Source organism: Eretmochelys imbricata, chromosome 5 (genome assembly GCF_965152235.1).
Source record: "Eretmochelys imbricata isolate rEreImb1 chromosome 5, rEreImb1.hap1, whole genome shotgun sequence".
NCBI lineage: Eukaryota > Metazoa > Chordata > Testudines > Cheloniidae > Eretmochelys > Eretmochelys imbricata.
This window is the reverse complement of record NC_135576.1, coordinates 22255118-22327206: the sequence shown is the minus strand read 5'-3', so window position 1 is coordinate 22327206 and position 72089 is coordinate 22255118. Positions and strand designations below refer to the sequence as shown.

Sequence of the window (72089 nt, the reverse complement as noted above, 5' to 3'; positions counted from 1 at the left end):
CTCCTCATCGCTGTTCCCGAGAGAGGCCTGTGACTTAGGCTCCTCAGGGGTATCCACAGTGGTTTGTGTGGGTGGGGGGAGGCAGAGTCTCCACGAAGTACAGCATGCAGCTCATTGTAAAAGTGGAAGGTCTGCGGATGGCACTGGATTAACCGTCGGTCTCCCTGCCCTTCTGGTATGCCTGCCATAGTTCCTAGGCTTTTGCATGGCTGTGCTGCTCATCCTTGTCATATCCCTTTTCCTGCATTCCCTGGGCAATCTGCTTGTAGATGTTGATGTTTCTATCACTGGTTCAGAGTTGTGCCTGCAAAGCCTCTTCTCCCCACAGGCCAGGAGATCCTATATCTCCTGTCTACTCCAGGCCGGAGCTTGTCTGGAGCATCCAGCCAGCATGGGCAGTTGCACACACTTATGGAGACCAGATAGAGGTGTGCTCACCAAGCTGGACAACCAGGGACAGGCATTTCAAAAAATCGCAGGGATTTTAAAGTTGGGCGTGGGGTCTGCTGGCTGCCGGTCTACATGAACCCTCAGCAGTGGAGTTCACAATTGTGACCACCGCGGTCAGTGTGAGGCATTGTGGGACAGCCTCCAGAGGACTGTTGGGGTCGACACAGGTAATGCAGTGTCTACACTTGCGCTGCGCTGACCTCTATAAATCGACCCTGGCTCAAGACTGCTCAGGGAGGTGGTGTTACGATGTTGGTGTAACGGGGCACTTACATCGGTGGGAAATAAATACAAGTGTAGACACATGCACAACTATGTCAACGCAAGGTGGCTTACGTCAGCCTAACTTTGCAGTGTAGACCAGGCCTCAGAGTGTTACAGCTAGATACAAGGTAGAACAGATTGTTAAGAAAAGGCATTAGCACATGTTGCAGGAGACCGCTCAAAGTGAAGTGGGCAGTTAACACCTCTGAAGTCACTGGACAAAAAAAAGGGGGCTAGTGGGTTACAGATTGTTGTAATGATTTTTAGGTTCTGTGAAGGTTTCCTTTGAGTGTACGGACTGAGAGGTCAGAAATAGAGTGATTGTTTTGTGAAGTGTTCATCCGTGGGTGATACAGTGTTTTTAACTTTTACCATTTTCCTGTGTGAGTTTGAGAGCATAGTGTTTGTCTGCTTTCACCCACATCGTTATTACTGGGGCATTTAGTGCACTGGATGAGGTATACCACATGTTGTGATAGATATGTGTAGGACCCACAGATCTTGAAAGGTTTCAGAGTAGCAGCCGTGTTAGTCTGTATTCGCAAAAAGAAAAGGAGTACTAGTGGCACCTTAGAGACTAACCAATTTATTTGAGCATAAGCTTTCGCTAACCAATTTATTTGAGCATAAGCTTAAGCTTGAAAGGTGTGTTCTGAGGAGTGTTGATCATTGTAGCAGTGGAGATCTGTCTGCAGGTTTTATGTCTGGTGTTATGGCAGGGTCTGGTGCTGCTTTGAGTTGGTGTGTCCTCGTGTGCAGGGAGCTTGCGTCCGATGATGAGCTTGATGAGGTGGGGAGTTATTTGAAGGCCAGAAGAGGGGGTTTGGGAAAGGTTTCTTTTAGAATGTAGGCCCCATCAAGTATGAGTTATAATTGTTTCATGATACCCCATATGAGTTCTTGTGTGAGGTGGTAGGTGACAACAAGGAGCGTGCAGTTTGTGGGGGTTTTTGTCTTTTTTTTTTTTCTGTATTAAAGCAGGTTCTCAGTGTAGGTGTAGCAGCTTGTTCCATGATGTGATTTACTCCTCTGGTGGAGTGCCCCTGTTTGGTGAAGGCAGTTGTAAGTCCTTTGAGTTCTATGGATGAAAACCTCTATATAAGTGCTAAGTATCATTACTTTTAAAAAGGAAATGCAAGCTTGTTTGTGTGTCAGATAGGTGGATTCTACCTGAAAGCTCATTTGGCTTTGGTTACCCTATAGGGAGCATCAAGAGCTAAGTGGCAGTTGCAATTCATCCCTATCCTGTACTCCTCACTCGGGTAAGTCTCCCATTAGGCAACTGTGGGAGTTTTGTGTGTGCATAAGGAGTACAGGATGAAGCCCCAGATTCCCAGTAGTAGCAAGTGATGAGGTCAGGCTAGGACAATGGGAAAAACTGAACTGAATGTCATGTGGATAAAAGGCATCGCCACTGGTTTTATAAAGAAAAATTAAACTTAATTTGCGTCACAGTAGTTAAGATGCCGTTAATTCAGAAACCACAGAAAAACCTGCTGGACACAGTTAATAGTCAGCAGACTACATAGGCCAGGCTTTGAAAGCATTTAATATTCACTGAAGTGCTGCTTGTATCCAATTATAACTCACTACTTGCCATCTTAATAATTTAAATCTGTCCACCCTTTAGAGAGAAAAAAATTCACTCATCAAAGCCGTGAATGCACCTTTTGCTTTTGACAGCATTAAATTAAAGCTAAATGGTAGATCTTGAATGAGTTACTGTGCAAGAATAAAGGCATTAATGAGGTAATTTCATTATAGAGGCTCATCCAAGCCTATGTGAAAACAAGGGGAGTAAATGGAGAGGAAAGCTCCTGAGGAAATTAGGGTTCCTTCCACACTAATTAATGTTTGGGGCATTTAGTACAGGCACCAAATTAACTGCTCCAAAGAACTCTCATTGAAAAAACTATATTGTTGCCCTCCCGTGTAATTAGAAGACAGTACAGCTAGAACACTTAATGAGTATAAAGCCAGCCTTTAACTTATTCTGCCCAGCCACTGAAAACATGCCATTATTGAGGCCTACGTTTAAGGAAGCACTAAGCGTACAATATAGGATTGTTTAGGTCCTTCTGCTCTGTGAGCTGTAAACAGGTAGTCCCTGAATGGGGAACTATGAGACTCCTGGGAGGCCCGGCTTCCCAGCAAAACAGTCTTAAATGCATCTAAAGGGAAGAAAAAAAGGTGAATAGGCCCAGCACAGTTAGCACAGTGAATGCTCAATGCTGTCTTAAGTGATTACATGATGTTGTGCCACCCCCTCTCATTGAGTTATCTTTACACTGCTTTTGTCTCCTCTAATTGGAGCTGATGAGGTGCTAATTGGTTGCTTTTTAAAAAAAGCACTTCTTAAGCCCTGGCAGACAGAGTGAGACAGCATGAGTGGAGTTAATGAGGGTTTAGCAACAAAAAATTAAAAAAAAAAAAATCAAGAAGTATGGGGGGTTTTCAGGCTTGGGGGTAAGTTTTACATAAATAGCTTTGGGCAGTTGAATTTTGTAAAGGATAGGACACAACCTGCAATAAATGTGAACAAATAGCCAGCTACCCTTTAAATGCCGCAAACATGCACTAAGCTCTTTATTATCTTGATAGGCTTACATAAAAGCACCCTCCAAAGCAAACCACTCAAAGCTGATAGACCCCTCTCATCTACCTGAATTAGGGCTGTTGCCACGTCCATTCAGTTAGGCCTCCTTCACTTTCCTGTATGCCAACATGGGTTTGGTAGATGCTGCTGATGTGTTACATATGTGTTGTAAACCTTAGCTGCAGTTGTGTTCTTGAACACACATCTAGTCTGTATTTATTTGTTTAGGCTGTAAAATCCTGGGGGTAGGGACGGTCTTCTATGTGTTTTGTACAGAGCCTAGCACAGGCCCCAGTTCTGATGGGGACCTCTGGGAACTACCACATTACAAATTATAATAGAGAACCACCAGTGTATTTGGAGCTGTATCAATGTATAAAATACATAGTATCTTTCCCAATAAGCATATAATCTTAAAGGCCAATCCCACAGCATTTACTTCTAGGAGTTTCTACTAGTTCTCTGGGACAGCTTGTCTGGGGAGGTTGGGTGCTAAAACAGTCAGAGGCAAGACAATTAAAACACACAGACATGTCTGATTTGAATTGGAATTGCTATCTTGGAGAAATCATTGTTAGAAGACATTGTGGAAGATGTGAGTTTTAAGAAGGTATTTTTACCTGGTGATAGAGAGAAAACCTTCAGTCAACATGACTAGTGCTCCGTCAGGTGAGTAAGTGTCACTGGCATGAGCTATTTGCTGCAAGGTTGGGCCCAAAATATGCATAGTCCATAATCGTTTGTGGGGGTTTTGCTTATAAGTGAGATGTTGGTGGGAAGACTGGAAGCATGTCAGTGAGAAGTAAGCGTTAACCTCTGGAGGATTTAATGATACACACAACTTTTCCCCTTTAGAGAACAGGATGTTCTTAGAAAAGGAGTACTTGTGGCACCTTAGAGACTAACCAATTTATTTGAGCATAAGCTTTCGTGAGCTACAGCTCACTTCATCGGATGAAATAAATTGGTTAGTCTCTAAGGTGCCACAAGTACTCCTTTTCTTTTTGCAAATACACACTAACACGGCTGTTACTCTGAAACCTGTCAGTATGCTCTTAGTTATTCTAAGTCTGCAACTGACATCAAAAAAATATTGAGCAGGCATGTTATCAGTGAATCTGTGTCATTCACTTTCTATGAAATATGTACATGACCACAGCAAAGCCAACAACCACAGCTGTTGAAATTTTTTGAATGAAAAGATTTTAATCAAAAAGCCGTTTGTGTGCCTTTCTTTTTGAAAATATTTTTTAAAAGTTTTCTTTTTTAAAAATCTCGTATTTTTATTGAAATGTTATCATTTTAATATTTTTCATCTTTACAAAGCCATTTTTGAAATGGTTTGGATTAAATTTGGATCAAATTTTGGATTAAAAGATTCACTAATCATGTTGATAACATTTTCAATAAAAGTTTGGATAAAAAAATCCCTGAAAATTGTTGGAAAAAAAACCTAAAAAAAAATCTTTATCCCTGTCAAAGGAACCAGTTTTGAAAATTTTGGTGGGTATTTTATTTTTAACTATATATGCAAAATATTATTATCAGTATTATTATACAAGGTATCTTTAAAAAATTAATCTATCTAGCATTAGAGCAAAAGATTAGGGGGTCTGCTGGGTTCTAGTACTATTGTGTTCTTGAGAAATTCATTTAGAACCTGATCCAAAATGGGGTGTCTTTCTATGGATTCCAATTAACATTGGATTGGCCTTTTGATCTTTCTCTCTCTGCTTTATTAATCCAACCTGCAAAATGGATATAAACAATACTTACTGCACTTCAGGGATGTGTCTTGAAGTTTAACTAATGTTTCTAAAGTGCTCTGAACTCCCCAGATGGAGAGCGTCCAAGCATACTATCCTTATAGCTTAGCCATAGACCAATATTTATGAAAAAATTTCAAAGAAAGTTCACAAAGGTGTCATTGCAAAAGTTTGTGACAAATGAAATCAGCAGTGTTTAGTATTGTTTTTACCCTGAGCACACATACTATGAAAGAAATTTCTGCTAGTTGCAGTGTGTGTTGCAAATTACAATCAAACAACATATTGCAAGTTGCATGGAAATAGATGTTTGAGGGGGTAAGTGTCTTCATTTTGTTATAGAACCTTCAGGTGATGCTCTGATTCCTTTAAAGCTTCTCTTTTAAGTATTCCCACATTAGACAAAAATGACACAAAATTTAAAAACTATAAATATAAAATATGTATAATGAACAGATTGCGTGGACCGAGCATCCATTTTTAAAACAATTCAGAAATATTTCATTTATGCTGAAGTGAAACTAACATTAAAGACTCTTTTTTTGTCTTTCATGTAAGTGCACTTGGCAAAATCAATTAGTTTGCAAGCAGTCAAACACTGGCTAAATGTTTATCCCAGGTAATTTGTGGCCCCTATTCATATTCTAAATTGGGAGTTAGTTTCCTAAAGATGCTTTTGAATCTTGTACCGGGCACTTGCTTTTCTTTCCATTGTCATGAAAATTAAGGATTTCCTACTAGCTCAGAAAAAGAAACTTCCTTATGAACAAGTTACAATTAACTCCTCTAAATGTGGGTTATTTGGTTGCTGCAGTTACAGGGCAAATAGCAAACACTGTGCAAAACCCATTGCTCGGTACAGCCACAAAACAAAGAGAGCTGAGAAACCTGCTGTCTGCCTCTTGATCTAATACCTGTCCAAATCTAAGCTCATTGCACTCTTATGTGTTATGCAGCTACAAATTTTGAAGTGCTTTCCAGACATGTTTGTTCTGTAGCTCACAGTTGCAGTGATCTCTGTTCTCCCCATTGTTTACGGCTAACCTGCTTGTGTTCTCCCAAGATCCTTCTGTTTTCCTTTGTTTCCCATAGCAATAATAGCTTCTGGTTACCACAAGTCAATGTAACATGGGGTTGAAAATCACACACTGTGCAACACTGGGCTGCCGCTGTACATTTCCCACATCTGAGCTGTAATCTTTAGACCTGTGCTGTACTCCCCAGTTTACTTCAGTCAATGTCACTACCTGCGCTTCATATCCCCTAAGGGCTAATGAGCGTGGTGGATTACGTGACACTATAACCTGGAATGATTGTCATTTTCTGAAGGGGAATGAGATGATCTTACGGTTAAGGCACAGGGATGGGGAGGAAGGCAGGAGATCTGGGTTCTGCCATGAATTTGCTGGGTGACCTTGGCCAAGCTGCTTCATCTCTCTGGACCACAGTATCATTAGCTGTAAATTGGGGATACTGATACATACGCTATCTCACCAAGTGTTTGTACGGTGCATGGAGGTCCTGGAATGAAAGTCACCATATAAAGGCAAAGTGCTATTTATTAGTAGTACTGCACTTGCCCCATGACAAGAGCATTTTTCAGTTCCCACAACCGCAGCAAGGTTTCAGGTACCCTCTCTCTATGGACCTGACTCAAACAAAGTCCAATGAAATCCATGGGAGTCTTTTGAATCGGGCCCTGTGTAAATGATTGGGCCCTGTCCCACCAAAGCATATATGAGGTGTATTAGCAGGTAAAAACTGGTGCATAAAAGTAATTTACTAACCACCAGCAAGGTCCTTGGGGAAAGACAGCAAGAGAGAGGTGAAGACACACCTCTGTTCCTTTCCTCTTCTGTCTTCTTTCTGTCCCCCTCCTGCTGCTCCATCCATTGAGGTAGGACACTGGTACTTCCTCATGTTGATCACTGTGGAAGTACTAGTTCAGCACAAATTCACTTGGGCTAATGTTAAATAATTAAGCCCCCTCGAAGGGCAGTGAAGCCTATTTACAAAGCTCATGAAGAAGGGAAAGGTACTAGGGATGATGTAAAGAGAAAGTGACCGAGGAGTATTGTAACACAAGCCCGGCAATTATTGAAAGAGAAACTCTCTGATGCCAAAGAAAATAACTCAAAGGTATTAGGGAAGGCTTAGAAAACATAGCGAGCGCAAGAAAGATGATTTCCTACTGAAAGTCTGGCAGGTTCCTTGTACCTTCTTCCTGGCTCCCCTTTTTGTGCATTTGTACAAAACTGAGGTCAATATTGGAGCTGGGAGGAATGAACTTTACATGTAAAGATGTAGTTGGTTCTGATCAGGGTGTGTACTGTGTCCTGGGATCCAGGAATGGTTATTGTATATAAAAGCTAAATCATGGCAGACGTGGTGCCTTCTGCTAAGTCCTCTGGCCTTATTTTTCCCTTTTTAAAAAGTTTAGAATAGAATAAGAATAAGTTGAATGATGGCACGTAAGCATACAATGGAAAACACAAAAGAAATGATGCAACATTCATAAAAAGCACGCAGCAAAGAGCATAAAGGGCCTGATATTTCAGACCCCAGCCTCTCTCCATCTCTCTGTGCACAGAAATCTGCATGCACATATTAGTGCCCCAAACGGGCATAACCAGTGGTAGAATTTTCACATATTACAACACATTGCCTGCTTTTGAGAATTTTAGTGTCAGGAAAATGCTCCAAACAGGCTAGCTTGAGACTCCAATGATAACTGGGCCTCAAATGTGTCTATCTTGCTGTGTTCGTCATTGTAACTATCAAAGAGTCAAAGTGGGCAAGGTAATATCTTTAATTGGACCGACTTCTGTTGGTGAGAGAGACAAGCTTTTGAGCTCTTCAGTTCCATGTGACTCAAAAGCTTGTCTCTCTTACCAACAAAAGTTGGTCCAATAAAAGATATTAGCTCACCTACCTTGTCTCTCTAATATCCAGGGACTGACACTGCTAAAACAACAATGTAACTATCAGTAATTAGTAAAGATCTCAACAATGTCATTGGTGAGGATTTTAATATCCTTTGGTGAGTGTATTAGCATAGGCTTCACTGAAGAATGAGGCCTGTCAATTCAGAATTCTTACTTCCTCGCAGGTGTATGTGGCATCTCAAATACACAGTACAGTATATGCCATTCCATAGATTTTATTTTTTGTGGCTGGAAAACTGTTCTAGCTCTGATAAGGATGCCCCAGAGCATGATCCTGTGAAATACAAAGTGCTGTCTTGCAAAATACTGAGCACCAGCAATTGAGAGCTGAGGACCTTGGAAAAGGCACTTCGGTGTCTCGCTGGATTGAACAGGCTCTAAGAAAAGATCAGATGACCCAGTGCCTGATACTGACATGAAGATGACCTTGGCTAATAAAGGTTAAAAGATTATAATGTAGCTGTGGAATTTTAACATGGCTCTTTTAGCTTTAATGGGCTAACTAATCTATCATCTAGGTAATAATATATTTGATATCTTATGAAATAAACAAACCTACACTGAAATAGCTGATAATTCATTTTACCTTCCTATGCATAAACAAATCTTAAATGAAAGGATAAATTATCTGAAGAATGTTATTGATAGATGGGGAATAACATCTGCCATTTTCCTCAAGGACAAGTGCTTTTACTCTCTCCCCTGATATCAGAGTGTCAAATTACCACATCAAACTTCTAAATCTTATGTTCTAGCAAATACTTTTCAATATACCATATTCTGTGTCTGACCTCAGGGAATGGAAGCTGGGTGAAACTAACTTACTAGTATTTGGCCTTGTAAAATGTGAGGGCCAGATCCTCAATTTGTGTAAATTATTGTCGCTCAGTTGAAGTCCATGGAGCTGAAACAATTGACAACAGCTGAAGATCTGGCTCCAAAATTATACCTATTTTACAGAGTTATTTTGAAGGTTAATATTTGTAATGTGATTTGAAAATGGGAAAAAAAAACAACCATGGAACTTAATAATTATAAATATGTTTATTTTTTCTCAAACGCCCACATTAGCAAAGGCACGTTTCATGATATGCAAAAGTCAGCACCATTTATAATAGTTGGGAACAAGCCATAATAGAGGGTCAGTCAGACTTCACTGGCTACACGTCTGGTCATTTTAAATGGTTATAATTTAAGCTACAGGAAGTTTTCTGTTCAAATCAGAATGGTTTCTCATTGTAATGGTTTGTCAGGTTAAAAAGCACACTCCTCACAGGTTATCTGTAGTGCAGGGGAGATGACAATTACTCCGAAAAGGATATTCCTCCTGTCTTAGCTACAAAATCCAAATCTCTCAGTTCTTTTCACTAGTCACAAATGAATCTCTTTTATTTGTGTCAAAAGAATCTTGGCTCCAGGGTCAGTTTTTGAAATAATTGAAGTACAGTTAGTCTTTGCGTAAAGCAACAGCCACAGTTTTTCGCTAAATGCAGATTGAATAACAATGTCAGCAGGACACACATCCATTGACTCTGCTCTAAGGTGAAAAGAACGGTTGTTTTCTTTAATTCTTCGAACACTCTGTTTTCCCTGCTACGTTTGTAGGTCTGTCACGGAGCAATAAATTCTCACAGCTGAAAAAATTAGTCTGTGTAAAAAGACAGCTATTGCTCTGCAATCTGGTACACTACTCTCACTACTCCCTCACCTACTCACATATCCCTCACCCATAAATTAAAGTAACATTACAGCAAGGATGAGTAAGACTGAGGAAACTCAGGAAAAGCTAAACTGGAAGGAATGTACGGTTGAATGACTTCAGTTATCCTGAGCTGTCCACCTGTTTGGCAGCATCTTGCAGCAAAGTTAGAGGATGACTTTGAAAACAAAAAGAGGGGGCCTGACTTGCACCCAGTTTGCATGTTCAGATGGTAATTACACCTGCACACACACAACTTGCCTGGGAACACACACATTTCACAGGTGCAGTGTACGTGCCTGCTTATTTGTTGTTGTTTTTTTAAATAAGTCTTCGTATTTATCTTATTAAACGCTTTGCTGGGTAAGAGAGACCTCACATAACATGTATCTGTTGTAGGTACTTTTGTGGCCCCCACGACCATAGTATCTGAGCGCCTGGGAATCTTTGATGCACTTATCTTCACAGCACCCCTGTAAGGTAGGGAAGTTCTGTTTTCATCATTTTACAGATGGGGAGCTGAGGCACAGAGACAAAGTGTTACAGTGGAGAGTGTGATGAAGCAGAAAATTGAACATGGATCGCTTAAGTCCCAGGCTAGCATGCTAACCACTAGGCCACTGCTTCTCAAGCTATCTGATGTGGGGGACCGGCAATTTTTTTTTCCAATGTGTACGCAGATCAGCAGCTGATGGCTCGCGGATCAGCACCGGTCCGCGGACCACTGCTTTGAGTAGCACTGCACTAGGCCATCCCTTCTGTAAGAACCCCAATGAGACAACAGTCATCCTATGTTACTCCTTCATGTTTCACTGTCATACAAACAATACAGGGACCAATTCTGCAGCCTTTTCTGTAGCCATAAAGGGCCCAGCCCAACATAACTGCCCCAGTTCTGCAGTGGCAAGGGGAGGGCAGGATTTGGGACCTATGCAGACCTCTGTCCTGCAGAGTCTCCCTCTGCCCCTGCCTGCAGGGTGGGTTGGGTGGTGGGCTAAGAGCAAGCTGTGGTGAGGGGAGTGAGCTGGGCTGGCAGCTCCATAACTAGGCAATACATCAGGTTTTTCATCTCCTGGCTGTGGACCACAGTGGCAATCTATTGCAATCCTGACATTGCATCAAGAGCCTTTTTGTAGCTCTGCTGCTGTTTCTCAGTAGTTTTGGAGGCAGGATTCCTTCCCTCCTATGTGCATCCCAGAACTCCCCAGTGCACAGCCTGGCCAAGGGCTTCCAGGGTTTGGCCCATCCACACAACAGAATACACCCAAGGTGAAATATTCGCTGAGATAGGAACAAGACTAATGTAACCCCCTAAAGTGGCCTGGGACTCAATCTCCCCATTTGCTTTCTCTCTAATCCTCTAGGTTTTGGAGGAAGCCATCAACCTCGGGTCACCCTCTGGCATGGGAGACCAGAAGAGCAGGTATTTTGGGCAAAGGGACTAAAAGGCAGCAGCTGCTCTGCCTGAAGAGAGTGTCTCATCACGTCTCTGACGTGTCAGGAAATACAGCCTTCTCTCCTCCCAGCTAGCAAATTCTGTGTTCCTAGCTGATGTTCGGATTACTGCAGACACAGATAAGACCACACACACAAGCACTGGAGAAGCTTTTTGTAAAAGAAAACAACTTAAAATAGCAATTCATTTACACATGTTCAGTTTAAAGCCTTTTCTTCTCTCCCTCTCGCTCCTACACGTTTCCTTCCTGGACTCTGGCATCCGGGTTTCCAGTCTAATTTACACTGATGTAAATCAGGGGGGTGACTGGATTTACTGGGAGCAGAATCTGGGCCCCAATGGACATTTCCTCCTTGTTTCTCTCTTCCCAGGATCCTAATTAGTACCTATTTCCTTATGTGCATTCCCTATTGTTCCCCAGTTTCCACTCAGGTATGCTTATTGGATCAAGCTTTGGATTAGTTGTTAATATCAGTTCAGTGCTGAGAGGACAACTTCCTTCATGTGTCCTGTCAGGGGAAGTGGGTTTAGCTTAGCGTTCTGTGTGGTTTGATGTTTTGGAACATGCAGTAAAATACAATACACACCTTGGGGTTCTATGAAGCTCACTGGCAAGATTCTGCTGTTACATTCTACTCCATTTTCTTTGCTTCTCCTTCCTCACCTTTGCTTGACCATTCCGTCTCTCCTCACCCAGAGTATCCTCCTCTTTCATCCTCGCTCTCACTCCCTCTTTCTCTCACAGACCCATTTGTTCATTCTCCCCACCTCCTTCTTAGGTAGGAAGTCCCCAGCAGGGCCATTCTCAGTTTGGCAGAAGAGAAGCCACTGCAGCAGGAGGTGGAAAGTGCAGATTCAGTGACATTCACCAGCAGCAAGATAGAGCCAAGGAGTGGAGGGGTCAAATTCCTGCTGGCAGCCAAAGGGGGTTCTCTTGTGTTCTTTGCAGCCTGACTGGATGTGGCCCCTTTCCCTATTCCTCCTGTAGTCTATTCAGTGTCACCTTGATGGTTACAATGCCTGTGGCTGCCACACCTATGGCCCAGAGCCCTGGGATTTTGGGGGAATTATATATGAGGGCTTGAGAAATATCCTGAAAGCCTAGTATGTAGTGCTATTATGTATCTCCATCTTTCCCCAGAGTAGAAGGATTTCTTATTGTTTTGGTACTTTTAGTTCCTGGTTTCATTAATTAGTACTTCCAGGTTCACGTTAATCACAATCCATGTTGAAGAAGATCACTGTGTTGTTCAAAGCAGTTATTTGTGTATGGTCAACACCACTGGAAAGCAGCAGCATTGCATCATTAGTATTTTCATCTTCCTCTGACCATTAGTCACTGGCCATTTCCTGGGACAATACAGACTAATGGCCTGATCCCACATAGCAGATCCCATTAGAGAGGGGAGCTCCTACAGTGAATCACAGGAAATCTACACTATGGATTTCTGCACTGCTCCTTCCTTATCCAGTGTCATGATGCTGGCAGTTGTGCTGTACCACAGAAGAGATAAGGCATCTGAAAGAGAGTGTGTGGCAACTGAGACAGGACCTGGCAAAAGGAAGAAAATGAATGTCACTGAGAGAATGGAAAGAAAGTGAAAGAGAGGTTGGGATGGATGGATGGATGGATGGATGTGGGGTGGGGAGGGTTTGCAAGCAAGACAAAAGAGGTGTAGCAGCTGTGGGAGGCAAGGAAGGGAGAAGGCAAGGTGTTGGGTAGATCAGGGTAAAGGTTTGGCAACTGAGAATGAGAAGGAATCCTTGGTAACTGAAAAGGAAAGAAATTATAGCAACAAGAGAGAAGAAAATCTGGTGGTTCAAGTAAGGGAGTGGATCACATGAGTTCCTCCAAGGGAGTAACTCATGCTTCTCATGGGTGCATTCTAGAAGTCAAAGTTCAAAGCCTAGGATGCTTTCATGTTTCTCATGGTTCACTTCCAGGTCATTTACTTTAAACGAGTCTAAACTCTCCAACCTCTAACGTTCAAAGGGTTTCAGATGTTTTCAAATCTGTTCAGCTCATCCCTGCTTGAAGTAAACATGAACAAGTCAGTTGTTCATTTTAATAAAATTCGACCTGAACATGGTTGTCCAAAGCTGCAAAAGATAGTGAGATCTCTTACAAAATAGCAGTCCCTCAGATATAAAAATATTATAATCAGCCAAAAAAGAAAAAAGGAGAGAAAGAAACAAGGAAATGTAATTGATAGTGAGTATCACTGTGACCTACAGGTCCCAATATGATGCAGTGTCTGCTCTGCTCACATTTTTTAAAAAGAGTATTTTAGATGTTGAACAAAATGACTAGATTTGTTGACCTATTATTTTAGGAAGAGTATAAATGTTCTGGTGTGCTTTCTAAATAATAATTATTAATGGCTAGGCAATCTCTATGACTTTGTCCCTGCTTTGTGAGTAATAATTAGTATGTTGTGTTTCCCACCAAAATTAGGTATTATATCCTGCACTGATAGCTGAAAAGGCTATAACTTGCCTTCATTTCACAGTCAGGCTGGTTTGTTAACTGTGGCCAGCTGTTTTAGGAAGGAGTGTAAAAAAAGGAAATCACAGAAGTATATCTTCCTCTCCATAAAGACTTCTGCACAGTGAAGGGCTTTTGCTTCCTTTTCTATGGAAACATCAGGCATTGGTAGAGTTTCCTTAAAGAAGATGTTGAGAAGAAAAAGATTGAAGTCAATTGGGAAGTCAAGTGTTTGTTTACTGAATATTACTGACTGTACAGTATTTGTATGAGAGCTACAAAGCATGTTCATAATGATGTTTGCTGGTTTGCCACTGCTTAATACTTGAAGTACTCTGATTAATCCCATTGTTAAGTTGTTATTCTTGGAAAATTTTGGCGGATACACCTCCCAAATCAAATATTGAATTAAGACTTGCCAGGAATCACAATAGGTTAAATGCCTCCATTAGCTGTTCAGGCTGTATTGGGGTTTTGAAATTGTATAAATAGACAAATAAACCTAGTGATTAATTACTTTGCAGCCTGGAGTTGAACAATTAAGCAGTCAACAGTTTGATTATATTTGTTCAACCTCTAGATAAATTCGTCTTACAGAACCTCAAAACAATTTGGCACAATGTCTAGATTTGCTTAGTGGATGTCTGTGGCAGACTAATACTCAACCCAAACCATTCACACTGAACGGATGTGACACAGCACCATTTTTTGACAACAAAATAATTTCATTGTACTATGGGAACCAGGATGCATTATTTTGAGAAACTTGGCATTAGTCCAATTTTGATGAGCTACTTGAATCCATTGTACGATGACTTCTGGTTTTCCAAGCTTCTGTATTGATTCACTTATGTCTTTTAAATGTACTTTTGATCCTTTTGCAATCAGAATGCCTAGAGTTAAGATTTCTCCTTGCCTCTAAATCTGTGCAGCATTGGGGAACTTCTGAACTGACCAGTTGCTTGTAACCTCTTGTAAATCTGGTAGCTTATTGTGAAATCTACTTAAGCATAAGGCTAAACTATTTACTTACAGTGACATTTTTATCCTGTTCATTGTGAAATGTGAAGAATAAAACTAAATGAAGACTATCTTACAGACACAGAGTGGCATGTACTTCCAGCTGCACTTTTGCTTTTTGCACATTCTCTCCTTTTTATATATTAAAGTATATACACTGGGGGGGAAAGTATATTTACTTATACAGTGCAGTATGTGTACCAAGTAACTGGGTCTGCCTCAGTATGCCATAGTCCCCCAAATGAATGCAGATATACTAGAAGCTGCAAAACTATGCACATGTTCGGGGGCTGCATGTAGGAACCATTGTGGAGTCAGATGGCATCCAAAAATCAGTTGCCCTATAGGAGACACCCCTAATCCATGCACATTTTCAAACAATTTGGCCCAAACTTTAAGTTAAATGTTTCCTAGTTTAACAACTGTTAAAAACACATTCTGAGACACTGATTTCATTTGAATATTGCAAATAGTTGGGAATTTATTTTAAAAAAAGGTGAAAAACACCTGCAGAGTTTTTCCTCTCAACAGATCACAGGAGAGAACTTGTGATACAGATGAGTTAAGAAAACATTAAAAACCTAATAGATTCATACTCTTCATGTTGCATAATTTATAAAATTACTATTGTGCTGTTTTATGAGACAATAATCTCATTTGCAAATGGATAAACTGAAAGAGCAAATTGTTTATCTCAGCAAGAGAACAGGATTAGTACAGAGAAAAACAGAATGTCTTCCAATTTTGCTATTAGACTGGAAATGAAAACAATGGTAAGAAAGAAACAATATTTCTGAATGTTTATTGAGAACAATGAGCACAGTAATGTTTGGTTAAAAATCATATATTTTTAAAAATCACAACTTTCCTTCCTATTGGTACTAATACTGCTTTAGATTAATAAGTCTGGAAGAATTTTAATAATGAAATTTACTTTTTATAATGGATGCTCTTTGTTTATTTTTTGATTTTTGTATCAGTTTGGGCAATGAAAATAGATTGTCACTTTCATTTTGTTTAGTTAGTTTAATGTTAAGATTCACATGCACTAACACAATGCTACAATGCTTGAATTACAAACACTACAGGTGGCTATTTATTTACTTTTTAAAAAGCCTACTCCATCGGAATTCTAAAAATATTTCATGGAAACTAGAGCTAATCACAAACCAGAATTTCTGTTCTGCGGGCAATTCTGGAAAAATGGTGGTTCTGAATCAGAACAAAAAGCTGAAATTTCCTGTGCAACAAAAATTCTGAAAAAATTCAGTTTGGAGCCACTAAAATTTTTCATTTCAATAATGTTAAAAAGTTTCATTTTAATAAGGCTAAACATGTTTTGTTTCAATAATGTCAGTTTTGATTACAGTTTTACAGTTTTTACAGTGTTACAATATATTATTAAAAGATTAAATATAATATAGTATTAAAATTAGTTATGGAGATAATATATGTCCAAACAAAATGAATTTAAATGATAATGTTGAAGTGAAACATATTGACATTAGCAAAATGGAACAAGAAAGTCAAAATGAACATTTTCCCATTGAAAGTTTAGTCTAAATTGAAACATCCTCACAAAACATTTTGGCTCAGACAAAACTGCATTTTTTAACAGAAAACTTTTCCACTGCCGTACCCCCCAGCTTGAAGTGGTTTCCATCATATACAGGGTTTACATGTTGGTGCAATGGCTCTCAGCACCCCCACTACAACAGTGTACTACTTTAAGCAGTGATACTCCAACTGAGGCTCATGAGCTTTAATAAGAACAGGAGGACTTGTGGCACCTTAGAGACTAACAAATTTATTAGAGCATAAGCTTTCGTAGGCTACAGCCCAAAGCTTATGCTCTAATAAATTTGTTAGTCTCTAAGGTGCCACAAGTCCTCCTGTTCTTTTTGCGGATACAGACTAACACAGCTGCTACTCTGAAGCCTGAGCTTTAATGTGTCTCCTGCAGCTCTTCGCAGCACATGGTATTAAAACACAGTGTGATTTAATTGTTAGCCAATCAGGATGCTTTTACTATGTTATTAGCCAACTGTAGTTGATCATATAATATTACTTGGTCAGTCATTTTGCTGTGAGAAAATATAAAGTATAAAATCAGTGAATTAATTGTTTCGTTTATAGCTTATATATATATAGCGAGAGATAAATGGTAAATGAAACAATGAATTCACACTACTGTGACTCTTTTGTGTAATGTTGATCACCAATGCGGCTCCTGAACACAGGTCTGAGTATCACTGACGTAAAGGTAAAGTAGTTTTGCTTTAGCAGCTTTCTAGAGATGCCTAAGCTTTGGGGCACCGAGACAGCAAAGGCCATCTCTATTCATCAGTACAAATAAGTAGGTTCTTACTTTGAGTATAGGCTTCAAGTCCCATTGAAGTCAAACATGTGCTTAAGTGCTTTGCTGAACATGGATGGATGTAAACTTAAGTATGTGCTTAAGTGCTTTGCTGAATCAGGGTCTTAGCGCTGAAGGGCCTGCTTTTGATCAGTGCTTATCACTGGTGTGTGTATGTGTGGCCACAGTTCATTGCAACGAGGTTTTATAAAAACTTGTTTGTGCAAAATCTACATTTTGGGGATGAGATTTTATCTGATAGTGTCTAAATAATTAGAATCAGGATGATGTGTGATTGGTATGCGAGCCAGGAATGCGCCATGTCTCAGTGGCCTATTTATATGTAACGTACAATGCTGAAGGTTACCCTTAGCACATAGGGCATTACAGGCATGCTTGGAACATTCGGAGGTACCCGTGAGGCATGGCACATGACTTCATAAGCAGGGATCTGCAGAGGCAATTCCATGGTGGAACAACAAGTGCCCACTAAGTCTGAAAAACTCAACACAAATTAATAAACAATATTTCCTCTTGAAAGCTGGTCTCTCTCACCAACAGAAGTTGGTCCAATAAAAGATATTACCTCAACTACCTTGCGCCTCTAACATCCTGGGACCAACATGGCTGCAATAACACTGCATAGAGTGTTTCCTCTGTGCTGCTAGCCGGTTTGTGCATGAAAACACAGGATTTTTGGCCAGATTTTAACAAGTTGGCCCCAAACGTTGAATCATGAAGGAATGCTTACCATCAGCTCTGCAAAATGCAAGAGCTCATTGACATCTCAGGGTTACATCCAGCCCCTACAATAAGCAGACTTGACTTCTATCTAAGTCACTGGAAGTCACACCTCTATTTGTTAGCACTGAATTTGGCTCTTGATGTGGATCTGTCCACCTTGTGAGAGAGGTAGGTATGAAAGGGTTTAAATAGAAGCAGGAATATGGGATTCTGTGAAGATGTTCCCACTGAACCATGTGAACATAGTCTTCTGTTCACCGAGGCAGCCTGATTATAAAAGAATAATTGGATTGGTAGCAAGCATTTAGAATGGTCATAAGTATCCACCTGGTAATATAATTCAAATTACAATCTCTTATGAGTAGTCTCTCCTGCATTAGATTCCATTTTTTAAAAAGTTATAATTGTTTTAATGTATTGATTGAATTTTAGTTAACCTTTACCATGTGCTTCTTGAGTTTCTTCTGCACATCACCCTTGTCCATAATGTTTAATTCTGTTCTTGCCTCATGAGATTTTTTTGTAAGATTAGTCATGGAGGCCTAGAACTCTGTCAGACAATGCTACCTCCTTAATACATAGAAGCTGTGTGTCCTGCTCCCAGGGTCTTAAATCCATCCAGCTGATATCGCTCCAACAAAGTCCCACAGGTAGTAACCTCTGTCAGGACTAACCTTAGGAAGAAATGAACGTCCAGCATTTAGTGCCAACGGAAACAACGTCAGTTTACGCAAACACTGACAGGTTCGTACTGAGACTGCAATGAAATCCATGAATGACAACTGCACTGATTTGAGCTCAGAAATATGAGGCTTGTCAAGCGTCACTGTTTTCGATTTCACTTGACCTTACCCAGCAGAACGTTCCCACTGACTGCAACCTTTGTCTCCAATATTTTCTGTGTTAACCAGCTTTGTAAGCATTTGTTTTCTATTACTGAATCATTAAATGGTAATATAATTGTTATTTCCATTTCCCTGGCCCTAGCCTGTTTTGCTGCCAGTAACCATTCCCAGTTCATTAACTGACTGACCTCGGCATTAACACCCCCTCCACTGGGGTTGCCTTGGAAACAAAGCTTCCTGTGCGTAATCCAAGATTATCTAGCTCTTTATCCTACATGTGACCCTTAATTACTTGCTAAATTAGAATGGTTTTTTGAAAATCACAAGAGGAGGTTAATATGTTCTTCCAGAGCTGGTCAAGCTAAGATGACACTAAATTCACAGGGAATTCAAATTACATGATCCCTGAAGGCGTCTCTTTCAGAAGAAAGAAGAACTCTCCCAATGGGAGGCAGTGTGCCATGATAATGCTTCTGTCACTCACTTTCCTTGTCCTGCTTCCCTAGCTACAGCTTAATCTGGTCTGAGCAATTTACTAAGTAAATATCGGGTAGATTAATTACGGTGTGAGATCCAGTATCCATTTGTCTTCTATAATTAACATTGTAATTGAAATTAAGTAATATACTTCATTTATGGATTTGTAGGCTAGAAAGAGCAACTGAGTAGGACCAGCAAGGACCACTGCCTGGAAATTAAGAAAAGTTGTGAAATGTTCTTTTCCTGTCAAAAATTTTTGTGGATTTTGAGATCCTCTTGGACCACACCTATAGGGCAAAAATCCTAACATTAATTTATTGCTGGACATCACCTATTGGGGCATGGAGTGGGTTGTGGGAGGGCGTTGCTTAGGACTTCTGAAAATTTGACAAACACCTTCCTTCCACCCATATGCAGAGGTTCTGGAACGATTTGTATAGTGGGGGTGCTAAGAGCCATTGAACCAAACTGTAACCCCTGTATATGCTTGAAAACACTTCATGGCAGCACCCCTAGTTCCAGCACCTATGTCCATATGCTAAATAAAATTAATAAGAAAAGCTCAGTTCATTTATGATTCAGAAACATCTTAGCTACAGTTGTGTGTGTCTAAGCATGCTTGTTAGTATGGCGCTCTAGCATGGTTTATTTCACTGATGTGGATAGGGCTTTTTGTTTGTATGAGAACTGTGTTATCAAACTGTGCTATAGATTACCTAGGAGGAGAGTCAAGGGGGCATGGGTTGGATTACATGGTTCTCATGAAAAAATAAATAAATCGCTGTACGTACCAGTCAGGGAACCTGTGCTAGAACCAGGATAGCAACAGGGAGAAACAATAGCCTTGTGGATAACGCCCTGGCTTAGGTCTCACCACAGACTTAGTTCTACCACAGACTGCCTGGGTGACCTGGGCAAATCACTTAATCTCTTTGCCTCAGTTCTCTATGTGCAAAATGGGGTGATACTGCTTTCTTATCTCAGGGAGTAGTTGCAAAGGGTTTGTTTACCCAAACACATAATTCACAGCAAGCTGGGGTGTAAATCTACTTCACATTAGCCTACTGTGCACTACGTTTCCACATGGACCCTGCTGCCATGCACTAAAAGTTCGCTATTGTGCTTTAATCTATTCCTGTTTCAAAGTGGGGTACATGAAAGAGCACTTGGGAAATTTTAGTGTGCGGCAGCAGGGTCCACATGGACACTTAGTGTGTAGCAGGCTAGGCCACAAACTCATTATTTGTGCGGACATACCCCAAAATAAATGCACTAATGATTGTGAGGTTCTCCGTGACTATACAGATGAGGGATAGAGGGACATATATGAGCCTACATGGGCTAGGGATCATTACTGAGTACTCAAAACTGATGTTCACCATTTAAGTTACTCATATCTTTTTTCCTCTCGTGCCTTTTTTTTTCTTCAGTCATTTCACTTTTAAGTACATTTCCAGTTGGAGTGCTATTTATTACCCCTTTTCTTCTCTACTATCTTGAATATGAACAACGTAATGTTCCCAGAAATAAATAATTTTATGTTCCCACACTCTCCCCAGGTGTGGATTCCTCAAAGGGCTCTACTTGGGTCTGCGGCTGCAGAATAGTGCCAGGCAGGTGGCAGTTTATATTCCTTGCTCATGTAGATCTCCGGGGTATACCATCTATGGCCATTAAAAACTATTTGAATACTTCTAGATAGACTAGATTAGATCAGATTAAACAGAGATGATCTAGCTCATTGTAATGAACTGTCTAATTGTTGCTCCTCCTTCTAACACGTGTCCCATTGGGACACCAACTTCAGTCCTCTTACGAGTGATAGCAGATGTCCAGGTGTTTGCAGGTCTGCTTCCCAGTGGAGTTGAAATCAAGAACATAGGTGGAGTCTGGGTCTATTCTGTAAATTCTTGTATTTACACATATACATTAATCCTGGAACAGAGGTGGTCAAACTGCATACAACACCATCTCTTCTTTCAGAAAACTCAGACCAACACCAGTGTCCAGTTCCCAATGAGCAACTCTGCTTTAAGAATTTACTCCAGCTAGAGACTATACTCACCATCTGATTGCTCAGTTTCCTCCCTGAGGACCACTGTTTCTACACAGAACTTTGCATAACAAAAACTAACAATACAGCATGTCTCCCCAAGACTGAACATTTGCTTGAACTTGGAAGAGTATGAATAGACTAAGCACCACTTGGTGATGCCTGCCATAACATAATATTTACATGTACCAGTGCCTCTACTGCTGCAGTGCACCACCTAGGATCCCAAAGCACCTGCAGTTTCTCGTTGCAACCTAGTCAAATTCCTGGGGCTTGGTAAGAAACTTCAAGAAAACCTCTGAGCTGGATCACTGAGATCTCATTCAACAACAACACAGGTACAGTTCTGGCCTATGTCATCCCCTGAGGCTACTCCATACATCACTATATCAGAGCAATGGAGAAGGCCAGAGGCAAAGCTGACATTCTGTTGAAGGTTACATCAAAGGCAGAAAAGGTTCTGTCAGGACTACCCTGATTTTTAAGTGATCAGCCTACTCTAGCCAACAGTCAAAGTCTGAATGCCAAAAACAAAGTCAACATTTAGCATCTTTTAGTCTATAGGTTTCCAAAAAGTTCAGGCTTCCCAGCAGAGCTAACAGAGATGATGATAGACACCGCTACAGTCATTGTTTTGGGAGACTTCTGCACCCATGTTGGCATTGCTCCAATGCTCTGGTCAGAGCCCTCATGTCTAGATTAACAACCATGGGGTTCTCTTAGGCAGTCACAGGCTCTATCCACACAGTGTGCCATTCACTAGACTTCATCTTCTGTCTGTATGTGGATGTAGATAACACATGAAGCATATCCTATCGTGCATGGACCACCACATTCTCCTTGCTGACATCACAGGTCTACCTGATAAGAAGGCATAACAAGACACTATTGCAATAGAAGGCTACATCACAGCTGTCCACCCCAGAAAACCTCTGGATCCAGAAAGTTCCCAGAACTTCCTTAGGAAAATTGCTACATACCCAGAAAAATGTTACAGTCGCATACTATTCATTGCAATCAACATGTTAGCATCTAAATCACCCTTCCCAGACAACACCACCCACAAAATACTTTAGGGTTCTCTGACAACTTGTGGCAGAGGGAACACAAAGGTAGTTGACTCTAACACTGTGAGCAAAAAAATACTTCTTGACACACAGACTATGGGCTAAGGAATTCCTTCAGACCTTCACCAAGACCATGGAAATGGAGATTAGACCCTTCTTCTCGTCAGCCATAACTCCTGGAAAGTCTTAGGTGGATGACCAGTTGGCTTCAAGAGTCAGCACAGACTGCTGTGAAAAATGATCAATCTTCCCAAAATGATCTGTGTGGAATCCCAGATTGGATAGCAACCCAAACTTCATTACAGGCTTTGGCCTTTTCACACAACAGAAAATGCTGGATGTGCTAAAGGGTGTTTGAGCCACCACCTGAGATTCTTGCCAAGGCCCCTCCTGGATGCTGAAGGATAGTGAACACTGAGACCCTCTACTAATATAGACAAGATTGTACGCTCTTAGGGGCAAGGCCTCTCTCTTTTTTTTGTTTGTACAGCACCTAGCATAATGGGGTCTTAGTCCATGACTGAGAATACTAGGCACTACCGTAATGCAAATAATAATAATAAGTTGTCAACAATTCCATAGAAAGAACTCCACAACTATATGGCTGGGATTCAAGAAATCAAAACCCAATGCCACCAACCCGTCCAACTACCAGCCAGTGTTCAAACCCCACCTTTTCAGAGCAAATTAATTGAGAATAAATTTCTACAACCAGTCAGCAGTGGTGCTGTCAGAATGAGGGAGAGAAGAATAAAAGTAGAGAGAATTTACTAAAAATCTGACTTGTTCCTGACAAGAGGGCAAGAAAACACAGGTGAATTTGTGGATTGCTCACCTGGATTTAAATAAGACACTCATATACCATGGTGAGTATATGGATAATTAACCGAAGAAGTGTAACCCACTGGTCAGTGGGTATTGCAGGTTCCTCCCTGTGTCTGATCCACAGAGGACATGAGTCTCTTAGAGCCTCAGCTAGGGAATCTTCATGAAGTAGCAGCCTATGGTTCAGTATTCAGTGTATCATCCAAATGGTGGCCACCACAGAAGCACATCTTCAGGTCCACATTACTAGGAACATTCTCATCGCCATCATGTCAGCTAGAGCTCAGTGAAAACAACTGTGTGTGAAAGTACTCTGGTTCAGTTGTGCCATGGTTTTATAATGTATGGTTATCTAGAGGAGGTGAGAAAATAATATTTTTCACTGAAAACTCTGGGGAAAAATAGTTTTATATTAAAAATAAACAAATTTTTTTTAAATGAAACAAAAGTTTCCTGAGAATTTTTTTTAAAAGTCATTTTCTGTCCAAAAAGTTGTTTCAATGGAATTTTTGATTAGTTCTAATGATAACTATTTATTGTATGACATTCTTTTTAGCACTAACATAAGGACTTTGAAGATTGTTTATATGAATATTTTTGCAAGGAATATTGATAATCCTTTATTTAATTTATTAATTAATTCTTTCTGAGCACACTGTCAGAAGAAATTTGGCCTTCTGTCGGTCAGCTGACTCTGCAATAATTAGGACCCTGCAATTGATGGGGTTATACAAGCTTGTACCACACCACCCCGCCAATGAACCTCAGACCCAATAGGTAAGAGGCCTATTGTGAGTAAGAGGCCTATTGTGAGTATTTATGTTTATTTGGACCTTGGCCGCTCTGCTGAGACATCCGGAACATATAATGGTGTTTTCTGAGTGCACATCCATTCTCCAGGAACTGAACTGATAAAGACAGCTGTTTTCTTGGATGGCAACAACTGTCAGTTCCTACTGACCCCAGCTGGATGCAGACCAATGAACCAGTTCTGCAGCCCCTACCTTCAGCCATTCTGTCCTCTTCCCCTTTAATATGTTTGGAAACAAATTTAATTATCTGGACAAAGTGAAAGAGTTCTTACAAATGAGCAACATTATTATGTACTACAATTAAGATGCTCACTTATGCATAACAGCTTCAAGGAATGTTTCCATTTCTTGGTGCTAATTTGCATAATTGGGGATTGGATGGGTGGTTGTCTTCATTTCAGGATGGACTAATTTTTGGCAGAGAGAGGGCATTTTTTCAAACTTGTGCATGTCTTTGAAAAATTCAAAAAGCAGCTCATGACTGACTGGGAAATGGCAAACATTCCTAACAATGAGCTTAGTTTTAAATAGAGAATCTCCTTACTGTGGCAGCTTCCAGTATTTTTCTATGTTTGGAAGGTGGGGTCTGGAAGGTGGGGTCTTAAAGGTGTGAATTCCCATTTTTAAAATTAGTTTTTAAAAATATCCTTGTGCATGATAGTTTAATGGGGTAGCTGCTTAATGGCCATAGTAAAATCTCCGGATGACAATTGGGTTCTTGAAAACCACCTAGAAAAACACACAGTCTCTCAGAATGCTTTATACATTTTATACCTTTTATCACATTTGGAAGGGTTAAAGTACTCTCTTATTTCTAGAAATAGGTGAACTACCTGGAATTTATGTCTTTTCAAGCCTCTTCACAGAATTCACAAATTCTGGGTCTCACAAGAGCTTGCATCACTTTTTAGAAACAGATGGAGTGAATTTCAACCCCTTCCTTTGGCCCAATAAGGAGTTAGAGATCCTTGTGGGGTGGAGAGACTTCAGGGTGAGGGAGTGAAATTGCTCAAATCCTGCCTCTTGTTCCTCCACCTCTTACATTAGGCCCTGATCTTCCTTTTCTTACCGCCCAGCAGCCTACCCTCTCCCCTTTTTCTAAAGGGATAGCAGGCTGTCCCCTCGCCTATATTTGGTGTTTCAGGGAGAAAACTTGCTGCCTTCACAGGTCAAGGGGTAGTTAAGCTCTGGAGTAGGTCTCCAAGGGAGATTGTAGAGTCCTCATCATTAGAAGTTTAAAGAAGAGGTTGGACAAATACCTGTCAGAGATGGTCTAGGTTTGCTTGATCCTGACTCAGTGCAGGGGGCTGGACATGATGACCTGTCAAGGTTCCTTCCAGCCCCATATTTCTATGATTTTACACCACATTTAGTTGAAGCAGGAACAAGGAAACAAACCTCCTGATACAGCCACACTGTCTCTTTAAGTGTTATGGGCTGGGGAAAAAAACCCTTGAGGCTCAAGTCCCGTTCCAGCTTAGAGGTCACCCTTATTCAAGCCTTGCTCAAAGGCTGCGGCCAGGTGAAGCATGGGAGGGCCTTTTGCTCTCAGAAAAGTCTCCCTTTGTTTGAGCGCCAGTGGAACTCTTTGCAGTCCCTCTCAATTCAGAAGATGGGGGAAAGTCAGACTGACACCTCAGAAGGTCTCCCTCGGAGACATCAGTTGTAATGGAGGGAGAATCTTGACTTGGTGGATTGGGGTGGCTATGTCATTAATTTTCCCTAGGTGAAATTTTCCCTGGGTCAGTCAAGGATCTTCATCTCCTCTTCTAATGGAAGCATGTAGAGGAACCAACAGGAATAATGGGTCTTCTCTCTCTCTGTTCCTTTGTATAGGGAAGAGGAGAAAGAGAATTTTATGGTCATTAAAAAAAATTCAAACTGTTGGGCTCCCAAGTTGTAGCAACTTCAAGCTGAAGGTCCTCAGCATCTCTGAAAGTCAGACCCCAGGGAGACCTATTTTGGGACCACAAAAACTGGAGCACCAAGAATTAGTGGATAGTTCTGCAACATGTTGCCTTTGCTTCTTTTTTAAATTGACATTGGTATTCTGAGAGTCAATTTGAAAACAAATCCCAAATACTCCCAAACACTTGAATTTTGTATTTTGAATAAGGTACAATCAAGAATTTGCTCACCTCACCTATGCTCCCCAAAATGCTACACTAATTGAATTTTAAACAAATGCATTGTTCCCTCCTTTTGCCACGTCCTTGTCCCATAGTACAAGGATAACTTTACTTTGTACAATAATGCTTTGCACGTCTATAGTATTTTTCATCCTAGGATCTCAACATACTTTGCAAATAAATTAACTTCACAGCTAGTCAGTGAGATAAGTAATGGATACGTAGGAATCACTTATTCCACCCTCTCCCTCAATGTGAAGACAAATATGCATAGCTTCTTGCCCGCCTAGATATGGATTGCACAAACTGGGTTATTTTATAAACAGGAAATAAGTTTATTAACTACAACACAGATTTTAAGTGGTTATAAGGGATAGCAAACAGAATAAAGCAGATTACTAAGAAAATAAAACAAAATATGCAAACTAAGCTTGATTCACCAAAGAAACAGGTCACAAAATGTAATTTCTCACCCTAGATGTTGAATTAGGCAGGATGCAGAGTTTCTGTAGATTAGAGTTCCAGTTATCTTTTCTTACAGACTGGACCCCTGTCTCAGTCTGGACTCACACCTGCCTTTCCCCTCAGGTACTTTCAGCAGTCTTTCTTCTTGGGTAGGCAATGGAGGAGAGTCAAGACCAACCCCCTCCCTAGCCTTAAAAAGGATCCACCTAAGGCAGGAAACCTTTGTTTGATCCCCATCCCCCTACAGAGGAAAAGTACCAGCAATGTCCAAGGTGGTATTTTGCATCAGGTGACATTATCACCTGACTTTGCAGTGTCAATGTATCATCCCAGGAAACTCCTCAGGAAGGTGAGAGATTAGTATCTTCCAAGTTCTATTGTCCTTCTTAAATGGCTCATTCTGGCTGATTGCTTACTGTCTGGTGGGCGTTTTCTCAAGTACACACATAATTGTAATTGTTACATAGTCAATATTCCTAACTCCAGATACAGAAATGATACATGCATTCAAGTTGGATAATCACATTCAGTAAATCATAATCTTTCCAATTATAAATTACATTAACCATCTTGCATAAAGTATATCTTAGTTATGCCATAATTATATCATAACCATATTCCTATGAAGAATATGGGGTGTAACATCACACACTCTAATACCTTATTACTAATATGAATAATCCTGCATAGTGGATGCACAGGGTTGTCTCAGAATTTCTCATTGTTCTCAAGGTGGTACTATCAGAGCAGAGTTAAGGGACTGGGGGTTATGTAAGCTTTTGTACCATGTTGTGAAAGGAAAGATCTTAGCAGGTAACATATTATCCTAATTGGAGTGACTGGTGGAGGAGAGCATAGTTTGCTTTATTTCATGCAAATCAGATATAGTCTCCTGGCACTGTGCTAATACAGAACCCTCAATTGGGCAAAGTTTGGGTAGGACCCCTGCTCTAATCTCAATTTGCTGCTCTCCCTCCCCGCATAATAACCAACCAATAGTTGAAAAGTTAGTTAGTTGAAAGCTAACATCAAGAAAGACACTTTCTGAAAACAGGGATATTCCTCTTCCAGCTAGGCAGAAATGTTGCCCATCATTTCAAAATGGAACAGTGCATGCTATAGGCCCTGGCATCCCTGTGAGATGCCTTTCTACATTAAAGCTAAGGGGTGCTTCCAGTAGGAGGGTGCATCTGTACTGTGGGGGCACGGCAGTTTGCAACACCATGCACCCTTGTGCATTTAGCCAGAGGGGAGGGAGTGACACTGACTGCAATCTACTGTCCCTTCCTTCTCCCCAGGGGGGACTCCCCTCCTCCTCAAGACATCCATAGGAAGCTCTTTCCCCTCCCTATGGACCTTCTCCACCCCACCTATATATAACGTTCCCTTCTGTCTCCTCTCTGACTCTTACCAGCGGGACAGTGGGGTGGGAGGAGGTATTGTTTCATATTCTCTGTGTATATATAAAGTCTGCTGCAGTTTCCACGGTATGCATCTGATGAAGTGAGCTGTAGCTCACGAAAGCTCATGCTCAAATAAATTGGTTAGTCTCTAAGGTGCCACAAGGACTCCTTTTCTTTTTGCGAATACAGACTAACACGGCTGTTACTCTGATCTCTGACTCTTGTGATAACTGGGCCTACAAATTTCCCCAATTTGTGAGCTCAACTGTAAAAAGTGAGTGAAAGTATATAAAAGGTCACGATAACATATAATAACAAATGTTGATGGGAAAAGGTACAAAAGGGAGTCAGAAAGCCTGAATTAGTCCAAACCAAAAGACCTCCTGTCATAAATATAAAGGGAAGGGTAACCACCTTTCTGTATACAGTGCTATAAAATCCCTACTGGCCGGAGGCAAAACCCTTTAACCTGTAAAGGGTTGAGAAGCTAAGAGAACCTAGCTGACACCTGACCCAAAATGACCAATGAGGGGACAAGATACTTTCAAATCTGGAGACGGGGAAACACAGGGTTCTGTCTGTCTGTGTGATACTTTTGCCGGGAACAGATCAGAAATGCAAGCCTTCCAACTCCTGTTAAGTTAGTAAGTAATCTAGCTAGAAAATGTGTTAGGTCTTCTTTTGTTTAATGGCTGGTAAAATAAGCTTGCTGGAGGGAATGTATATTCCTGTTTTTGTGTCTTTTTGTAACTTAAGGTGTTGCCTAGAGGGATTCTCTATATTTTGAATCTGATTACCCTGTAAGGTATTTAGTATCCTGATTTTACAGAGGTGAGTCTTTTACTTTTCTTTAATTAAAATTCTCTTTTCAGATTGCCGATTACTTTTTCATTGTTCTTAAGATCCAAGGGTTTGGGACTGTGTTCACCTATGCAAATTGGTGAGGATTTTTATCAAGCCTTCCCCAGGAAAGGGGGTGTAGAGCTTGGGGGGATATTTTGGGGGAAGACATCTCCAAGTGGTCTCTTTCCCTGTTCTTTGTTTAAAACGCTTAGTGGTGGCAGCATGCTGTTCAAGGACAAGGCAAAGTTTGTACCTTGGGGAAATTTTTAACCTAAGCTGGTAAGAATAAGCTTAGGGGGTCTTTCATGCAGGTCCCCACATTGTACCCTAGAGTTCAGAGTGGGGAAGGAACCTTGACACCTCCTGACATAACTCAAGGACTGTGTTAAGATCATGCTTGGTAAACAAGAAAAGGGGGGAAACCAGAAATCAGTGAACTAAAACTGGTGTGTCAGAAACTAGGCTTAACTGGTGGACAAAATAATGAGAGGGCTATTCTAACCAGCACTCTTTTTGGTGGGTCCTTAAAGAAAGAGACTTTTTGGGGAAAATTCACTACTGGCACGAGTTTCATCATCATGATTGTTACCCCACCATTTCCTAGGATCTTGGACCTTCTTCATCCTAATTCTGACAGATGTCCTGAGCAGACCAGGATAGAGAGAGGGAGCCAGATGACATCACCACCTCCATCCATTGCAGTTGACTTCTGAACACCATCTGAGATATGAGACTTTATCTCTTCCCCCACCCCCATATGTCCTTTGTTAAGGAAAAGTTAGCACATGTGACTCCATTTTGGTTTGGGGCCCACCATTGTTTAAATGCCAGCACATCATACATCAGGAGGAGTAATCCTTAGATATTGAATCCCTGTGAAAATCCTCCTCCTTGTCTCCAGCCTGCCTTGTCTCCCAGTATCTGGTTTTTGTCAGTCTCTAACTCCCTGTCTCTTGGCCTTGATGTGAGGCCTCCCATCCTGATAATAAAAGTTACTGATGCATGGCTTTAGGACCATGCTGTGTAATTAACATACTGGTATAGCACGAGGAATGCACCAAGCAGGGATAGGTGGTAGATAAGACAAGGGTTTGTTTATTGGCTAAGGTTTCCGATGCACGAGGGCAACATGCTTTGCTAAAAGGTATATAACCTTTGTATAATCTGCATTCAGGGTCCCCTCCTGGCTAGCAGGGGGGCACCACGCTCGAGCGTAATAAACTTAGTGTCTTTTGGGAACTCTGCAGTTGTGGACTTTGTTTCTGTGCCTCAGCCTAGATTCGAACTGTGCGTGTCCTATCAGGTATAATTCGCAGCATTTGTGTGCGTGTCCTATCAGGTATAATTCGCAGCATTTGTGTGCGTGTCCTATCAGGTGTAATTCGTAGCACTTGTGTGCGTGTCCTACCAGGTGTAATTCGTAGCACTTGTGTGCGTGTCCTACCAGGTGTAATTCGTAACACCTTTTATTTCTCTACCTTACTTTTTCTTTCTCTCTCTCTCCTTTTTCCTTCTGTCTAATAAGAGTGTGGCTTTGCGAGCCAAGACTGTATATTTTGCAACACTGCTGTAAGGCTGTGACCTGAAAGAGATGTCTAAAATAAATTCCCTAAACAGCTCGCAGCTGGTACGAGTTTGCCAGGTCTAGGCATGCCTGATAAGACTGTGTGCTGTTCCTGTGTTTGTTCAGCAGTGAGGTTACAAGTGAGAGTCAACACCACAGACGGAAGCTGCATTTTTAATCTTTGCTGTTCTTTTCTTTCTCCCTTCCTTTGTATGTGTTTGTCTTGTTATGGCTTTTAGGTTCCCTTTAACAAGAGCAGCTGCCCATCTCAACTAACTTTTCCCCAAAAAGGACAGTTATTACCATCTTTAATATCACCTAAAAGACTGTCCAATGGGTGGAGGGCAGGCCCGGAGGTTCCTTCTAAAGACCCTTTACAGCCAAAGGGAAAGGGCACAAGGGATAGTGTTAAAATTAAAGCCTCATCTAATGCTGTTCGAAGCCTTCCACTGTTTTTCCTTCTTTTCTGTATCTTTAATGACAAGTTGGAAGGATTTTTCACAGGGTGTTTGCCATGGAACTGAGCCGGCAAACCCCCGCACCTGCTTGAACACTGTTTGAGGCTGGACAGCCCATACATGCCATCTAAACTAATAGAACAGGCCCGCCTCTCCACGGATGCCACCTCCCCTCCCACTCCGCCCCTCCAGAGGAGCCGTTTCCCTCCCTTTGTGGCGCCCCCTCCGCTCTGCCGCCCCCTCCTGGCCTGGGGGGGGTGGGGCGGGGGAAAGGAGGAGACTGAGAGCAGTGCGGGCGACGGAGTGACGCAGTGACGAGGCAGAGGAAGAGAAGAGGGAGCGGGGCGTCCTGGGGGCGGGGCCTCTCCTTCCCTGTCCCCGCCCCCGCGAGCGGCGCTGACATGTAGCCCCGCGCTCAACTTCGCCCTTTGGCCTGCAGACTCCGCAGCCAATCAGGCAGCGCCCTGTTGGCCGTGCCGGGCTCCCCGTGGCAGAGTCCAAGATGGCGGTCTCCATGCAGCGGGGCTGTCAGGCTGGGGGGAACGTGCTTTGGGCCGCGTTGCTTTGCCTGGGCTGCCGCCTGCTCCTCCCCGCCGGGGCCAGCAGCCTGGGGGCAGCGGGAGGGGCCGCTGCCCAGCCGCACCGCCGCTTCGAGTACAAGTACAGCTTCAAGGGGCCGCACCTGGTGCAGGCGGACGGGTCGGTGCCGTTCTGGGTTCACACGGGCAGTAAGTATCCGCGGCCCGCGCTGGAGCGAGGAGTGACCTGTGACCCCCGCAACCCCCGGTAGCGCCAGTTGGGGGGAGGGGGGGGCGCCTGCCTCGTTGGCCCCGCCCCCCCGCAGTACTGACTCCCTCTGGCTGAGGGGAGACCTGGCCTACCTCACCCCCCCCCCACTTACGGCCCCCTCCGGCCCCCTGGGCATTCCCCCGCTAGTGCTGGTCCCCTAAGGCCCTGGGAGACGCCCGGCTCCGTTGGCGCGTCCCCGGGGGGCGCCTGGCTCTGTGGGCGTGATTCCCGGACTACTGGCCCCCATATGAGCGTGGGGACACCGCACACAAGCGTACATGGAGCTTGAGGCTCTGTAGTCATAGTTATCCACGGTACCTAAGCTCCTCAGTTACCTGAGAGGTGGTTCCAGAGAGGATGGTTCTAGACTATTTTCAGTGGTAGAAGAGGACAGGACAAGGAGTAATGGTCTCAAGTTGCAGTGGGGGAGGTTTAGGTTGGATATTAGGAAAAACTTTTTCACTAGGAGGGTGGTGAAACACTGGAATGCGTTACCTAGGGAGGTGGTAGAATCTCCTTCCTTAGAAGTTTTTAAAGTCAGGCTTGACAAAGCCCTGGCTGGGATGATTTAATTGGGCATTGGCCCTGCTTTGAGCAGGGGGTTGGACTAGATGACCTCCTGAGGTCCCTTCCAACCCTGATATTCTATGATTCCTCGCTCCCACCCACAGAGACCCTGGAGCAAAGTGTTGTGGGGGGACGGGGGGTGTCTATAATCATACACCCCCGAAATCATCCCCTTGTGCCCTGTGCTGTGTTTGGTAGCACAACTGGCTTTGGGGATCACAGTAAAAGTAGGTGAAGAATTCAGGGTGACTATTTTTTAAAAAAAAGGTTTCTCATCACTGTACTGTGGATGCAGCTCTAAGTCATGACAACCAGGTATGTAGTGTAATTGTAACCCTGTTGGTCCCAGGATATTAGTGAGACAAGGTGCGTGAGGTAATATCTTTTATTGGCCCAACTTCTGTTGGTGAGTGAGACAAGCTTTCGAGCCACACATAGATTTTCTTCAGATCTTTGAAAGGTGCTCCGAGCATCACAGCCAAATGCAAGGTGGAACAGATTGTGTAGTGTATGTAATAGCACACATTTTGAGGAAGCTTAAATTCATAACTGTACTATGATGCTTGGAATATATTTCCCCAATCTGAAGAAGAGCTCTGGTGATTCAGAAGCTTGTTTCTCTCACCAGCAGAAGTTGGGCCAATAAAAGATATTACCTCACCCACCTTGTTGCTCTGGTAAATATGGTGTCATTTGTGGCAGGGTGGAATGTCAAGTCACTTTAAAACAATTTTGTGGGAGAAAGACTGATGCACATGTAGTTAAATCCTTGGAACTAGTCCAGTGACAATATGGCATCTGGTCTGTACGGCTATAAACAAATTAGGGTGTCCATACACAATTTCAAGAGGGTACCTGGCGACTTTGGTCGTGTCCTTGGCATATGCTTTCCTCACATTTATTGCATAAAAGAAACTTGGTGCTGATGGATTATCTTTCCATGATCTCCAAGCACTGTGTTATTGTTAAAGAATTAAGCCTCACAATGCACCTTTTAGACAGGCAAGTAGAATCATTTATCACAATTGTGGTATAGGTAGATTTTGCCTTTACCTCTCTATCTATAATTAGACACCTAAATAAGTGGTTTGACTCTTAAAAGGTGTGCTGAAAATGAAGCTACTAGTTCAGGTTCCTCAGCCAATTATTTTGAAGTGACTTGCTCAAGGTCATGCAGGCAGTCAGTAGCAAGCTTGATAATAAAGCCATGTGTAAATAACCACTTGATAACTCTCCCATTTGCTGTTTATCTTCTACAGCAAATGTATGTTATGTTAGCTCTTTGGCTACAGAGCAGGATTAGGAGTTTCAGATTGTTTTTGGCCTCTTGTATGAATTTGAACAAGTCATTTAACCTCTAGGTGCCTTAGCTGTAAAATTTTGACAATGAAATGTTAAATTTAAACATATTGCTACTTTAATTGCCCCTTAACTGTTCAAATGTTAGGTTCTTAAAACTACAACCCGAAAACAGTTGGCTCTTCAGTTAGAGGGACCATCTATCTGCAAAATTATAAGGTAAAGTGTGCTTAGCAAATCCAGTATTTGCCTTATAATTGCAGGATGTGCTCTTCATGTTCTCTCATGTTCACTGTTGATTTTCTTTTTTTCTCTCTTTCTTTTTCAGATGCCATACCTAGTGCAGATCAGATTCGAATAACTCCATCTTTAAAAAGCCAGAGAGGATCAGTGTGGACAAAAACCAAGTCCATATTTGAATACTGGGAGGTTGAGGTGACATTTCGAGTGACAGGGAGAGGCCGGATTGGAGCTGATGGACTAGTAAATGAACTTGATTTAATTTTGAAAACAAATTTGTTTTATAAATTTGAATCTTAATTTATTACTTTATTTAATTTCTGTGCACAGGCAATCTGGTTTACTGAAGGTCAAGGCTTAGAAGGTCCAGTTTTTGGGGCAGCTGATACTTGGAATGGTGTTGGCATTTTCTTTGACTCTTTTGACAATGATGGAAAGGTTAGTTGGAAGCAAACTCTTTGTAATAAAGGTTCCAGAATGGTTTCACTTTTACCATTTTGTGTTCACACATCGTTATACTTTTTGTGAAAAATTTGCTGTTTTATATTGGGTTTTTTTGGTTTTCAGCTAGATGCAGGTTTAAAAAAAAAAAGAGAAAATGAAGCTTTACAACTTTTCTGTTATGCAGTTTCCTAAAAGACTCCTTTTTGACCAGGCTATGGGTTTTTTTTAAATGCTGAAGCTTGAAAAATGAACCTTGCTGTAATTGAGGATCAGTTCCTTTGATAGATTTGGAGGAAAAATGGTTTTGATAGTTAAACAGTTTGAAACCCCTTGTATTTTATTAGGTGTAAATGTTTATGCGTTAGGAGAGGGATACTGGCATATGTATGCAGATCAGGAAGTGCATGTTTTTGAAGCTTTGCATGACCACTGCTTCTTTATTTTAGATTCTTCTGCATCCAACTGCCCTGTACTCTACCTAATTAATACAGCATGGCAGTTTTTTGTTCTTAATCTGAGACATTTCAATCTCTCTCAGTCCAAATTTCCTATTTGCTTGAACTTTTTTGTCCCAGAATGATGCAGACTTTCTACATCACAGGAAATTTTTAAAATAACTGGCCAGAATACTCCCTTGCTCCTCAGGCAGTTTTAGTTCTGTCCTCCCTAGCTGGAGGAATGGGTAGTGAGGTGTTTTCTAGATTCCTTGTCCCTGTCTACTCCTCGGTACCTTTCCACTATCTGGAAAGTGGTTTCTTAACTCCTAAGTGCTTACTACTTTTATAGGCACTGTTATGGTACTACCAAGAAGTATACCTGTGCCCCTGGTATTTTCTGGTTTTAAAAAAAAAAGTAACAGTAGGGAACTAAATGTATATAAAAATTCTATTAGGGCAAGGGCATCATTAAGGTTGAATAGTTAAAATGAGTAATGTAATACAGTTGTTAATGTTCCTACAGTGATGTTAACTTTGCATGTATATCCCTGAGTTTTTTCTTATCTAAATATTAAGGCATTTTTGACATCCTAAAATATACAGAATTTGCAGTGTGATCAAGTTGCTTTAGGGATCCAAACTTTTGTATCATTTGTTGAAGATGTTTTGTAATAATGTCCATCTATGAACTTTTTCTTTTTTTCTTTTGGTAATTCTAATAAGCAGGTGAGTCTTATGGATTCTGATAGTCAAACTTTACACAGTAGACAGACGAGAATAAATTCTTCAATTTTGAAATACTGTCAGAACTATCTGTACATATGTTAACCACACTTATTAATACACAGCACAGAAGTTTAAAGACCACAGGTGTAGTACCTCTAAAGGGTATAGCACAGAACTCACAGTCTGGGGACAAGGGTTAAGGGTGTCTTTAAGTCACCATTATGTTCCCCCAGTTTTGGGAAGATCTAGGAACCAGAGTGGACCCTGGCATCTAATTTGATAACCCTGGAGGACTGAGTTGTGGCATCTTGTCAGTGCTGCTCAGAATTGCCACAGCATTATGTCTCGGAATGTATTCTACACTGAGATCTTTGAGAGTGTCCACGAAAGACAATCTGTGGCTGTCTTCCTCAGTTCCTGTGCCAGAGGAGTCCTCTCTCTGGATGGATCCAAATCTATTTGATTGTCTTTACATAGCTTTGGCCCCTTAACGCTGCATATGGGGAGGGGAGCGGAGGTAAGAATCGAACCACCCCAAAGTCTCATGAATCATGCCCTCAATATCATGAAATTGATTTAAAAATCACAAGGTTTTTTAAAATTCTCTCTCTGCCTTCTGCTTTTTTGAGCCTTAAGTTTCACTTGTGTCTCTTTTTTCCATATTTTCTCTGCAACCATGGTGGCAAGAATCTTTTTTTTTTTTTTTTTCATTTTTTAAATGACAACTGAAATTCTCATGATTTCAGGAGCTGGAGCTTTAGAAAAAACACCAAATATCACAAGTCTTGTGATAATATTGTGGGATAATATTGCAACCCCATCATCTGATGTTAAGATCTCTTTAAGGAGCAAAAATTGTCTTTTTATTCTCTTTGATTTTGATTTCTTTGGCTCTTTTCAAGGCATTATATCTCCTTTCGCTATTTGTCCACTCTTATTTCCAGACATGACCTTTTACAGAAATCAGTTTGCTGGTTAACAATTAATGCAGAATGCTTCAAGTTAGCAGCTCATGTAATCTCTTCTAAAATACTTAAAATCTTAATTGACTGTTCATTAGCCTTTGAAATGCGAATAATTTGTAAACTTAGTCTGAACTATGTGCAAATATTTTAAAAACTCACTAGTCCCAGTTGAATATTGACACTTTTAAACTTAAATGAACAATTAAATGGTACTAATAAAGTATTTTAACTTCACTAAAACACTTAGGCCACGTCTACACTGCACACCTTAAAACAGCCCAGCTGTGCCGCTGCAGCCATGCCATTTTAAGGTGCGCACTGTAGCCGCTCTTTGTCGCCGGGGAGAGCTCTCCCAGTTACAAAATAAAACCACCCCGAATGAGGGGCAGTAGCTTCGTCGACAGGAGAGTGGCTTATGATAGTGAAGTGCTGTTCGTTGCTGTGCTTTTCCTCTTTAAAACTTTTTTTGCTCAGGGGTGCAAAAAAAATAGTTTTATCAAGGAATGTCTTTTCACACCCCTGAACGACAAAAGTTTTAATGACGAAAGTGTAAGTGTAGACATGGCCTAACTCCAGGATAAACACTGACCTAATTGAATGTGGTTGTATAATTAACCTACAAGATTAACTGTAGCCATAGAAAAGAAGAAATAATTGTTTGTTTTTTTTGTTTTTGTTAAGTATAATTCCCTATAGTCCTCACACTCAAGGAACTTTTTTGTATTTTGTCATGCTGCAGGGACACAGTCAAATAGGTTAGGGTCTGTAGTGAGGTGGGCAAACTTTTTGGCCCGAGGGCCACATCGGGGTTACAAAATTGTATGGAGGGCTGGATAGGGAAGACTGTGCCTCCCCAAGCAGCCTGGCCCCTGCCCCCATCTGCCCCCTCCCACTTCCCACCCCCTGACTGCCCCCCTCAGAACGCCCCTCTGCTCCTTGTCCCCTGGCTGCCCTCTCCCAGAACCTCCCACCCCTAACCGCGCCCCTGGGACCCCATCCTGTATCCAACCTTCCCCCCCGCCCCCCCCCGACTGCCCTGACCCCTATCCACACCCCCGCCCCCTAACAGGCCCCTCGGGACCTCATGCTCTATCCAACTCCCCTGTTCCCCGTCCCCTGACCACCACCCCCCAGAACCCTCAACCCATCCAACCCCCCTTGTTCCCTGTCCCCTGACTGCCCTCAGGGACCCCCTGCCTCTTATCCAACCCCCCAGCACCCCTACCATGCTGCTCAGAGCGGCAGGAGCTTGCAGCCCAGCCAGAGCCCGCTGCGCTGTCGGCAGGAGCGGCGGGCCAAAGTGCTGTCTGCATGGCAGTGTCACTGTGGGGGAGGGAGGACACGGGGTGGAGCTGGGGGCTAGCCTCCCCGGCTGGGAGCTCAAGGGCCAGGCAGGACGGGCCCACAGGTCAGATGTGGCCCTCAGGCTGTAGTTTGTCCACCTCTGGTCTATAGTCAGAACTTATGTTAAAAGATTACTTAAAAAACAAAACTGCTGGAGACTTTAACATGGAGGAATTCCCAAATACAATTCAAGAACAATGGGGGGAAAAAAGTGAACTCCAAATTTATATTTCTATTTTAGATTTCTTTCCTTCTTTCTAAGGGCATTTCCTTACTCTTTCTCAAAGGAGTATGTTGTAGAGAATGCAAAGAATTATATAGAATTCTAGTGGAATAATATGTATTTTGAGGGGAGGGAAAGGATTTTTTTCACCTTTTTAGGGGTCTCCCAACTCCATGTTTTCTGCATAACTAATTCATCTTTTCAACTCTTGGAGGCTTTTCAGTTAGTATGGTGTTGTAAATCTTCTCTTCTTATATCTTTTTAGTTTCTTCCAAGCTTATAACAACTTAAACCAACACTTTCAAATATATCTCTATCTGTTATATGTGTAGTCTCTTAGAAGTTATTTGTGTTTTTTTTTATGAATGTAATGAAGTCAACTTAGATTCATAGATTCCAAGACCAGAAAGGACCATTATGATGATCTAGTCCAACCTCTTGTGTAACACGGGCCATAGAACTTCCCCAAAATAATTTCTACAGCACATCTTTTAGAAAAACATACCATCTTGATTTAAAAATTGTCAGTGATAGAGAATCCACCACTACCTTTGGTAAACTGTTCCAATAGTTAATTGTTCTCACGGTTAAAAATTTGTCTTATTTCCAGTCTGAATTTGTCTAGCTTCAACTTCCAGACATTGGATTGAATTATGCCTTTCTCTGCTAGATTGAAGAGCTCACTATTAAATATTTGTCCTCCATGTAGATAATTTATGGATTGTAATCAAGTCACCCCTTAAAATTCTCTGTGTTAAACTAAATAGATTAAGCTCCTGGAGTCTATCGCTATAAGGCACGTTTTCTAATCCTTCAGTTATTTACATGGCTCTTCTCTGAACCCTGTCTAATTTATCAACGTCCTTCTTGAATTGTGGGCACCAGAACTGGACACAGTATTCCAGCAGTGGTCACCCCAGTGCCAAATTCAGAGGTAAAATAACCTCTCTACTCGTTCTTGAGATTCCCCTCTTTATGCATCCCAGGATCGTATTGGCACTTTTGGCCACAGTGTCACACAGGGAGTTCATGTTCAGCAGATTATCCTCCACCCCAAATCTTTTTCAGTTATTGCTTCCCAGGTTAGAATTCCCAATCACTCAAGTAGGGCCTGCATTTTGTTACTAGATGTATACATTTACGTTGTTCGCTTGTGCTCAGTTTACCAAGCAATCCAGATTGCTCTACATCAGTGATCTCTCCTTGTCGTTATTTACCACTCCCCCAATTTTTTGTGTCCTTTGCAAATTTTATCAGTGATGATTTTGTTTTCTTCCATGTCATTGATAAAATTTTTTAAATAGCATGGGGCCAAGAGCTGGAAACAGGCCCATTCAATGACTGTCGCCTGTTTATAGTTACATTTTGAGAACGATCAGTTAGCCAGTTTTAATCCATTTAATGTGAACCGTGTTTGTTTTATATTGTTCTAGTTTTTTAATCAAAATGTCATGATGTACCAAGTCAAATGCCTTACAGAAATCTGAGTATGTTATGTCAATGCTATGACCTCATCAACCAAAATTATACTCTCATCGAAAAAGATGAGTTAGTTTAACAGGACCTGTTTTCCATAAACCCATGTTTATTGGCATTAATTACATTACCCTTGTTTAATCAAGACTTGTATCAGCCACTCCATTATGTTGCTCAGGATCAATGTCAGGCTGACAGGCCTATAATTACTCAGGTCATCCTGTTACCTTTTTAAAAATTAGCAGACCATTAGCTTTCTTCCAGTCTTCTGGAATTTCTCCAGTGCTCCAAGACGTATTGCAAATCAACATTAATGGTCCAGTGAGCTCATCAGCCAGCTCTTTTAAAGCTCTTGGATGCTTGTTATCTGAACCTGATAATTTTAAAATGTCTAACTTAGCAGCTTTTGTTTAACATCCTCCAAAGATACTAGTGGAATGGAGGGTCAGTCCTTTACCCACTGCTCCTGTTGTTGTGTAACCAAAGGCAGACGTGCTTATTTCTCCCATCAGTATATAGTGTTTAGGAATTAAATGCTGTATCTTTATTGGATTTGATCATCTTTCAACTAATACCTTCTGTTTTTATTTTTAAATTATCAAATTGCAAGAATAAATAGTAAATATGAAAATAGCCTGCCCATAACTGAACGCCCATACTTTTTTTTCACTAACAGACCTTTTCTAGAACAAAAGCAGGGTGCTGTTCTTCGTGTTGACTGACACAGTGCCATTTCATCAAACTGTTCAGTTTTCCTACTCCCCTCCCACCAAAGCTGCATCAGAGTTAAGACTTTGGCTGTCTCTGTAGCCTACTACTGTGGTGTTGGGAAGGCTGTTAATGAAATTGTATATTGAATCTGTTTGTAATTTGTAAAATTACTTCATTTTAAATTTTAAAACCCTGTTTGTTCATATGGTTTGTCTTTCAGAAAAACAATCCATCAATAATTGTTGTAGGCAACGATGGAAAACTTCTTTATGACCATCAGAAGTAAGTCTGTTAATTTTATGTGAATGAGATAGACCTGTAGTACTGATTGCTGAAATGTTCAGAGGCTTTTTAAACAAGGTTGAAGACACTTAATTTTTATTGGTAAAAGAATGTCAAATAGTTTTCGTTGTGTTCCATGTAGGTGCACATGCCAGTCTGTGTGTGTGTGTGTTATAATATAACTGCATTGATTGAAATCACTTAGAAGCATACACTTTTCCTACAGATTCTTCTTCCATGGAGGGGTTGAATTTGAGTAGAACTATAAAATGCTTTTTTTTGTGTTGATGGTTCACTAATATAATTTAATAGCTTTGAATTTTATTTTATCTGTTGTGAATTTAGCAGAAGCCGCACAGGAGCGCCAAAATTTTTTTAAAAATAGCATAGTGAATGTTGTGGTAATATAATACCGAGTGTACTGGGACAACGTGGCTCAGATAAATAGGTGAGGTACAGAACCTTTCACCTGTAGATCACTCATTCAGATATGCCGCAAATTCTCAGTGATCACAAGTAGCTTCCAGTTTATAACTGTGACACCTTTGTGAAATGAATTGGTGGTCTCATTCCTATTCCTGATGGACGAATGTCTACGTCACATTTGGCACCCTTGTTAGCTGTCTGAGTAGAGAGATGGTCCCTCTGGGTCAGTTCTGAAGCACATTGGAAAGGTAGCATTGGGAAGCTTGTACTGCCTCTGCCCATGCTTGTGTCCTGTGCTAAAGGACTTCACTTCCAGTGCTGTCAATCCTAAACCTTTTGGAAATGCAAAACTTAATTTAAGTATCCAGAGGGCTTTTGTTCTTGGAAAGATTTGCTTGACATTTGTAATCCACTAAAATAATGAAATTTTCATGCCTTTTTTTCTAGCTAGTACATAGTAAAGATGTAGTTCTGTAAGCAGATTCTCTTCTTTCGTAGTGATGGTTCCACACAAGCATTGGCATCTTGTCAGAGAGATTTTCGTAACAAGCCCTATCCTGTCCGAGCAAAGATTATATATTACGAAAAAACACTAACTGTAAGTACTCTGGTAGTCTTGAGATAACGCAGTACATTATTCAACTTCTGGAGCTTTAAGAGTTCAAGAAAATTTCATACTTAATTTAAAAAAAAAAAAGGCAAGTGAACTGTAGGACTTTATGAAGATGAGGGACTGATAGAAATCAGAGAAAAGTATAGTGTGGACAGCCACTCTGCAAGCTTCCTTAACTCTGCTATGCACCTGCAACATTCTTGCTTCTACATTCCGAGGCTGCTTTTGGCAGGTATGTCCAGTTTTGGTGTTTTTTAGGATGTAAGGAAATGTCCAAGAAATTGTTTTAAGTTTGTGATGAAATGAACCCACTCTGGATTAAGAAATGGCACTAGGATGAGGTAGCTATGAAATACACGTTTCTTCTATTTTTAACCTTAATTTTGGGCTTCCATAAAATGTGCCTAAGTACCAAGTTCCAGCTAATTAATATGTTCAACTCTTTTGCTTTGGGGTAAAAGTAGTAAAAGATGTCCTCCAAAAAGCAAACACCGGGAAGCCTCAGAAAAGATGCATCTTTCCTGGAGCCCTTAATTGAGTGGGCCCTGACACTTTCACCAATACTTTAGATCTCAGGGCTGTTAGCCCAAGCAACTCAGTGCATTTTGTGGTGAAGGAGGCCCTCTCTAAGCCTTGGTTGTACATTGAAGCTAAGCTTTTGAGTGGCATCATAAAGCATATAGGAAATTATTACATTTGTCAGAACTTGTGTAATACTCTTGCATGCTGGATAAGAGAACTACTTTCTGAATTCTGTAGACTCTACTTGTATTACTCCAGAGATGCTTAGACTGAGGCTCGGGAGCTGCAGGTGGCTCTTTAATGTGTCTTATGGCTCTTTGCAGCATGATATTAAAACACTGTGATTTGGTTAATAACTTATGTTAATAATTAATCAGGATGCTTTTACTATGCTATTACTCAATTGTAGTTGATAAAATAATACTTGGTAAGTCATTTTGCTGTGAGAATAACATAAATTAGGGCTGTTAAGTGATTAAAAAAATAATAGAATACAATTTATTTAAATATTTTTGGATGTTTTGAACATTTTCAAATGTGGTGTTTTCAATTAGAACACAGAATACAAACTGTACAGTCCTCACTCTATATTTATTTTTTATTACAAGTATTTGCACCTAATACAAGTATTTCACTGCAATCTCTTTATCATGACAGTTGGACTTACAGATGTAGAATTATGTACAAAAAATAACTGCATTCAAAAACAAAATAGTGTAAAATTTTAGAGCTGCAAGTCCACTTAGTCCTACTTCTTGTTCAGCCAATCAGTAAGACAGACAAGTTTGTTTACATTTACAGGAGATAATGCTGTCCACTTCTTGTTTACAATGTCACCAGAAAATGAGAACAGGCATTTGCATGGCACTGTTGTGGCCGGCATTGCAAGATATTTACGTGCCAGGTGCGCTACAGATTCGTATGTCCCTTCCAGCGGACATGTCCATGCGGATGATGGGTTCTGCTTGATAACAATCCAAGGCAGTGCTGCCCGACACGTGTTCATTTTCATTATCTGAGTCAGATGCCACCAACAGAAGGTTCATTTTCTTTTTTCGTGGGTCAGGTTTTGTAGTTTCTGTATCAGAATTGCTCTTTTAAGATTTCTGAAAGAAAGCTCCACACATCATCCCTCTCAGGTTTTGGAAGGCACTTCAGGTTCTTAAATCTTGGGTGGAGTGCTGTAGCTATCTTTAGAAATCTCCCATTGGTACCTTCTTTGTGTTTTGTCAGATCTGCAGTGAAAGTGTTCTTAAAATGAACAACATGTGCTGGGTCATTATCCGAGACTGCTGTAACACAAAATATATGGCAGAATGTGGGTAAAACCGAGCAGGGGACATACAGTTCTCCCCCAGGTAGTTCAGTCACAAATTTAATTAACGCATTATTTTTTTAACGAGCATCATCAGCATGGAAGCATGTCCTCTGGAATGGTGGCCAAAGCATGAAGGGGCATACGAATGTTTAGTATATCTGACACATGAATACCTTGCAATGCCGGCTACAAAAGTGCCATGCCAATGCCTGTTCTCATTTTCTGGTGACATTGTAAACAAGAAGAGAACATATCTCCTGTAAATGTAAACAAACTTGTTTGTCTTACTGATATACTGAACAAGAAGTAGGACTGAGTGGATTTGTAAGCTCTGAAGTTTTATATTTTGTTTTTTTGAGTGCAGTTATGTAACCAAAAACACCTACATTTGTAAGTTGTGCGTCACAACAAAGATTGCACTACAGTACTTGTATGAGGTGAATTGAAAAATACTTTTTTGTTTATTAAACTATTTAGTAAATTTTAATTGGTATTCTATTGTTTAACAGTGCGATTAATTGCGATTAATTTTTTTGTGTTAATTGCATGAGTTGACAGCCCTAATATAAATGTGCTTTGAGATATATTTGAGATACAAGTATTTCCCCTGTCACACTGTTTAAATATGAATATATAGTACTATGATAAATGAAGCCATGAATTCTCCCCACTGTGGTTCTTTTGGGTAATGTTGATCACTAATCTGGCTCCTGAACCACTGAGCTCTGAATATCATTGACTTGGGGAGCTAGCTTTGAATCAGAATTTTTTTTTTTTCTCCACTGCTACACTTTGGAAAATTAAGTTCTAACTGCTTTCTTTCACTGTTGGTGTCCTTTGGTATAAAAGATCTGTATTTCATAGCCTGTATGTCTAATGTATAATTTTATAGTTTTATAAAATAAAGAAATAAAGCATTTGCTGCATACTCCATAATTAGAACTTTAATAGCTAAAATTATGAGGAGTTTTACTACTTATTTCTAGAGCCTCTTTCTAACTTACCTAACGCACTTCGCTTTATGCGAGTTCTATGCTAATTAAACTGGCATGTTTTGAGCATCAAATTCAAATTTGTAGGTGTAATCTAGGTGCCTGTCTTTCTAGGTAATGATTAACAATGGCTTTACTCCGGATAAAGAAGACTATGAATTTTGTGCTAAAGTGGAAAATATGATACTACCATCGCAAGGGTACTTTGGAATATCTGCAGCAACAGGGGGGCTTGCAGGTAATATTTTTCACTGTATTTAAGTTTGAGGTCCATGTTGATGAGATGTGATGTAAAGGGCTTCAGTAAATCATTACTTGGCAACTGACATTTTAAGATAGAATGAGGCTAGTTGTAAATGACGGGATGTTGAAGCGGTTGGTATGGAATGATGGTGACGAGCTGAAAGTAAGAGTCTAGGCTCTGCTGGACATAACTGTTTGGCCTTTGTGAAATGAATTGCTGATCGTGCTCTAGTGTCTATTAAACAACTAGCCCAGCTGCAAAGCCATCACCCTAATTAGCACTACTTGGAGCCCTTGTTGGTGACCCACTGTCCCTACAGATAAGGACTGCATATTAGCAGGATAGTCTGAAAAAGCTTGTGCGACTGCTGTCTGTGCTGCCCCTGTTTTATGGATGTGAAATCAAGAAGCCAGCATTGCGCAATGCCTGAGTAATTGGTCCTTGTGTAAGGATCAATTCTGGGTTTGTGTGAGTAATGGAATGAATGTTGTCAACCAGTGGACGGCACAGTTACTGTTGCAGTCTTCCTTTACTGTGGTTTCTGGCCACATAATATAGATGCAGTGGTCATGAGCTTCCCCCAAACCACCTTTTATGCTTTGGCCTATTTGTGGCTAGAGCTGAGACTCCTTTAACTGTATGGAGAAGGACACCTGCCTGTGCCACCTCCACTCCTTGCTCCCTGTGCAGTCCCACTGCTCACTCTCTACATCTGGGTGAATTTTAGAGGACTTCAGTCTCCAACAGTATTAACTGAACACCATTCATGAGTACTAAGCTCACAGGAAAAAATAAAAATCTTGAGGGTATATATCAAAGGAATTGTTGAAAAAATAAACTTTTTAAAAACAAACAGCATCTATTTGTTTAGGTTTGAGATTTGCAACTTGGCAGTTTCATCCCAAATTAAACAAAGGAGTATTAGAACATTTTAAAGCTGCCAGACAGACTGTACTTCCCAACTTTTGTGTGTGTGTGTGTGTATGTATGGGGTGGGCAGGCAGGGGACAGATGCGTGGAAGGGAAATTATCGAATACATTAGTTAGTGTAACTTTTTAAAGTAAACTTTAACTTCTATACAGTACTTTAAAAAGTTACAAATACAAGACTTTTCTCACTTCTTCAGTCTTTGGTATGCCATTCATCATTCATACAAATCCAAGTGACCAAATAATGAGAAATAAGGTAGCGTACCACAAAATCCAAACCATCAAAAGAAGGCTAGAATTTTATTGTAGTAAATCAGAAACTTCCATAATAAATTATAGTGTGTTAGGAAAAATATTTCATAACTAGTAGTGGTAATTTAAATATTAGTTTATTCAGACTAATTTGTTGTATTTACTTTTTATCCAGATGACCACGATGTACTGTCTTTCCTAACTTTCCAGTTGACTGAGCCTGGGAAAGAAGCAGTAAGCATCTTTATGCACTAGAATATATTAATTTTACAGATGTGCATATGTTCAGCATGTGGCTGGGAGTCCATTAAAATGTCAGCATTGAAGCACCTTATTTCATGTTTTTCTTTTCTGTTTCAAAATGTTGATGTGGGTATACAGTCTACTATCTTGGGAAAATGAGACTAATACAGTATAACATCTGAATAGTAAAATGTGGAAAAAATCTTAGACTAGACACTTTGAAAGGGCACTGAATTAAATTGCATAGCTTTAAAAACAAAATATACCCATTTTGTCATATTTATATTAATAGTGAAAAATACATTTTTAAAATTTTCACTATTTCTCTTTTCTGGAAAATGCTTCACCAGTTTCACTTTCTACTTCGCATGGCTCTTGTTTTGTACTGTAGTATTTGTTCACAATGTCTGTCTGTCTCTCTCAGTTGAAAGTTCTGATGTTTCTAACTGAAAAAAAAAATTCCCACAAACACAGTAGGAAAAATTAAAGTGGTAGGAATCACAATAGGGATGCATAGTCTCTTTTATAATGTCAACTTTACACTCTGAAGTATGTGTTTCCATAAGTTTTAGATCTTCTAGCAAGTAGTATGAGCGTTGAAGCATGTTTGTTTTGCCTCGGAATGTGAATAAATCTTGACAAGAGAGCCCCTGGGAGATGAGATTTGTTGGAAAGAAGACTGAAAATTTTGAGGATTTCTAGTAATATCTTGCTTTTAAAAATTGTTTTAAAGCCTATCCCAGATGCAGAAATTCCTGAACAGGATAAAGAGAAATATCAAGAGGAGTTTGAGCATTTTCAACAAGAGCTAGATAAAAAGAAGGAAGAATTTCAGAAGGATCATCCTGACATGCAAGGGCAACCAGGCAAGTTAAATTAATAAATTATTAATTGTCAGGGAAAACACGTTATTAAACTTGAAGATGATCATATGCATGTTCACAATTACCTTAGCTGTGCCACTGTATTTAGAACTGGGGCCAAGTCCCATAAATTCTGAGATCCCTCAACTCCCTTTATGTCAATTACTATATCCAGAAGTTCGTTGGACTTCTCTATGCCAAGGGATTGCTGAAATATTAACAGACATGTATGATGTTCCTTTGTAACTGAGGGAGCAAATAGAAGTCTGTGGGGTGATGGGTGGACAAGTGGCTTTTTAAAGGGCTGGGAAAAAAGTTTGACAGTTTCTTGAACATGCATTGAGAAAACTAACCTCTTCTGCTGATCTGAAAGTAAAGAGCCAGGCAAATGTTTTCTGTGGATCCGCTTTCTGTCTGTGATGTGTTGGTGGTTAAGGCCCTAATTCAACAGTCCATCCCAATTCAGTAAAGCCTTTGAGCATATGTTTAACTTCAAGCAGATATTTGAGTCCCGTTAACTTAAACTCTGCAGAAATAACTAGCACTGAAATATTTAAAAATACCAGTAACTCATGTTAACTTTCAAATCTAACCCTGAGGTATGGCCTAAGTATATTGTATACCATACCTCTAATAAATAGGATTACCAAATTATTAATGTCATGGTATTTAAAATATAAGTACCTAACAGTAGGCTCCTAAACCCATATTTAGGATCCTTCACATGTAGCTCCCAGGGACTTAAATGAGATTTGTGAGTGAGCTGGTCTTAAATTCAGGTCATTTATATTTAGATGCCTAAATATGGATTTAGGCACCCAGTTTAGAAAATTTTAGCTATACCAGGTCTGCTGCTAGGATCATCTGTTCTGTTCAGTCATATGACCACCCTGCCCCCCAGTTTGCATTCCTCCACTGACACCCGCTTTCCCACTGTATCAAACTCAAGCTTCTTGTCTTCACTTTATGACCATCTACCATTTTAGCCTCAACTTGCCTTTCAAATCAGATTCACAGTTGACTTCAGCTTTTGCTTTGCTACTTAATGCTGGTTTTGATTGACTGCTTTTATCCCATTCCCACGTTGCTTGAGAAGAACTCCTGTCAAAATTTGGAAAGAGTCCTCTTTATCTCGGATTTCTCCTTTAAAATGTACTTTTACGATTATTCCTTCAAATCTCTCCTGATGATGGACAGTGGTTAGGCTGGTGACTACTGAGGCCACTATGACTACTAGTTTACGTGAACTTTGCTGTCCATATTATTACCTTGTCCTTCTTGCTCATTGTCTGAATCGCAGCTTGAGCTTTCTGAAGCAGTGACTGTCTTTGGTTTGGGTTTTGTTTTTTTACTGTGACTAATACACAGGGTGGATTTGATTTAAATCAAATGGAATTAAATCATGATTTAAATCACTAGTCAGGAAGACGTGATTTAATCATGGTTTCCTACATAAAAGTGCATCCTTGTTGGTGGTTATAACCTTAATACATATTCTTCACAACTCAGAGATAGATGTAGGTTTTATTTTTAGAAGGTACACACTATACATTTTTAAACAGTGATTTATTTTGAAAGCTTTTCAGATTAGTTTTACAGCTATATCAGAAAATGAATGATTGTTATTTCATTTACCAAAGGTAATTGAAGCAGATATGTATGAAGTCATTGGGAGGTGAACTATCTCCAGTTCAACAGGTTAATCATTAATATTTGGAGCATTTTCTTGCCATGCTGTATTAGGAGGAGAACATAACCAGACAGTCATTTAAATTGTTTTATTTAGCTAAAACAACAATGTTAAGTGTTCTGGATTTTTTTTCTTCAACAGCAAACATACAGTATTTTAACAAAACAAGTATATGTCCCTCGCTTCTCACATTTATCTCCAGATTTCTTCTCCTTGTCCAGATTTATTCCACCCCCAACAATCTTCTATTCACTGAACTTTCTGAAACTTTGCACTTTTAGAGAGAGATAAGGGATTGACTCTGTGTACACAAATTTGCAGAGGGACAATAGAGTTGAGGTCTGTTATTTCTCACCTCTGTATATTTATTTTTATTTATTTAACAACATTTTTGCTGTTAACAAGAATGTTACCTCTGGAGACACAAATCCACAGTTTGAGAACTGCAAAACTAAGCATCTCTGATGGTATCCTCTAGACTGAGCACTGAGTCCCATTGGGTAGATAGAAAGATTAACCTAAATCTATATAGAAGCCCCTGGAACCTCAAAAGATTGGGTCCCTAATCCATGAACTATTGGAACTCATTTACAAAACTTTTCTTAAACATTACATGAATATATTGTCTCATACTATAGAATTAGAGTTTATAATCCCTATTCCATGATGAGATATCTTTGAGCTATAATGTAACTTAATTAAAACTATCTTTAGATAAAACACTTTTTGAGGAAAAAACTTATAAAAAAAAATCTGATTTAAATAAAAAAAAATCATTGATTTTTTTTTTTTTATCCACCCTGCTAATAAAAAGGGGCTCTAATCCTAGGCTGGGGTCTTGAGGTGCTGCAGGTATTAATATAAATGCAAAAATGAGTGTACTCATAATCCCTGGGTGTTTTTTGGGGCTGAGGTGAAATGACAGTCTATGGCATATGAATATGCATGCACATATTTGACTATCTGAAAACAGGGAACTATAATCTACTTATTTTTGTTTTGTTAGCGGATGATTTCTATGAAACTGTAAGTGATCGTGAATTGAGACAAATCTTTGAAGGGCAGAATCGAATTCATCTTGAAATCAAGCAGCTTAATAGGCAGTTGGACATGATTCTCGATGAGCAGAGGAGATATGTGTCTGCAGTAACAGAAGAGATTGCCAAAAGAGGAGCTGGTATTCCAGGCCAACAAGGACAGGTGAACTCAAAATCCGTGTCATTAATATGTTGACATGAATTCAATCATGTAATCAGTTTACTTTTTTTTACATGCATAGCACTGTACTCTGGCATTGACCATTTTTGTGGTTTGTTTTTTCAGGTCTCCCAACAAGAGCTTGACACTATTGTGAAAACTCAAGAGGAGGTCCTCAGACAAGTGAATGAAATGAGGTAAGCGTGTGTCCTTAGTGTCTTGTTGAAGACCTGATTCAGATCTCTTACACTGGTTTTACAAAGGTCTAACTCCATTTTTTACTTCATTTTAATTCTTTCTTATTTAAACCAATGTAAGTCCGGGCAAACTCAAATCTGAAAAATTTGTACATGAGTCTAGAGGGACCTTTGTGTACAGATAGTAGTTAAGTGAGCCTCTTCAGATGTCTCTTACATACATACGTAAATGAAGGATTAAGATTTCAGATGTTACTCTGACAATATGAGATTAAAGGGACGACACAGCTGGCAGTCTAGTCAATTTTTTAAAAAGGTTTCAGGTTACTGCACTTGCCTCTGTCAATTTTTCTGTTTTTACAATCTAATTTTCCTGTGTTTTTTGTTCTTAAAAGAGTAAGCTTCTTCCCTGTTTCATTGTGGAAAAGGAGCTACGCAAACCGGGAAACTGACTGTGAAGGGGAAACAGTGAAAGTGACTTTTGAGGAATGCTATAGAAAATATTTCAATAGCATTTGTGCTTCCTAGGCAAATTATCTTGGCCACAGCAAGATCCTTCATGGACTTAGGGAATCATCTCCTTTCCTTGATTATACAAAGCTCTTCTTCCCTGCATATAAAATGCACACAGTAAACAAGCTGAAAGACATTCTTTTCTCTAATCTTCCTGTCACCACCTAAAATTACTGTTTGTATCATAGTAGCTTAAAACCCAGACTAACTGTGTTTAATTGATGGTTCTATAATAATAATTTATTGAAAAGTAGGCAACTTTTTATTTGGCTGATATTTCTCCAATCTTGTAGCCTCTTGAATTTGGCTCGGGACATTGTAAAAACAGAAATTCTTTGTTCACACTATTAATATTGTATCACTTCAGATTACTGCTTTCCCCATGAAATAACGCTGTCTACGTGGGAGGTTAGGTTGGCATAACTACATCGCTCGTGGGTCTGGATTTTTCACGAGCAGCGTAGTGGTGTATCGTGTAGACCAGATCTTAAGGGACAAACAGAGCATGTGTGTCCCCGACTATCATGGCTAATCACCATTGATGGACTTATCCTTCCTGCGTTTATCTAATCCTTTTTTGAACTCAGGTTTGTACCTCATCATGAGAAGATATTGTAAGCAATGTAACTATCTCAAAAGACTAACGTTAGTGCAGTGACTTTCAACCTGTGGTCCGCGGACTCCTGGGGTATGCAGACAGTTTAAGATTTTCAAAGGGGTCCTCACCTGTATTTAAAATTTGTTAGGAGTTCACAAATTGAAAAAAGGTTGAAAACCACTGCATTACTGAATTCTGGCTTCTAAAAAAAGCATTTTTTGCCAGGCATTGGTGTTTTTCATGCCAGGAGCAAACACGTGAAATTAAATATTTCCAGTATATGTGTTAGTGTCAAACAAGTTATGTTAAGGAAGTTAGCTTTTCAGGGCCATCGACTAGCACTGTTCAAAAGTTCTGAACTTTTACATACAAATATTAAAATTTATGAAGTTACCATTCAGTTAAAAGTGTATTTTTCTTCAGTATGTACATCAAAAATTATTATGATTAGATCAGTTGGACCTCTCCCTCTAAGTGTATCTAACCTTTATTGCTCTGCTTTACCATTCCTCTTGCTTAAAGATATCTAGCTGTATGTTATACCTACTAACTTTATTAGTTGAGGATTGGTCCTGCTTTGAGCAGGGGGTCAGACTAGATGACCTCCTGAGGTACCTTCCAACCCTGATATTCTATGATTCTAACTTCATGCTCTTTTTTGCCATATAACTTCATTTGATCACTTGTTTTGAGTGAAGCAACTCTGCTTGAATTACTTCTGGGGGTGTGTGTATGTGAGAGAGAGAGAGAGAGAAGAAAAAAAGCACGTTTTTAGATGAAGTGAAGAAGCATAACTCCTTAACTCAATGAGTAGTTGAGATGATCCCTTTCCTGGTTGTTATGATATCTAAACAGCTCCACCTTGATCTGTAGTCTGTCTTTGCGTTTGCATCCCACAGAAAATTTTTTTAGTTGTTTGCATTATTAGTCTCACAGACTACTCAAATCTCTGTAAGTCTTGTATCATTGTCCTTTGTGTTTGGACACTCCCCAAACCTCTATATTTAAAAACAAATATTTAGTATCCCAGTGAGGGCCCGGGCCCAGTCCTGCTCCTGCTTAAGTCAGTTTCCCATTGACTTCACTGGAATGAGAGTTCAAGGACCAGACTTGAAAAAGTACTGAGCACAACGTTCCCTCTGATTTTCTCCATCCATGCGTGGAATGGATTTTATGTGCACCAAAAGGAGGTGATGTGTGGCAGGGGTGGGACCGAGAGGTTCGGCGTGTCAGAGGGGGCTCTGGGCTGGGGCTGGGAATGAGGGGTTTGGGATATGGGCTCTGGGGCTGCAGCAGGGAGAGAGGCCTCTCCCTGCTGCAGCAGTCCCTGGACCAGGGCCGTGGGAGAGGCGCCTCTCCCTGCCGCAGCAGCTCTGGGGCCATGGGAGAGGCACCCTAAACTCCCCCTCTACTCCCCCCACCCCTCTCTCCTCTCCAGGCCCCTGTGGCTGCATGGCTCTCCTCATCAGGTGTGCAGTCGATGGGCTCCTGTGCAGCCGTGCAGGCGTGCACGTTAGAGGGAACACAGACTGAGCGCTCTCAATTGGGGCTGGATTTTCAAAATAGTCCAGAACCTCTTGTGAGTCAGAGCTTCTGGGTGTTGAGCACTTTTGGAAAAATGTATCTTAACTCTTGAAAACCTGGCTCCAGTTCTATGCACTGGGCCCTTCTGAAAATTCTGGCCTAAATAGCAAAGAAATCCTATACAAGAAAAATAAACCTTGTACTGTGTTTATAATGCAAAAAGTTAGGAAAATATCAACCGTAATTACCTCTAATCATAGTGCTCTCTCATACAATATCTGATGCCAAGCTGCACATTAAATACAGAAATGTTAACTGTAACTTGAGATTTCCTGAGTTCTTCATGTTATGTCATGGTATTAATTGTGTTTCTTACAATCTCCTGGATTTTGGCGGGAGAAACATTTAACAATCTTGCAGTCAGAAAAACATTTGCCTTTCAGAAACTGCACTTCGAAATAGATGCATCGTGCATTTCAGCATGTATATATGTTTGTATTCATTTAACCTGTTCAGATATTTATCATTTTAGAAATGAATGTGGCAAGTCATTGAAAAGAATGGATCTATCAATTAATACACCAAAATGTCTTTTGTGTAGCACAATTAATGACATTAGAGGTAGAGCAGGGCAAAAATATTTCAGCAAATAGTTTATTTGCTGAAAAATACAGTTTTGGTAGACTCAAAACTATTTGTGTTGAGTTTGACCAATAGTTTCGACTGAACCAAAAAACCAAAAAAATTTCAAAACTAAATGTCAGAAAATGGCAGAGGAGGACAACTGCCTTCTTTATAACCTTTATCCCAGTGGGTAAGGTACTCCCCTGGGATTTGGGAGGCCGAGGTTCTATTTCTCCACCTCTGCCTGATGTGGAGAAGGGATATAAAACTGGGTCTCCCACACTGGGAGGTGGGGGTGTTGTCCTAGCCATTGGGCTATGGGATATTCTGATATGGCTCTTTCTCAGTCTGTTCTGTTGAAGATGATCTACTTTTTATAAAAAAGCTCATTGGGGTAGGGACTTGAACTTAAGTCTCCCACATCCTAGGTCAGTGCCCTAACTCCTGTGCTATAGTCATTCTGTCTTTCTCTGGTCCAGTGACTGTTCAATGTCATGAGTGACAGTGAATTTCTACCGTGAATTACAGTTGTCTCTTGGCCAGGAAAAGAGAGTAAGAATTACTCTGTAGCCTGTTAGGGCACTTACCTCGGATGTGAGGGACCCAGGTTCAAATCCCTACTCCAGTGACTATTTATAAAGAGTGGAACACTTCACCAGGCGAGATTGAGAGGGACCCAAATAATGCATGTTTAAAAATCTTTGCTCCCAGTTGTATATTGGCACACATGTACTCTTATTTGAACCTTTTGTAAACTTTGTTCTTTGGTAGTGGCTTGTAGCTTAAGTATTAATAAAACTAATGGATTTTAATATTGGGAATTTTCTGAAAGGCATGTTTATACATTGTATTCAAAATGTTTCACAATTGTATAATTTAATTCCTTTAACTTTGTATTCACAAGTTAAATTAATAATTTTTTGTAAAATTTTTGCAGGCAATTTTATGCTATAATTATAAACAATTGTATTTTATAGTATTAATAGTTCAAGAGAAACATCTTGTAATTCATCTAAGTAGGTCAGGTTTTTTTGTAGAACGAAGATTAGAGTACTTCCATTTTCACTCTTGTTCTTCCAGGAAAGCTTTTATTTTAATATTCTTGACCAATCCTTATGCCAAGCAAGTAAATTAGATTTTCTTGTTAACATTGTAGTCTGCCCTTTCAGTGACTATTTATTAGGTATGCATTTGCGTAACATCTTAATATTTTCTGCTTAGATTAAAGTAATGTCTTATGTTATAGATAAGGAAATAACAAAAATGAACAGCCCACTGTTGCTTTATTGGTCATCCCTGGAGGAAAAGGACTTATTGTCAAAGTAATTTTCATGTCAAGATTTGTAGATTTCTTAATCATCTGATTACAGAAGAATCCTTGCCAGTGTAGACAATAGCAACAAATGGCATGTTGTCTTTGTAGGAGCAACATAATTTAAATTTGACGTGGCCCACATTTATTTAGAGAACTTAATATTTTCTTTTAATAACAAAAATGGATCATAGTTAATTTTGTCTTTTTTTAATCTAACCCCATCCTGTATTCTTAGTGCTAGAAGTCAGTTGATTTAGAGAGTTAGAACACCTGCTGCCATAAAGTCATTCCATATATAATGGACAGAAATTATTACAAAAACCAATGTACTGTATTGGTACAGATTTCATTATAACAAGTGTTTATTAGGTGGAGGTCACTATAGCTGTTGAGTATAGCTTGCATGGCTTAGATTACAAGCAAAATTATTTCTCAAATATATGCCGTCTGTTCCAGAAAAAAAGAGTTGTAAAAGTAATTCAAACAAAGGCCCGCTTTCACAAATTGACTTCAGATACAGTGATGATAAAAAGAAAACTGTGTGGGGAAAAAAACATTGGATGAAAAGTTCACTAATCTTTTTTAGCATGTGTATAATCTGTCACATTCAAAGTTTATTTAGTCTTGGAAGGATTAGATTTTTATAGGTAAATGTCTTTAAATGACAATTTTACCATACACACAAACTGGTGAAAAAATATTTCCATCAGTGATGATTGAAATTTACATATAGGCTAAGTGAGAAATGCTGCTTGAGAACTTGATTTAAGCATATTTGTATATTTTGACAGGTGATGATGACAATTTGTGTTTTAATAGCTATAAAGCTTTAACTGTTCAAATCTCAATATCTGCTGTCATTAAATTGTCACCCCTTTTGCCTGATCACCATAATTTCCCTCAACTGTGAAAACTTAAATAGATTAAAATAAAAATGCTTAAAAATAAACAGTATCATCTCTCATAATTATTACCAAAAAAAATTGAATTCTGCCAAGCCTAGTTGTATTTCTGACTGTTGAAGAGGAAAAATACAGAAAGACTGAGAGCTGTTTGTATGGCCATTTTGACTAGTGTTGTTAGCAGTGGCTGGCAAAAGGAAAATGGCTTCAGAAGGTAAACCCCTCTTTCTCCTGTTACATTTTGAATTGTGTTCAGAATAGGAACTTATTTTTGGTAAATACCAAAAGTCCTGCAGTAACTTATGACTGACAATATTTTGCTTATTGTGAAGTAAATCTCCTGGAATTACCCATTCTAAATTTGAGATTTAACTAGGAAGAGCAGCAGACTGTAACTGTGTTCTTAAAACTCACTTTTTCTTTAATAGCTTTTAAACAGAGTACTGTGGAGAGAGACACTTCTTATGTTAAATTATTTTCTTGTCTTTTTGTGAGAAACCTGAAATAAAAAGGGGATTCCTGAGTGTTGTCATTTAAGAAGACTGGTGGAGAAGAAAAGTAGAATTCTTGAAAAGCTGTACTGAGGAGAAATGTACCTAATAATGAATAAAAATCTAGCATGTTGTTTTTTTTGTTTTTTTTCCCCTGAGCCTCATAAAGAAACTAGGGATAGTAACCAAATTCAAGAAATAGATGAAAATCTAATTGTCTGCTCGTGAAAAGAAGAGTATTTCTATATTAGTAACTGAAAGAAACAAATAGATTTTTAGCCTAGTCATATCTAAATATTATACCAGTATGGTTAGTAATTAAATAACTTGAGTGCTTCTTATTAACTCAATACTGGTTATGTCTGGGGTAAAACTGAGATGAGTGTTAGCCCAGGATATACAGTACTGATCAAGTTAAGAAGCCTCCCCACCAAATGATCTAAATTCACTTCACTGCAATCACAACGGAGGGAGAAACCTCTAGTGAGCTGTGGTTTAACAATACAAATACTACTACAACCAAAGCCACTCACAGAATCTGCAGTGATAAATAGTATATTTGTGGTGTAGTGCTTGTAGATATGTATGGTGCATTGTCCTGTTACCTTTTGGATACTTATACTTTTCACATTTTTTTCCCCTTACAGAATTCCAAAAATAAAAAGACCGATCTTGAAATTCAGATGCTTAGTTTAACAATGTGACTGATAATTAATGCAAAGGTTAGGCGGTGTTTAAAGTTCATTAATTTGTATTATAACTATTAATTTAAAATTACTTAAATTAACCATTACGTTTATAGATGATCAAACACTATCAGCGAAACTTGATCTTTGCTTTCACCTCTGTAGCTCTTACAATAAACGTAATTCTATTTTGAATTTTAAAGAATGTATAAAAATGGTTTGTCTTTGTAGTGTGTGGAATTATACACGTTGGTAACTGCAGTACAACAATGGTAAACATCCAAGCCAAATGACTTGAGTTTTTAGTTGGAAGTTGAGTCACAGACCATTGGATGAAGTTAGTTGTCAAGCTGTCTTGTCTGAACAAAATGTAAAGTTTAAAGTAAATTAAATCCAAGATATAAATTTTGATTATTCTGTTAATAATGAAGGGATTAACATTCACATGGTAAATGTTTTAGCTGTAGACTTTAATCCTCTTTGCAACTGAAAAGAAGCATCACAATAGGGAAAAATTACATGAACATATTGATAGAGGAGCATGCATGTTTTCCTCATTGATTAGTTTATATTAGTTATGGAGTTTCAACTTTTTGTGGATTTAATTTGATTTATTGTAACAACAAAATGAATTCATGTGAACACATTAAGTATTACAGCAGCGTATATGGGGAAATGAGTTTCTCATGTAAAAGGTAATCATGGAACATGGATGGCCCTAAATCTTTTCTTATCCCTAAAGCCTCTTCTTTATTTCTTACATGACTGCATTATTTTTTTTGGAACAGCTTTTAGTTTCCTTAAAAGATAGCATTATACCATGTTTATCCTAAAGCTTTGGTCAGATCCACAGATTCAGAACATTTTGTTTGAGACTTCATCAAAAAAAATAAGCCAAAGCAGATGCTTAACGAAAGAATATTCATCATAGAGCTGATTTTGCTTTTACAATAGCTTTGGGACATGTTGCACTCTACAAAATTGAGATTCTTCTGCTGAATGCAAGTTTTAAAATCGGTATTTTGAAAAAGTAAGTGCTTCTTCATAGATATTCATGGAAGCTATAAAAAAAAAAGTGCCCTACCTTTGTTTGTAAGATGTTAAATTGAAACTAATCTTAATAGGTTATAACTATAGCATGTATGCAAAAGGGAATTTTTCAGGAAATGAGACCAGTCTTTTTGTTTTCAGAAATTCCATGGGTGACACTCTGAGGTTGGTCAGTGGAGTTCAGCACCCTGGCTCTGCAGGAGGACTCTATGAAACAACTCAGCACTTCAATGACATCAAAGAGCATCTTCATATAGTAAAGAGGGACATTGAGCATTTAGTACAGCGAAATATGGTAATTTGCGTACTGGCTGCAGAAATTCAGCATATGGCTGTTACTGAAATGTTGGGAAAAGCCAGCATGTAATTTACTGATCAATTAATCTTTCATTAAGCTGCTCTACTGAAACTGTTTTGCCTTAACTGCATGATCAGTGTTTTGATAAGAGGCATAAAAGGCATGAGGTTTTTAACTGCCTTAACTTGAAATCACATTTATAATGTGCATGCAATTCTTGAATTAATATAAATGGCCAGTTAAATGCACAACTGCCCATTTGAGCATGCACAGTTCTCCGTGTCTGCTGTTGTGCTAATTGCACACTCAAATACAAACATTGTTCAGAATCTGATCAAAAATAAATGTTGTGACCAATTAGAAGGTAATTCCTCAGAATACGCTAATTTTTTTGCTAATTGCGTGAAGAGGACCTACAGTAATTGTTATAGATAATGCTTAATAATTAGAAAAACCGTTTTATTATAAAGGTACCTGTCAGTGCATGGGGGCACATACACTATTTTTATCATACTTGCAAAGCAAGAGCTGCAATAGTTTAAAAACCCAGCTGTAAGAAGCTGTGTGGGAATTGCTGTGAAATACTGCATATTAGTTGCTTTAGTATGGCTATTTGAATATTTACCTATATAGTAGCCTGAAACTTGTAACCTTTGGAATCACTCAGTCCTGGTGGTGTGTGTTTTTTGGGTTTGTTTTTTTGTTTGTTTTTTTAGTGATGCAGTGTTTTCTTTGTAAACTGGGAACGTTGATTCAAATAATTTCCTATTTGTCCATCTAATGTATTTAGCAGAGCTCCATCCATAATAGACAGGTCCTGTCTTTGGTAACAGGCCTGAGATGCATTCTGAGTAAATGCATCTCAAATATTTTTTGGCTATGCCATATTTAACTTCTGTATTTACAAAGCAAAAACTCTTGGAATTTCCAAAAAACTGAAAGAAAAGGTCGGTACCTTTTGTCCCACAACCTGATGTGTTCCCCTAACAATGGCACATTATTTTTCTTTTCACCAATTTCTAAGACCATAAGTAACTGGCTTCAGCATGTGCTTCAGTAATAACATCATCTGCAGACTTCGCAGCTGCCCCTATTGCTGCGAGGAAAGTCCAAGCATGCTGGTGTGCTTTAACATGGAGAGTATTTTATATATAGCTCAGGCATTCAGAGCTTCCCGGCTACAGTCCAGATATGCTCAAATAAATGTTAGTCTCTAAGGTGCCACAAGTCCTCCTTTTCTTTTTGCGGATACAGACTAACACGGCTGCTACTCTGTGTCCAGATTAGATAATTCAAGGCCCCTTCACCACTGTTGCGCTCAAATGGCTTATGAGTCCTGCAAGAAATTATTATGTCTGGGGTGCTTAACTAAAAATGTATCCTCACACTCCCAGCCTCCAAGTAACTTTAATCTGTCAGCTCTCGTACACAAAAATAAAAACAGTTACATCTTGAGTCTCCTACCCACATACTCCTTCACTTCCCCTGTTCTTTCTATAAACCTGTACGTGCAACTTTCTTTTGAAAATGTTGTTTTTTAAAATAGCAGTCTTAAAAATTCAGTTAGCATCTTTCTGCATTATCTTAACAAATTTTTGCTTTCTAGCCATCAAATGAGAAACCAAAGTGTCCAGAATTACCACCGTTTCCATCATGCCTATCTACAACTCACTTCTTCATTTTTGTAGCAGTTCAAACAGTGTTGTTCATCGGTTATATCATGTACAGGTAAGTTACTCTTTAAAAGATTGATAGTTTTGAGTACAGTTAAAGTGACCATATTCATTTTTTTTCAAAATAAACTTATATTATTAAGTTAGATTTTTAAAATTTTTTATTATATATTAGCACAAACTATTTATTTGTCCAGGCTGACAAATTAAAATAGCATATTCAGCTTTCCTCTTTGTTGTATATATCCCTTAGCACAGTGCTACATTGTTAAACTCAAACATGGCAGAGCAATCTTTTTAACTATTTCAATTAAACTTTCTCAGAATACACTAACACTTTTTTTATGCACTGGGCTTGGTTTTCTAAAATATGGGTTTTTTTTGGGGGGGGGGTTGTTTTTTATAAAACCTAAATTTTGGGTTGAATGTTCTGTTAACCAATCTGATGTCCCTGATGGTGCCATGCTTGCGATGTAATTGAAGCTTTGTTGGAAAAACAATGAGTAGCCTTCTCACATAATGAGATGTACTAAGTTCTTCGTGCATTATCTTCTGCCCTTTTTTTTTTAGGAGTCAGCAAGAAGCAGCAGCCAAAAAGTTCTTTTGATGATCTGTTCCTTTTGTGTGTATATGCCTGCAGTATGTATGCACAGAATATTACATAAGTCTGTAAATGAGGGAAATTCTAGTGTTGAAAATGCTTCAATATTGTAAATTATTGAATTTTTGTTAAATGAAATAAGTTCTTGTTTAAAACATTAATACTGTGGTTAAAAACAGCCCTTGGAGAAATGGAGAAAGTACAAAGGAAAACTGTGGACCTTACTTTTTTTTTTTTTAAACGTTTCTGGTAGATACTTGGACTTGACCATGATACTCCTATTGTTTTATAATAAGTTTCCAAGGTAGAGAATTGGAGTATAGAGGTCCAGTTGCTATTGCTGAGTATTTCACGTCCAATGATTTGTGCAGAAAAATATATTTAAGCATCCTGACATACGAGATTTCTTTTAAATAAAAACTTGCATTCCTCTAATTTGGGGGAAAAAGCATTGTTATAAATCTTTTATTTTTCATTTGGATTTCAGTTTGGTAATGATTTAGTGGCTTGCAGATCTAAATTTCACAAGAGTCTGTAGAAATAACTTGGTAATGTGTGGACCCTGAAAGACAAAGGCTTTTAATAACAGTCTGACCAGTAGCTGCTGGAGCATAGAACAAAGGCTCTCTATGCAGAAAAAGCAAACAAAGGCTTGTCTCTTTGGAGACAATGGGAGAAAACAATACCTTCTAATAGAGTAGAGGTCCTTTTAAGCAGTTGTGTGGGGATTGTTAGGGTTATAGTAGTTTCATGACTGACCGTAATTTTATAAAGTGATTAATGGAACCTCTCTGACAAAGAGATAATATTGCTGATATTTCTTAAACTCCAATTGAGATAAGGGCATATTTAGACTGACAAATGCCTTTATTTTTATAAGTGGTTTCATGACTCTAATCGAAATATCACAGTGGAGAGACTGCTTAATATTTTACATAGTAAGTGTTGAAAGCTAGGAGTTTTGCGTACACGTTTCCTACTTCCTCACAAGCCGTTGCCTCAGATGTGTTTTGCTGTTGTTACTCCAGCAACTCTTACTGAACCAGTATTGTGTAAGTTAACTAAGTGTTCAGTCTGATGGATTTGAAGATTGTTTAATACTGTTTATCATGTGAACACTTGCTTCAGGGACAAAATGGAACAGATGCTCGAATTAGTAATAAGAAAAGGATTCACTCTACTTTGTTTACATATCCATAGTAATCTGTTCTTGAGTAGCTCTCCTACAGAGTTAAAAGTATTTCTAAGTTTCTGCAAGGCACATGATGAAAACTGGACATTGCGACTGTTCAGTTTTTATTACAGAATGTGTTGGACTCGATATGTGCAGAAATTGTCTAGAACTTAATGTATGCAACTTTGACTCCTTTGGAGGAGGCAACACATGCTGTCAAGTTCAGTGTCATGAAAAACTATTTGTTAGTATTGTGCCTAAGAATTTGGAAAAATAATAAATCTATGCAATATATTTTTGTTACTTAAATTAAACTATCCTATAAATGTGGGTGTCTGTGCTCTACCAATAAAGTGTGATTAGATCCTTTCCATACCTATTTGTATAGCTAAAGTATGTGATACACTATAAATGGTATAGTTTAATAAATTTACTTAAATTATGGGGAGGCTTTATTTACTGTATGGATAGGAGAAACTACTGCCCCAAACTGATCTAGATAGATAAAGACAAGGCAATGGTAGAACCCTTGTTATAGCCTACAGAAACACAAGGCAGTCATTAATTTGCTCTCTTCTCTCACCCCAGTAAGTATTTACAGGTGCCTTGGACTAAAATAAATTAATGAAGAAAATGCCAGTGTTTTATCAGATTGTTGTATTGTAGTTCATTATCTTTCCAACAATGCACAGTATTATTTCTTTCACCTCTGGTACTGGAACGTGGTCAAACAAACAAAAAACCCCACTTTCATGATAGATAAATAGTTAGTATGTTCTGCTGAAAGAGTAGGACCATATGAGATATACTTTCCAGAATAAATTTGGTAAAATGATGTACAGCTCTTAAAGAGATCTTCCAATTAATACATTCTTGTTTCTCCATTTTGTGAATCTCTCCAACTATGACTTATTCAATTTGAAAATTAAAATGTTGAAGCAACCAGTGGTATTGTATCTTGTGTTGGGAAGAGGAAAACACTGGAGGCAACTTGTTTCGGAATTAGCTCACTGTCTAAAATTATGTCTACACTATCATGTTAAATTAAAATGCATTTATGCTGCGGGTGGACCTGATCCCATGGGAAATAGTAGCAGTTTGCCATTGACTTCTGTGGAAACAGAAGGCCCAAAATGTGTAACTTTCAAAAGGTGATCGTACCTAATTCTAGCAATGAAACAATAATTCATAGGCTATCCTTGCTACTTGCTGGAGGGGTGGAAACTATAAAACATCTTGGTAACTACTTGACTTTACTCTCGTTCGTACCATGACTTTGAATTGTGGCTTTTTCATCAGACTATCTTGTTAGCTAAAATACTGTTTCATTAGTGCCAGTAAGTGTTGCAATGTTGTGTACAAACACACTTGCTTTTTTCAAATAACAGTTGAGTCTCAGAGAGATTGAAAAAAAAAAAAAGGAGTCTAATTTTAAGTTTGAGGGGCAAATTAGCCTCGTCTGAGTCTTAAAATTGAGCATAGCAGAATAAATGGCACATAAAACTAAATTTTGAAATGGAGAGAGAATCTCAACACATTGGTTTCAAGTACAGTATTTAGTCATCTGAGCCCTTTAAGCAAAATGGAAAATCACTGTTATTTAAATTGACTGTTTCCTGTTTGAGAGACTTTGACTTGTATTGATGTATCAATTACTGTAACACTGAAAAGGTTGTCCATCTGTTGTTTTGGAAGTGAAGAACATAACCTTATTTGAATAAAGATTCATATTTTAGTAAACTTTTTCCCTCTGAATTTGGTACAGTAACTCCTCACTTAACGTTGTAGTTATGTTCCTGAAAAATGCTATTTTAAGCAAAATGATAAGTGAATCCAATTTCCCCATAAGAATTAATGTAAATGGGAGAGGTTCCAGGGAATTTTTTTTGCCGCACAAGACTGTGTGTGTGTGTGTGTGTGTGTGTGTGTGTGTAAGTTTTAAACAAATAATTTAATTCTGTACACAGCAATGATGATTGTGAAGCTCGGTTGAGGTGGTGGAGTCAGAGGGTGGGATATTTCCCAGGGAATGTCTTGCTGCTAAACGATGAACTAGCACTCGGCTGAGTCCTCAAGGGTTAACACATTGTTAATGTAACCTCAAACTCTACAAAGCAGCAGGAATGGAGGAAGGAGACATAATAGAGGCATGGCAGTGGCTGCAAACATTCCCTGCGGAAGCTGAACCCACGCGGATGAGCCCACGCTATCCCACTGGAGTGCACCACTCTCCACTTTCCAAAGTGCCAGGGGTGGGAGGGTGTGTGTGCATGTCTGCACTTACCTCCAAAGTGATCAATCCAGCGGGGGTCGATTTATCGCGTCTAGTGAAGACACGATAAATCGAACACCAAGCACTCTCCCGTCAACTCCAGTACTCCACTGGAGCAAGAAGCATAGGCAGAGTCGACAGGGGAGCAGCAGCAGTCAACCTACCACAGTGAAGACACCGCAGTAAGTAGCTCTAAGTACGTCGACTTAAGCTATGCTATTTTTGTAGCTGAAGTTGCTTAACTTAGACCGACTTAACTTCCCTCCTCCTCTCTTGTCCTCCCCCCGCCCCGTAGACCAGGCCTGTGTGTATGTGTGAGAGAGAGAGTTGCTTTGCCCCTTTAAGTAGGCTGACACCACTCTAAGTACACTGCCTTCTTAAGTAGATTCAACAAGTTGAGACAGCAGCTGCTGCCAGCAAGCTCCCTCCATCCTGAGCCCTGTCCTGTCCTGTCCCCACCCCTCTGCATTGTGGAGATAGGGTCAGGAGCGGGGGGAGAGGGACACCCCGACATCAGCACCCCTCTTCCCACCCCCTGCGCAGCAAGCAGGAGGCTCTCAGCAGCAGCTCCAAGGCAGAGGACAGGAGCAGCACAAGGCAGTGAGAGGAGGGACACCTGAACTGCTGGTAATTGGTAGCCTGCTGCGTGGCCACGACACAGGGAATTAGGAGAGCAGGGAGCTGATAGAGGGGCTACTGGTCCACCCTGGTTCGAAGCCCCCACCAGCTAGCTCCAATGGGCTGCTCTTCCTGCAAGCAGTGTACAAAGCAGGCGGCTGCCAAACAACATTATAAGGGAGCACTGCACAACTTTAAACTAGTATGTTCTCTAATTGATCAGAAACATCATCACGTTAACTGGGACAATGTTAAGTGAGGAGTTACTGTATAGCAGTCAATGAAGTCACTTTTAAAAACAAAAATCTTCAATCTGTTTCTCATGGTGTCATGTTGCATAACTTTAGAAAATTTCCTGGGCAGGCAAACTGTAAAAATTCTCTAACTGCTGTTGCTGCTTAGCAGAGATTGGATGCTTTCTGGGATTGGGGCTCAGTGCCTTTAATTTACACTCATGATCAGCATTTCACTGTATCGAGTCCTTCGTGCTCATTGGCCTGGGGACTAAGATTCCATTGATTTGTCTCTTGGTTTAATAATGTAAAATGCTTACAATGAGGATTAACTACACTAACTCTTGCATCAATTCATTTTGTGGAAAGGAATGAATATCCTTTTTATCATATTCTGTTAGCTATAGCTACAAATCTTAGTGTTTGACTACTCTTAATCTACTTCAGATCTGCCACTGATTACAGTAGTAGGGTTACACACAAGTTTAGGATTGAATATGGCCTTTCTGTATCAGCTAAACATTTAGTTCCTGATTTCTGCATTCACTTAAACCAGTTTCAGGGTAGCAGCCATGTTAGTCTGTATCCGCAAAAAGAAAAGGAGGACTTGTGGCCCCTTAGAGACTAACCAATTTATTTGAGCATAAGCTTTCGTGAGCTACAGCTCACTTCATCGGATGCAACTTAAACCAGTGTAACTCCACTGCCATGACATTAGTATAAGAGATATAGGAGTTACTTGTCTGTCTCATTTAAGATACGAGGTAAGGAGAATGATGCAGGGTGGTATTACTGCCTGTTAGGTAGAATAAATAAGATTAAAGATTATGTTTAATTCACACACAGTCGTGCATCTAAGTTGACAATTTTGGCCCTAGAAGTGTTTTCATTGAGCTTCATAACAAACATCTTTTAAAGAGAAGCTAGAATAGTTCGCACCTCTCTGCCGTTTCATTCTGTCAAAGTCAAAGACCTCTTCTACACTAGAAAGTTGTACTGCTTCCTCTATACATGTACAGTTATATGTCTATGGATAAAATAGTACAAACCTCCATAGTGTGGATGTAGTTATATTAGTAAAAACCTGCTTTATCCCAATATGGCTATTCCTATATGGGATGGGAGATAACTACCAGCAGGAGTCTTTTATATATATATATATATATATGCTGGTATAGTAGTGTCCAATCTAGTACTTGGACTGGTATGATTGTAGTGGTTTTAAAAAGAAAAAAAAAATCCAATCCCTAACAGATACAGTTAGTTATGTTGGTACGACTTCAAGTATAGACCACTCTAAAGTTTACATTGGTTTGCAACAGGGCTGTCAAGTGATTAAAAAAAATTAATTGCATGATTAATTGCACTGGTAAACAATAATAGAATATCATTCATTTAAATATTTTGGATGTTTTCTACATTTTCAAATATATTTCAGTTATTACACAGAATATAAAGTGTACAGAGCTCACTTGATATATTTTTTTATTACAAATATTTGAACTGTAATAAACAAGAGATAGCATTCACCTAATACAAGTACTGTAGTGCGATCTCTTTATCATGAAAGTTGAACTTACAAATGTAGAATTATGTACAAAAAAACCCTGCATTCAAAAATAAAACAATAACACTTTAGAGCCTACAAGTCCCCTCAGTCTTATTTCTTGTTCAGCCAATTGCTCAGACAAACAAGCTTGTTTACACTGGAAGGAGATAATGCTGCCCCCTTCTTATTCACAATGTCACCTGAAAGTGAGAGCAGGTGTTCTCATGGCACGGTGGTAGTCAGCGTCACAAGATATTTACATGCCAGATGCACTGAAGATTCATATGTCCCTTCATGCTTCAACCACCATTCCAGAAGACATGCGTCCATGCTGATGACGGGTTCTGCTCGATAATGATCCAAAGCAGTTTGGACCAATGCATGTTCATTTTCATCATCTGAGTCAGGTGCCACCAGCAGAAGGCTGATTTTCTTTTTTGGTGGTTCGTTTTCCGTAGTTTCTGCATCGGAGTGTTGCTCTTTTAAGACTTCTGAACGCATGCTCCACATCTCATCACTCTTGGATTTTAGAAGGCACTTCAGATTCTTTGGGTCAAGTGCTGTTGCTATCTTTAGAAATTTCACATTGATACTTTCTTTGTGTTTCGTCAAATCTGCAGTGAAAGTGTTCTTAAAATGAACAACATTTGCTGAGTCATCATCCGAGACTGCTATAACATAAAATATATGGGAGAATGCGGGTAAAATAGAGCTGGAGACATACAATTCTCCCCCAAGGAGTTCAGTCACAAATTTAATTAGTGCATTATTTTTTTAATGAGCGTCATCAGCACGGAAGTATGACTTCTGGAATGGTAGCCAAACCATGAAGAGGCATATGAATGTTTAGCATATCTGGCACATAAAATATCTTGCAATGCTTCTACAAAAGTCCCATGTGAAAGCCTGTTCTCGCTTTCTGGTGACATTGTAAATAAGAAGTGGACAGCATTATCTCCTGTAAATGTAAACAAATTTGTTTATCTTAGCGATTGGCAGAATGAGAAATAGGACTGAGTGGACTTGTAGGCGCTAAAGTTTTGCTTAGTTATGTTTTTGAGTGCAGTTATGTAACCAAAAAAAAAATCTACATTTGTAAGTTGTACTTTCACAATATAGAGATTGCAGTTTAGTACTTGTATGAGGTGAATTTAAAAATACTTTCTTTAATCATTTTTACAATGCAAATATTTTTATTACAAATAATATAGAGTGAGCAGTGTACACTTTGTATTCTGTGTTGTAATTGAAACCAATATATTTGAAAATGTAGAAAAAACATCCAAAGATATTTTAATTTTAATTTGGTATTCTATTGTTTAACAGTGCAATTAAAACTGCAATTAAGCACAATTAATTTTTTTGAGTTAATCGCATGAGTTAACTGAGATTAATTGACAGCCCTTGGTTGCAGCCATTAGGCTATGTCTACGCTACAGGCTTCTTTGAGCATAACTATGTCTGTTGGGGTGTGAAGAGGTATGATCCCTGACAGAAGCCCCAAGTTTGGATGCAGTTCACGTAGTGGGAGCTGGTGACAGTTTTACTCTTCTGCTCCAAACAGCTTTGTCAGAATAACTGGGTCCATACTAGGAGTACTTTGCCAGTATAGTATACCAGTAAAGTGCTCCTAGTGTGGACATAGCCGAAGAAGAAGATATTGTGCAACCTTTAGGCTCGGGGAAGGGGAAGATATAAATGAAAGCTTGCACTCTTTAGCCACTGAATCTTACATACATTTATCAAAAAGTGGTAGGCTGAGGGTCAGAATTTTATGTAAATATAACTTTAAAAGAACATCTAAGTGCACTTTCATTAGTACCTTGACTCTGACTCTCAAAGCAAAGTACTTTAAAAAAATTTAATAAAATATCTTACAGATTATTAAAACTCAAAACATTAAACCAAGTTCACTTTGCACTAATTATGATGGTTGTTTTCTTTCTCCATTTTTCATGGACAAAGATAGACAAGTCAGCTCCATTTTATACACAAAAATACACAGTGGTTTCCTGTTGTGTTTTGTCTAGACTGTAAGCTACTTTTGGAGCAGGAACTGCCTTATCTTTTGCCTGTTACTGAGCTGAGTGTCTTATTGGTACTTAAGTCAGTTTTCGTTTCAGGTTCTCAAATGTTATCCAAACCTTCCTCCCCCTACCCCGCCCCCCCCCCCAAACAAAAACCTGCTAATAAGAAAACCACAAGATTGTAAACCACTTTAGATGGTAGGTGGTCAGGCTCTTTCAAATGAGGAAACAATCATATTACCACTTCCTGAAAATGCTTCCCTCTGACTGTTGTCAGTAGCTACCGGTGAGGTGCTCTGCTCTGGTTCGATGATAACAGCTGGCTGCGTGCGTGTTCCCTGTGTGCTGCCCCAGCTGTGCGCAGATAGCTGACACAGCAGACCCCGAGAGAACCCCCAAAGACCACAGACTCTAGTAAGGTACGAAGGCACCCGGCCAGGTTTATTGTCAAACGAAGCACAGTAATAGTTTCCTATAGACTCTACAGGACATACTACGAATATGTGCCCCCTGGCAATGGACACAGCTCAGTCAGGGGCGGGACACTCCACTGCCCCCTAGGCTGGACAAAGATATGCACTCCAGGACCTATTTTTATACAATTGCAGGACAGATTACTCATCCCTGCTGACTTATTGAGGTACAGCCCCTTGACTCATTAGGGTGCTGTCTCCCCCTTTGATCATGTTGGTTCAAACAAACAGATCTGTCCATCATGCTGTCCTTTTGACCCTGTCTTTGGGATGCACCTGGCTGTTCTTTGTTATATCTGTGAACTGTCCTCGTATTGGGATGTCCAGGTGCCATCTTGGCACACGTTCCTCTTATTACTACTTATATCATTAGCGCGTGCTTTCTAGGAGCCCTTTTCTTGCCAAGTTCTGCAATTAGGGCCTGCCTCTGGTTTGCTTAGCAGTGCCTGGAAGTACTTTGGTTCAGGCTTTAGGCCTCAGCCCAGGCCTCTGATACAAGGGTTTATGTTTCAGGGCCTCTTACTACACTGACAATTGACATAGTTCTTCTTATCCAGAGCTTTCTTAAATCAAGCCTCTGGCTTGCTGTCTCTCTGCTAGATGTTTGGTAAGGTAAGGCACCACCTGGATCTTAAAGGGCTTGAGATGATTGTCTTCCAACATGTTGATGTTTGTTAGCTTTGTTGTTTCTCTCAACAGCTTTGTGTAAACATGAAACAAAGACTGGTAATTCTGCACCCTGTTCAACTCCACAGCCAAGGTCCTTGAAGAGGAAAGGCAGTGTCCTGTTACCTCTATCTAGGATCTGACTGGAATGATAAGAAACAGTGATTCTCTTCATCCATTCTAACTCCTGCTGGCCTTTGCAACTGGCCACTCATAGCTGGTAATATTGAAGACTATTTAAAGATCTAGCAGTGTTAGCAAGGGCAGCTATCCTGATTGGCTAGTGTCCATAACTTCAGGATGCTGAAGTGGCTGGCCAGCCAATTCTTCATGCTCTTCCCCAAATAGCAGGTCATGGTTGCATCCCACAGTTGATGCCCTGACACCTAAGTGGCTCTTCCACAACCTAGACAGAGTATGTTGTTTTTATTACAGGTAGAGCATATCAAGCGCCGGTGTTGAAAAACATCTAGGACTTTGAACAAGCGATAGCATAAGGAGTTCTTACATTACAGCTTTGGAAGAAGCTAAAAGATCCTTCTCCAGTGCTCTAGTGACCACATTGCAGAGCCAGCAGAGGACAAAATTGGGAAGGCCAAAGGAGAGCAAGTTTTCTGAGAAGGGTGAATGCTAACATGTCAAGTAGGTCCCAAAATACTTCTCTTCCCTCACCCTAAAAATATTAATACCTTTTAAAGTCTGTGAATGAAGATTATAGAGATTAAAAATGTTGCGATAGAATTGATGCTCTGTGTGCAGTGGAATGTAAGAATTTAAGGGGTGACTTTATTACAATCTGTAAGTATCTATATGGGAAACAAATTTGATGATGAGCGCTTGAATTCAGTGGAGAAAAGTATAACACAAGCCAGTGGCTGGAAGTTGAGAGAGACAACCTGGAAATAAGGTAACTTTGTAATGGTGACAGTAATTGATCATGAGTACAATTTACTAATGGTCATGGTGGATACTTCATCACTGACTTTTTAAATCAACATTGAATGTTTTACTAAAAGCTCTGCTATAGGAATTATTTGGGAGAAACTTCTTTGGCAGATGTGATAAATGAAGGGGGGATAGCTCCCTTTGATGGACACCCAGCCAGCCAGTTAGCTGTAAAATCCCTCTTGGTAGCTGTTCTCTTACCTTGTTCTCTTAAAGGGTTAAAAAGTCCCCCAGGTTTAAAAAAAAAATTGGGAAAGAAGCTGTCCCTTTGTTGTCTGTTGTTCTCTCTGGGCTGAAGAGACGGGGCAGCAGAAATGCTATGTAATGTAAGTAAATTAGGAATGTTTAGAAAGACGCAATTAGGTTTATTTCTGTTATTTTTTTAAGGTTTGTGGACTCCTCTGTGCTAACCCCAGATGCTTTTGTTTGCTTGTAACCTTTAAGGTGAACCCCCCAGAAAGCTATTTCGGTTGCTTTAATTTTTGGAATTGCTCTTTTTTAAAATCTAGCAAAAACCTAAATTCCAACTGTATTTTCTTTCTTTCTTTTTGTTTTTAATAAAATTTACCTTTTTTAAGAACAGGATTGGATTTGAGGTTTGTGCATATGTTGTTTAATTAGCTGGTGGCAACAGCTAATTTCCTTTGTTTCCTTTCTCAGCTCTTCCCTGGTGGGGGAGGGGGGGTGAAAGGGCTTGAGGGTACCCCACAGGGAGGAATTTCCAAATGCTCCTTCCTGGGCCCAAGGGGGTTTTTTGCATTAGTGGTGGCAGCGTTTACCAAGCCAAGGTCAGAGGAAAACTGTAACCTTGGGAGTTTAATAGAAGCCTGCAGTGGCAAGTATTAATTTTTAGAATCCTTGTGGGCCCTCACCTTCTGCACTTGAAGTGCCAGAGTGGGGATTTAGCCTTGAAGGTCAGACTAGATCATCACAATGGTCCCTTATGGCCTTGGACTTTACGAATCTAAGTTTGTTTACTTGCTGCACCACCTAGTTTCTTGTTCCTGTTCCACACTCATCTCTACTCATTAAATGGAGCATCTGTGTCTGGATGTAGTGCTATGTTAGCTTGCTGTGGGTGAAGCCTACATCTGGATCAAATACACCTCCCCTTTTAACACACAAGTCTTTAAGATTATAAGAGAAGGTTTCAGAGGTTTAACTCTTTGGTATTATATATACATATAGAATATATCTGTTGTTTATTCTGAGTTCTGATTCCACTTGTGTGAGTGATGAGGAATTTAACTCTTCTAAAATTCAAGTGTAATTAAGTATTTAACTCTTCACCTGTCCCTCACCTCTTGGCAACAGAGAGCTACAGGGAGATTTCTTCACAAATGATGTATATTAGAGCTATGGTGTTTTCCAGTGTTAGTTAAGTATGAAGGTTTCTTTAAGACAAGATCCGCTGTTTGTTCATGCCTGAATCTAGGTCTGTCAAGTACTTAGACTAAAATTAGGGAGCGGGGATTGTGACGCTCTAGTATGGGAAGACGGGGGTAAAGTAAACTTCCATATTTCTGTTCCTGAAATTTCCTTATGCTGCCAACTGTTTCGTTTATACAGCCGGAATTACAGTTAAGAATATGTCGCTTGAATCATTTTGGCTATATGTTTCCTCCGCTTCTGTGGAATCTAAACTTGGGCAAACAGCATTAACTTCTCACTGACTTAACCCACTAACAGGCGTGGTGATCACCCTTTATTTTTAGAATCGCTTGAGCATAACTGCTAGTTTTAAAGGGCTCTAAGTTTTTGCGTTATCAGTATTAATTACCCCAAAACATTTTTATGGTCCGTTAATGGACAGGGGTTCAATCATGCAATGGCCATGCCTCTCCAGACCACAGGGCTTACGGAGGGGTCCTCAGGAAGTCACCCTTATAGCAGTCTTCCTCATTTCTTGCACGGAGACCCCTTTATGGCCCTGGAACAGGAGTGAGGATCTCACTCTGCATGCCAACCCTGCTTCCCTCTCTTTGGTCTCAGGTGACTATGGTGATTAAATTGCCAAAATGCCCTCATCTAACCTGTTTGAAAAGCTGTCCTTTGCCTCTGCTTTGCTGCTTGCTCTATGCAGGGCTTGGGGGCATTGTTAGCAGAAATCCCTGACAAGGTGATGTGTGAGGGATATGGGTG

The 72089-nt window shown here is 39.7% G+C and overlaps 1 protein-coding gene across 1 annotated transcript; it reads left to right on the top strand.

The window, feature by feature from the left end:
• The first annotated feature begins 31221 nt into the window (after nucleotides 1-31221).
• Nucleotides 31222-62909, top strand: LMAN1 (lectin, mannose binding 1). Its single transcript, XM_077816717.1, has 13 exons — nucleotides 31222-31453; nucleotides 33709-33863; nucleotides 33951-34058; nucleotides 40167-40228; nucleotides 41153-41252; nucleotides 44214-44337; nucleotides 45701-45759; nucleotides 46502-46634; nucleotides 49328-49521; nucleotides 49645-49715; nucleotides 57560-57713; nucleotides 59323-59444; nucleotides 59960-62909. The coding sequence occupies exons 1-13, from the start codon at nucleotides 31228-31230 to the stop codon at nucleotides 59994-59996; spliced, it is 1545 nt and encodes a 514-aa protein (XP_077672843.1). The 5' UTR covers nucleotides 31222-31227; the 3' UTR covers nucleotides 59997-62909.
• The last annotated feature ends 9180 nt before the right edge of the window (nucleotides 62910-72089 follow it).

Coding starts and splice junctions, on each gene's coding strand:
- LMAN1 (XM_077816717.1), top strand. CDS start 31,228: ATGGCGGTCTCCATGCAGCGGGGCTGTCAGGCTGGGGGGAACGTGCTT. Junction 41,253..44,213: donor ATTACGAAAAAACACTAACT/GTAAGTACTCTG, acceptor CTGTCTTTCTAG/GTAATGATTAACAATGGCTT. Junction 59,445..59,959: donor ATCGGTTATATCATGTACAG/GTAAGTTACTCT, acceptor TTTTTTTTTTAG/GAGTCAGCAAGAAGCAGCAG.